The sequence below is a fragment of the Hevea brasiliensis genome, chromosome 13 (genome assembly GCF_030052815.1).
Source record: "Hevea brasiliensis isolate MT/VB/25A 57/8 chromosome 13, ASM3005281v1, whole genome shotgun sequence".
NCBI classification, from domain to species: Eukaryota; Viridiplantae; Streptophyta; class Magnoliopsida; order Malpighiales; family Euphorbiaceae; genus Hevea; species Hevea brasiliensis.
In genome coordinates this window covers 86,430,080-86,501,603 of record NC_079505.1, presented here as the reverse complement: position 1 = coordinate 86,501,603, position 71,524 = coordinate 86,430,080, and the positions used below count along the sequence as shown (strand labels likewise).

Below are 71,524 nucleotides of genomic sequence, written 5' to 3'. Positions count from 1 at the left end.
TTTATTTCCAAAAGATCGGATTACATCATTTGGGCGATCTCTAGGGATCGGAATTATAGAGATCGGAAGATGGGGGATCAGCATGAGAGATCGGAATAGGAGCATGGGAGGGATCGGAAGGCAAAAAGAATAAGACAAATCCCAAATAACCGAAGACAGAATCAGAACCGAGGTAGTTCAAACGTGGCAGACGAGATCTCCACCGCACGCCTAAGAATCGCCCGCAATGCTGACAGGTGCCAGGGTATGTCATGACAGTCCTGTACATCCCAATCTCCACCGTTGATTTCACTTGTAAGGACGAACCCGGAGCCCTTGGATCAAGAGAGGAGACGACAAGACCAGCGCCTTTCGCTCTTAGCCCTCAGATCGCTCCGGACAAGAGGATTTGAGACCGTCAGATTGAAAGAAGAAAAGGACAAATATTCTGAAGAATAATCTCAGCCGTTCATTTTGGTTCTCTTTAATTCTCAAGCATCCGATCATGTCCTTCAAAATCTTGACCCTCCATCTCCCTCAAAATAAATCCTGACCCTTCATGGGGAGCACCCGATTCCTATAAATACCTGCATGAAAAACTGTTCAAAGGACGGGCAAAAAAGAGAGGTAGTTATTATAGCGGAAGAACTCTGAAACTTCATTCAGTTTGTTACTCTGCTACTTAGAAGTGTTGATTAGAAAGACTTTTGAAACTAGTTTTCTGAAGTGTTTTCTTGAAAAGGATTCTGAATACTGGAACTCTACATTTTCAGTTTGTTCATTATCTGGTCACACTCTCACTTTCAGCCCTTTATCATCTCTGTTTCCATTCCCATTGTCCAAGTTCAACTTCATTCCACTTGGTTTTTATCTTAATCTGATTGCATTTTAGCTAAGTACCTTTTAGTTCACGACGAACATCAGCCCTTAGGCTAATCAGTCCGCTGTCTTATCACTATTTGTCACCCCGTAGTTATTTCAATAGATTTGGCTCCTTACAGGTAAGAGCTCATATTGCTGTTTTATTAAGTGTTTACGTTTACTTTTCACTCTTTCTTTGTTATTCTTACGTGTGCGATTTTCTCCAAGTTCATTTTGTGCAAAAGAACCCCAAAGAACGTTACTCTCGAGTTATCTCTTTAGTGATCAGTCCATCATTTTATTAATCTTCGTCATTTCTGAATGCAAGTTTTCTAGCTCCTAGTAGCGTGTAAGTGGTTGGGTAAAACGTAGGTAACTGCAATTTAAGGGTCTCTTTTAAAAGAAAGAGCCTGAATAACACGTCAGGAAAATAGCCAAACTATTAGGCTGACGTAAACGGCAATTCGGCAAGATGCCATAAAGTGGAATAAAACCAAAGTAAACGAAACAGAATAGATCGGACATTAATAGGTATTGGTAAGATGACTACATGGAAGGTCGGTAAATCAAGTCTAGTATCCCCCGTTTAGTCATAAGGTATCAAGAAGCCTTATCCCCAGCATCTTTGAATGCCAGAATCCTTAGCTTTAGGCTCTTATGACATGTAGCTGAAATTAAAATTCGGGAGATCGGAAAAGTCCCTTTCAGGTTCCTGTTAATCTAAAAGAGATCGGAGGAGAGTTCCTATCCGGTCTCAACTCAAATTTTAATAAATATTAAATAGAGATCGGAGGAGAGTTCTTATCCGGTCTTAACTCAAAATTTAATAAATATTAAATAGAGATCGGAGGAGAGTTCTTATCCGGTCTCAACTCAAAATTTTAATAAATATTAAATAGAGATCGGAGGAGATTTCTTATCCGGTCTCAACTCAAAATTTTAATAAACATTAAATAGAGATCGGAGGAGAGTTCTTATCCGGTCTCAACTCAAAATTTTTAAATATTAAATAGAGATCGGAGGAGAGTTCTTATCCGGTCTCAACTCAGAATTTTAATAAATATTAAAGAGTTCGGAGAAGAGTTCTTATCCGATTCTTAAATTAAAATTTTAATAAAATATTCCTTTCAAATAAAATTAACATACAACAGCAACTCACTAAGGTTGTCTCATTTACTTATGTATCTGGGTGATCCAAATTTAGTGAAAAATCAAATGTTCCTTTAGTCAAAAGGATTAACATGTCCATTCAAGCCCTCCTAACTAATGCAAAATTAAATCTACTTACCCTTATTAAGGGACGAGGTGGGGTGCCTAACACCTTCCCCACCCGTTTACGGACCCCGAACCTAGAATCTCTGCCTAGAAGTGGTTTCATTTCAATCTATTTTCACAAATGGTTTTCTTTAGTTTTCCTCAAAACTAAGGTGGCGACTCCTCACTCTTTCCCACTTCGGTGAGGGTTCGTTCAGGCGACCGCAAAACCCCTTGCGACAGTCTCTAATTCTTTCGACAAGTTTTGTTCCAAAATCTCTATCTACACGATCTAGTGTTGAATATACATGTCTCATGTGGATTCCTGTTGGCTGACTCTTATCTTCACATGACCTTCAATAGGGGGCATATTGAAGCCCTTGAAAATCTCGATTAGTCTTCTTCTTTGGGCAAATTTTCTTTATTTTTCACACTACTTTAAGCTTTCAAATTACTTTGAATTTCTTCTATATGGAACTTTTTGCCTTTAAACCTTATTAAAACCTATCAAAAATATTAAAATTCCAAAATCAAATATAATAAATCTAAAATTAATAAATTAACTAAAATAAGCACTAAAAGCATAAAATTACTAAACTAAAAAAGGCAAAATGAATGCAAAATTATCCTAAAATACCTATATAAAATGGGTTTATCAAATTCCCTCAAACTCAAACATTTGCTTGTCCTCAAGCAAATTAAAAATAATTATATGCAATTGGGGTACCTTTTTCTTAGATTCATGAAAGTTACTCATCCAAGCTTTCAAACTTATCTCTATCCACCAACAAATCATATACCCACCTTCAAGGTATGAGGAATTCAATTCTTACCAAGGTTATCACCACTTAGCCTTAGGTCAATTATTTATTCAATCAAACCCAAATTAATCAATTACATAGATAAATCATGCTAAAATAGGCTCTAAAATAATCCATAAACTAAAATGTCTCAAATGATGATGAAAATAGTTTAAATGAATAAATAATGTGCCAATGTAATAGGTAAATCAACTATTTCAATCTCCACTAATGTAGCAAAACACAATCAAGAGATCAAAAGGACTTTTAATAGTTGTTATGGGGCTAAGGGGTAATAATGTGGCTAATAAAGAAAAGGTAAAAAGGAAACAAAACATGAGAATAATTAAATTATTAAAAAGATCAAGATACACTTTTCTTTTTTCTTTTTTTATTTTTTTATTTTTGAATCAAATGAGAGAAAAAACTTTACAATAAATCACCAATGCTAGCATGTAATTTTTGAAACTCTTTAGGGACTACATAAATAATATTGAATTTTTTTTATTGCAATTGTCTCTTTTTAATCCACCCCCAAACTAATTTCTTTGTATATTTGGGTGGTAAATAATTTTGTCGCAATATGAAATGATTGCTCGCTAATTTTACTTTAGTACTTCTCCCACTTGATTATTATATACCCTTTTTTTAGGCACATCTATCACTTAAATAAATTATTCTCATGAAGGGTAGGTAAGTGTTTAGGTTATGGCTAGGTAAGTTATAGGTACCAAGGAAATAAGGGGTATAAATGAAGGCTCAAATTGGTTTCAAAGGGAAATTTTAAAGTGAGGTTGGTTAAGGTTAAAAATGTGAGTTTAAAATCCAAAGAATGCCTTAATCATTTCTTTTTCAAGTGAATGCTAAGATTTCATCTCGAAAGGTCTAGAAGGCTTGTTCTAGGATTGGTGAGACACAATTAGTTATTTCTTACTTTAGAGTTTTCTCTAAACACTCAAAACTCAATATAATTAATTGGATGGCCCTTGGCTAAGAAGATATAAAGCTAGATAAGAATCTTATAGCCTTATACTAATCCGAAGTTTTCAATCTATCAAACCCATCTAGAGGCAAGCTCAATTGCTTTTCAAAATAATTCTTAATCTTCTAAGAATTAGGTAAAAAATTATTTTTTAATGTATGCATGATTCCTAAAATGAATGCAACAATTAAAAAAATATGAAATAAAAACTATACATAATCTATATAATATCTATATGCAAGTGTATATATTTACATGGTGTAAGTGTATGGTGTATGTGAACTAAGTAATTAAGTATAAATGAAATGCAATTTAAGTAATGGAAATAAAAATGATTAAAAATTTTCCAAAAATTTTGCCCCTCTCCTAAACTCAAATGAGACATTGTCCTCAATATCTAAAATAAATGCATAGATGGACAAACAGTGAATAAACGAATCAGCTCATACAGTATGTACAATTGGGAATTAAAGCTAAATAAGAACAATTAATTCAAAATTAATCTCAAAATAATATAAAAAATATAGCTCAAAGAAAATATGTGCAAAAGTATCTTAATTATATCAAATTAAATAGAAGTGAGTGAGGTGAAAAAAGGAAAAGTGAATTGGAATTTTAGATTTTAGGTTTTTAGGTGACATGTGTGCTGATTGAGTAGCATAAGGCATGTTGAAGTAAAGGTAAATTGCCATGCCCTGTGCTGAATGCTGATCAACTGACACTGGGTACCAGCATGGGGCATGTCATGCCCCATGAAAATTTCGGTGGGTTTAAAAAAATTTTGTAATTTTAAGTAATTCAAATAGTTCATATGATAGCATAACCCTTAGTATGAGGCATATCATACTTAATGCTATCAGACCTGATATAAAACTCAAGATTTCACTCTAAAAACCCAAAATTCTAAAAATATTCTACCAAAAAACTACCAAATCAATATGAATTATTTCCAAAACACTTCAAAATAGATCTCAACCATAGTTCACACACAAAAGTTTAACTCAATATCATGTATTGTCAACCCATATACTCATACCATCAAAACATATTCAATATATCCAATAAAAGTTAAGAAAGTACTGTTCACATGAAAAAAATATGCAGCAAACTCAATCTTTAATGCAGGCTTGATACTCAAAATAATAAAAATCAATACCTTGACATTTTATATTAAATTTCCATCAAATTAACACTTCAAAACACATATATCAACCAAACTTCCTCATTTCATCAAAGTATGTTCAACCTAATAGCAATTTGGCATTAAAAAAAATACTATTCACAATGAGAAAAAAGTGCAGAATACTTCCTCAAACAACAATTACCCTTCCTTTTTGCAGCATATTACTAACTCTAAGTTATAGCAATCATCCCAACAAATTAAAAGAAACATAGAAAACTTCCCCTAAATCAGTAACATGGTTTTCTTTGCAGCAATTTCCAAAACATCCAATATTTGCATTTCACCTACAAACCAAAAATTGAACAAATATCAAAATTTGAGTTATAAGGGATGAAATAAGAAAAAGAAAATTAACAAACTACTAAAAATAAACTTGGATTGCCTCCCAAGAAGCGCTAATTTAAGGTCATTAGGTTGACCATTTTCAGCTCATGGTGATTGGAATTGGAAAGTCTTGCCTCCCTTCTCAATCGGTGATGCAATAAATTTGTACTTTAACTTTTTCCCTTTGACTATGAAAGCACCTGTTGCTTTATTTAGAATCCCAACCACACCTTGCAAATTACTCTTACAAACTTGAGATGAACCTTCTGCTTTGAGTTGTTTAGATGGAGCCTTAAGTTTTACTCTTGGAGTTTCATTCTTATCAAAAGGAGATGGCAAATGAGACTTCTTTTTTTCGCACTGTATGCTGATTACACTGAGAATGAAGAGTAATTTGACTTTTCTCCAACTTAATATCTTCCATTTCAGTATCATTTTCTATAACATCCACCCTATAGCAAGAATTTACCACAGTTGATTCCTTTGAATTTTGGAATAAATTGAATTCTATTTCCTTTTCTCTTACCTTCAACTTCAATTTTCCATTCTTCACATCTATATTAGCTCCTGCAGTAGCTAAAAATGGTCTTCCAAGTATGATGGTTGTCCTTACATCCTCCTCCATCTCTAGAACCATAAAATCCATAGGAATAAAAAATTTTCCAACCTTCAATGGCATATTCTCCAAAATTTCCACTGGATATTTGATAGATCTATCAGCCAATTGCAAAGAAATAGTGGTGGGCTTTAAATCTCCTACCTTCAACTTTTCACATATAGATAGTGGCATTAAACTTACACTAGCTCCAAGATCACACAATGCCTTTTCAATACTTGTCTCTCCAATGTGACATGGAATAGAGAAACTTCCAGAATCTTTAAGCTTAGGGGGAAGCTTATTATGCAATGTAGCACTGCATTCTTTAATAAGTGCAACAGTTTCATAATCCTCCAATTTTTTCTTGTTTGACAAGATTTCCTTTAGGAACTTAGCATATGAGGGCATTTGAGAAATTACATCTGTAAATGAAATGTTGATATATAACTTCTTCAAAACTTTCAAAAATTTCCCAAACTGCTTATCTAGCTTTGCTTTCTGAAACCTCTGAGGATATGGCAATGGTGGCTTGTATGGTGGTGGAGGCACATACTTTTCCTCTTCTTCTTTTTTAACTTTCTTCTTCTTGTTTGCTTCCTCATTAACTTCATCATGACTTGAAGTAGATTCATTATTTTCTTTATCTTTTTTCTTCTTTTCCTCTTCTACCTTATCTTTCTTTTCGTCTCTCACAATATCCCCACTCCTTAAGATCACTACCTTGTAATGTTCTCTAGAATTCTCTGGTTGACTTGGAAGTTTCCCTTGTGCTTTGCTAAAAGAACTTGCTTGCTGAGCTATTTGGTTTTCCAACATCCTGTTATGAGAGGTAAGCTGATCTATCCTTGAAGTTAATTGTTGAATCATTTCTCCTTATTTTTGTTGAGTAGCTAAGAAATTCTCCATCATAGACTTCAAAATTGAATCTTGATCTGAAGACTGAACTGGTGGTTGTAGAATCGGTGCATTTTGATTCCTTTATAGTTGAAATTCAGGTGGTACTCTGTTTTGCTAAAAATTTTGCTGTTGTTGCTGAAAATTAGGAGATTGTTAATAATTCTATTACTGCTGTCCTTGTAGACCTCCCCAAGAAAAATTAGGGTAGTTCCTCCATGCTGGATTATATGTAGCCAAAAAAGGATTACCAACTAGTTTTTAATTGTAATTCCCAATGAAATCAACTTGCTCATTTCCAAACTCCTACCCATAGGAAGGAAAATCATTGATAAAATGCATATTTCCTACACTAAAATCTTCTATATGACTAGATCCTCTAATTGAAGCATCAACCTTCATGTTTAGCTTATCCATTTTTTTGGTCAAAGCATCAAATTTGGCATTGAACATACTCATGGAATCTAACTCATATACACCAACTGATGGCTTCTTCATTTCATTATTTTCACAGCTCCATTGATAATTGTTGTAAGTAATTTTATCCAATGCTGAATAAGCATCATCTTTTGACTTCTCCATAAGATCACCTCCTGAAGATGCATTAATTATACTTCTAATTGCTGGAGAAACACCATTGTAAAACTACTGAACTAGCATCCATTTAGGGATTCTATGATGTGGACATTTCCTTTGAAGATCCTTGTGTCTCTCCCATGCTTCATAGAGACTCTCATCATCCCTTGGTTTGAAATAAGTTAATTCATTCCTTAATTTTGCAGTCTTGTTAGGAGGAAAATATTAAGCCAACAAAACTTGTGACAACTCATCCCAAGTAGTTATTGAACTTAGAGGTAATGAATGCAACCACTCCCTAGCATGATCCTTAAAAAAAAAGGAAATAATCTCAACCGGATGGCATCATCTAACACTCCATTTATCTTCAGCATGTCAATAATCTCAAGAAAATGTGCAAGGTGCAAATGTGGATTCTCAGTAGGACCTCCCCTAAACTATGATTGTTGAACCATTTGACAAAGTGAGGGCTTCAACTCAAAGTTATTTGCTTACACTCTAGGCCTTGTAATACTCGGTCTAAAATCTTCAAAACTAGAAAAAGCATGATCCTTAATTGATCTGTTATTATTGTTGTTTGCCATAGCTTCTATCAGTTGTTGCTCTTGATGTTGTTCTTGCTGTCTTTGAATTTTGAGTTCAATTTTTCTTCTTTTAGACTATGCTCACAAAGCTTTAGCTGTCTTTTCAATCTCAGGATCAAAAATTAAATTAAATTAATTTCTGCATTTTTTGTTCTTCTCATATAAAAGATGTGTACCTAAAAACCAAAACAAGAAAATCTCAAAGTAAAATGATAAAGGAAAGAAATTAAAATAAAAAATAAAATGTTCAAATTAACCAAATAATCAATCGTCGAATATCAAACAAAAATAAATCCCTGACAACAGCACCAAAAACTTGATGCGTACTCCGCAAGTATACGGGTCGTTCAAGTAGTAAAGAAAATATATCGTCCCATAGAGATTTGCTATTTGAATACCAAACTATAAAAGTCACAATTATTTGGGCTATCGATAATGTATGCCAAAAAGTAAAGTAAGAGATGTAGCAAATTAAATTGGGAAAGTAAGGAAATTATAATAAAATAAGCAATTAAATTTCTAAGCATTATACTAATTTACTAAAATTTCAGCAAGTAACTAAAGATTTAATTAATTAATGGCAAAATTGATTCTAGAGTTGAGGTTCATGAAATAAATTTTATTGGAATTTGGATAGGCAAAACCAAGATTAAGGGAAATATAAGTTTGAAGGAAGTTGATTATGATTTCCTTTAATTTCTTTTTCAAGCAAACTAAAGAGTATTTCAAAGAAAATTAAACTCCATTCTCATGCGATGTTTAATTATCCAAAATCCTTTAAGCACTTTAATTAACTTGAAACTCCTCTTAACCCACTAATTTATTTCTAACGCTAGGTGATTAAGTTCATTATCCTGATTATCTATCATAGATTTTCACTTCTCGGTCCTTCAATCTAAGATTAAGAATAAAACCCAAAGGGTACCAACAATTGGTATGTAAATAAGCACATAAGATAAGAATAAAAAATATATATATTAAAATCTGATTAAAACCAGTCCAAATCCACAAATAAAACTTAAATCATTACACCCAACTCTGAAATCTTAAGTATCTACTCACTCATGCTTGTATCTACAAATAGAAAATATGAAATAAAGCTAGAAAACATGAAAATGAGATTAAAAATAAAAGAACCCAGAAAAAAAGAATCTAAATCTCTAAATATGGAAGTTGGAAACGTCACTCTAGAAGTGTCCTTCCTCTAAAAATGGCGTGGTTCCTTCTTTCCTTCTTCTTTTGACTTTTCTCTCTCTTTCTCCTTATAGTAAAAATGAAAATATAATGCTTATATATCCTCTCAAGCTTTGCCCTAAAAATGGTCTCTAAAGGGATAAAGACAAAAAGTATAAAAGGTGTGAAAAGAGAAAATTTTTCCATGTCATCAAATCTGCCAGCGTCATCCCACATTCCTCATGTTGATTTAAGTTATTTTCAACATGCCTCATGTTGATTCGGATGGGAAGCCATTAGATTCTGCATGACCAACTACACGGGGCATGTTGAAGTCCCTAAAACTTTGGACAAGTTTTATTCTAAAATCTCTGTCTACACAACCTAGTGTTGAATCTACATGCCTCATGTAGATTCTTGCTGGCTGACTCTTATCTTCACACGCCCTTTAACACGGGGCATATTGAAACCTTTGAAAATCTCAGCTGGTCTTCTTTAGGCAAATTTTCTTCATTTTTCACACTACTTTAAGCTTCCAAATCACTTTGAATTTCATCTATATAGACTTTTTTGCCTTTAAACCTTATTAAAATCTATCAAAAACATTAAAATTCCAAAAATCAAATATAACGAAACAAAAATTAACAAATTAACTAAAATAAGCACTAAAAGCATAAAGTTACTAAACTAAAAATGGCAAAATGGATACAAAATTACCCTAAAATACTTATATAAAATGGGTTTATCAATTATAAATCCCACATGAAAAATATAAACTCAAATGGGTAAATATAAATAGTTACATTATAATATTAACTTGGTTAGTTATTTTAATATGTAAAATAATATAATTACTTATATAAATTTAAATTAAAATAAATTAAATTATAATTTGATCAGCACTCTTTTCAAATTTAACAGAGATTAATTAGGCTATATTGTGTTATGGGCTTCCACCGTGTAAAGTTGTTATTATCAATGAATATTTATACTGTTAAGAAAAAAAAATTATAGACAGGACTCTATGTAAGAAAGAAAAAGGACAATACACTTGGAATTTTTTTTCCTTTCAAAGATAATTGATAGATGAGGGCAAAGAAGTGTATGCAAATTGAGATTATTCCATCGGGTTGCAATAAAGGGTTATAAGCTTTTGTTGATAAAAACTAATTAAAACTTTTTTTCTAGACAGATATTTTAGTTTTATTATGATGTTAAGATGTAATAAATTAAATTTTATATGAGAATTAACGAAATTATTACTCCCCAAATTAGAAATGATTTCAACTTAGAAATCATACTAAATTGAATTAATTAATTTCAATTTAGTTTAAAATCAATCATAATTAATTCAATTTCGATTGATTTTAACTTCATTTTAATTTTGAATTAAATTGGTACAATTTCTATTCGAAATATTGGCAATGTCTACGAACATGACATAAATTGGGGTGACGTGTCGAGAAAATAAGATGTTAATGGTAGGAGAAAATTGCCGTATCCAAATTAAGTCACCTACCCAATTAATATTAAATATATGTGATCTCTAATGGCCTGACTTAAAATATTAATTGGTTTCGTTGAGATGTTGACTGTCCTCCCCTGCTTTTCTTGAGCAAGAGGGCACAGCTCATCTCCATACCAGAGATAGGTTCATCCTTCCCCATCTTCAGTTTTGGGTTGTGAATAATTGGTTTGATTTTTATTTTATGGTGCAAATCCAATGCTGATGAGGGAGGGGTTGCAATAGGATCTACTTTTTGTGAAGTTCCAGTGTTGGCTTCCTAGAATCTCATATAGATCGTTTGGTTGCTAGGTTCCGATCCCTTTAGCTATATTTCATGGTCCTATATCTCTAACTCGACTGGTACCCCTGATTTGATTTAGTGTTTGGGATCTCTGTTTTTGGGATGACTTTTAGCCTTCATGTGCTTCAGTTTAATTAGGCCTTATTGCGTCGTGGGCTTCCACCATGTACAGTTGTTATCATCAATGAATATTCATACTTTTGGTTAAAGAAAAAGATTTTTTTTGCCCTTTCACAGATATTTCATAGATGAGGGCAAAGAACAGAACACAAATTGAAACTATTCCATCGGGTTGCAATAAAGAGTTTTAAGATTTTGTTGGTAAAAACTAATTAAAACTTTTTTCTAGACAGATATTAGATTTTATTATGATGATAAGATGTAATAAATTAAATTTTATATGAGAATTAACGAAATTATTACTCTCAATTATTTATATATATATATATATATATAGCATAAATCAAATCTAAAATTTTAAATTATGCTTTTAGGATCAAATTAATATTTTGTCGCTAATTGTGTTAGGCACGAGCAAATTATCCTATAGTGGTGACAAATGCTTTAATTTAGGATTAGTCGTCAAGAAACCCTTAAACTTTAGAAACTTTTGCAATCAAACATTAAAATTTGCATAATTATTAATTAAACTCTCAAGTTTGATTAATGTCTCAAATTGACCCGTTTGTCAAAAAATTATTAATATACTTACAGTAATTTTACGTAAGCTGCCATATCATTAATGTAGAAGTCATATTAGAAACCCCAAATTAAGGTTAGTTGTCAAAAAAAACTATGAATTTTATCAATTTTTACAATTAGATCTTAAAGTTTGTATAATTACTAATTAAACCTTACATTTGATTGATATCTCAAATTGATCGACCGTCAATAAATCATTAGTATGCGGTGCTTATAAATAATTGTAATGACTATTGCTTTAATTATTTTGGTTGGAATATGCACTTTTTAAATTTATTGATAGTTGATATTAATGTACAATTGATTAAGGAAATAATTGTTCTTTATTCTAATGGTTTAATCCACCTTACAATCGCTTGGAGAGGCTAACACATTTGCTTCAGGAAGTTACACTTTATAAGTTTGTTGATAGCTGATATTAGTAGACAATTGATTAAAAGAAATGATTGTTCTTTCTTCCAGTTGTTTAATATACCTTACAACGGCCCGGATAACGAGTTATTGACACATTTGTTTCAGTAAATAAATGATTAAGGAAAAAGTTATAGAGTTTAAAAAAATTAACAATAAAATTACTGAGAAATAAATATAGTTTAATAAATAATGTAATTAAAATGATACACTAGTTAATGATTTACAGAAATAAAATGTTGATAAAGATAAAAAATATAATAAAATTTGACTTGTAATTTCTTATTTATTAAAATAAACTAACAAGTTATTGACGATTGAGTCAATTTAAGATATTAATTAAACGTGAGGATTTAATCAATAGTTATGTAAAATTTAAGATTAATTATAAAAATTAATAAATTTCATATTTTTTTGATAATTAACCCTAATTTTAGATTTTTGATATGACTTTTATATTGATAATATGGCATGTGGCATAGAATTACAGTTAAATATACTAATAGTTTATTGACCATTAGATTAATTTGTGATATCAATTAAATGTGAAGATTTAATTAATAATTATACAAACTTTAAAATTTAATTACAATAATTAACAAATTTTAGGATTTTTTTAGCAAATGAACCCATTTATTAATTTGTTGTATTTGCTGTCTGTATGGTGAATTTTCGGGTTTGTCTATCACACGGGCAAAGCCCTAGTGGAGCGGGAAAAGCCCATTTTGTTTTTGATTGGGAACATAAGCATTTGAGTTGTGGGCTTTACTATGTAATTGGATTCTTCTCCCTCTAAGCGAAGAAAAAAAAAAAGAAAGGAAAATAAATAAATAATGGGGAGCGAAAAGGGCAGTTCACATGATAGAATGAGAAGGATGATCCTATCAAGTACATACACGAGGCAGTCTTAGAGTTCGCAACGAAAAATAATAAAAAATAGGACTGAGCTCACCTCTGTTACGGATCCTCTCTCTCATTCCCACTCTGTCTAATGCATATATAGAGAGAGGGAGCTAAGCTATAGGAAATTGCAGTAATTGTAACAATGGCGTCCTCTTCTTGTTTGAGAGCAGAAAACGTCTTTTCTCACACCATCTCCAAGTTTAAGCATTCAAATGGAAATGGAAATGGGAGCATCCGTTCTCCTCCAATCTCATCGTTTTCTCTGCTTTCCTCTTCTCCTATCTTCTCTCCAAAATCTCCTCTTTTGAAAACCTCACTTTCTCACTCTCTCTCCATCAAAGCCTCCTCTTCTTCGTCTTCCACTGCCATCGCCGAACCTGAAGGCATCAAGGTTCTTTCTCCCTCTCACTCCTTACATGTTTCTATCTGCTGTTGCTTTTTGTATTTATATAGCAGTTGGGAATTTGATGCTTCTGTTCTGCAGATTAATTCAGTGCCGACGAAGCCGATCGAGGGGCAGAAGACAGGGACTAGTGGGCTTCGAAAGAAGGTACCTACCACTCAACCCTTTTTCTTTGCTCTATTTGTTTTCTATGCTGTACGGCACGATTTTGAATCGATTTGTCTGTTTTTCGCTCGTAGAGACATATAAATTAGAGTGCTGCGTCTTATGCCATTTGATGTTTTCTTTAATATTTGGTTTGGTAGCACTTATTCATGCTGGATAAATTACTTGGTTTTGCAGGTTAAAGTTTTCATGCAAGAAAATTACCTCGCGAATTGGATCCAGGTCTGATTATTTTACATGTTTTTGCGGCATTGAATTTACGTTTTAGCGTTTACTATAGGGTGGCTTTGTTGAATTTTTGGATTTTGCATGTATAGGCATTGTTTAATTCATTGCCACCAGAGGATTACAAGAATGGGTTGTTGGTCTTAGGTGGGGATGGTCGTTACTTCAACAAAGAAGCTTCACAGGTCTTAATTTTTTACATATCAACGTGGCATGATTTCTTTTACCTTGTGTGTGCTTGGTTATATGATTCCTCTGTCCCTCACTATTGAAATCGGATTTGGATTGCAGATAATCATGAAAATTGCAGCAGGGAATGGTGTTGGTAAAATCCTGGTTGGCAAGTGAGTATTTTGATTGCCTTTTGTTTTCTTATGTGAAATTCTTATGAACAATTTTAAACTCTGCCCTTTTCCTGTTAGTCTGCTTGATAACACATTGGAAGTCTCAGCAAGAGTTCTGTTCTCTTTATCTGCTAGTTGACTTTACAATTTACATGATACTGCTAGTTTCTTTTTTTTTTCCCCCCTAAAGACAATACAGCTATATATTATTTTGCTCTGGATACTTTTGTTATGGAGATTAATATTCTACCATTACAGGGAAGGTGTTATGTCTACCCCAGCCGTTTCTGCTGTGATCCGAAAGAGGAAGGTGAGCACATGCTTCTCATGTAATTGTTACTAAATTTTCACATGTTTTGTTTGTTAATTAAGCAAATGTTTTGACAGGCCAATGGTGGATTTATAATGAGCGCAAGCCATAATCCTGGGGGCCGTGAATATGATTGGGGTATCAAGGTGAATTACAAGTACCAGAAATACTTAGCGTTAGCATAACTCATGTCTCTATGAGATTCGCCTTCATGAGATGTTGCTGCAGTTTCACATTGACTTTAAACCAACTTCAATGCAGCTCCATGTCTCCACATTGTTTTTTAATCAATGCATGAGAATATGGCATTTAAGTGTAATAGGCAGATATGCATGATGCAGAAAATTGGCCCACTAGTCTTTGTTATCATACTCTTAGTCCTAGCAATTGCCCATCTGCATTCCCGTTGTTCATCACTTGACAAATTTGAGTATCCCTAACTTTTTTTATTTGCTGTTTACTGAAACATTCTTAAACCTTTTTTTTTCAGAAAAAAGGGTTATGTATATATATGTATCAAGATCAGTTTATTTATATATAAATTACATAGTTTCTTTCATGATCCAACAACTCTGTGTTTCGCGATCTCACAGATTAATTGTTGGATTTATTTATTTATTTATTTTATGTAGCTCATACATACTAAACTTCAATTGCAAACTTTTTTATTATAATAATGGGCAAAATTATTACATTATAAATGGAATACGTAGCCGAATTTGACCAACTTAATAGTTGGCATGCATGTTCTAGAAAAACAAAGTAGTACATCTTGGTTTCTGAAAATGTAAATTAATATATATATATATATATAATGTTATGGGACTCTGTAAAAAATTGTTTAATTGACAATTTGACATGTGTGTAGGAATCTCTAAACTTTCATATCATTGATGTAAGTATCATGTTTCTGTTGATTTTCCAGTTTAATTACAACAGCGGGCAACCTGCACCTGAATCTATCACTGACAAGATTTATGGAAATACACTTTCTGTAAGTAACATGTTGTTTATCATTCTTTGGTATGGCCGCATGCTTCTTTTTTTTGTGTCCTTTTTGAAGAGAAAAATGAAGATATTAGGGTTTTAAACTGCCTTTTCAAGTAATCAAGTTTACTGTTCTCTTGCAAGGATAAATTTTGAATGAAATTTATTTTACTTCCTTGTCAATCTTAAAATGGAATTTCTCTTTTGTCTGTGGGTGTGAAAAAGAAGCTGAAAATTATGGCACTGTACTATTCATGGGAAATTGATTTCAGCCTCTTCATGAGAAATATAAAATTAGAAATTCATACCAAGATCCTTAATACAAGATCTTGGACTACAACACCCACGCTGTTAGAGCAGCCTTGGCAAAACCAATATGTGGTAAGGAGTAATGCAAGGGCTTGGGTTTGGCTTAGTTTTCATAATCAAACCTCTCAAGTTCTTCTGCATATTTTCTAGGTGTGTCAAGAGTGCTCCTTAATACATAAAACCTGAACAAACTGGCTATTAATGGGTTGGCTGTTGCGGCCAATTAAACTATAAATAAATTGCTTGTTGATTTAATATAGACAATGTTGGCTGATTTTAGATATTGCTATGTTGAAGAATCATATGAATTAGAATTATGCGGTTTGCTTATTTTTCATCAAATCCTTCTTTTGCTTATATTTATATTTCATTTTTTAATATTTTGTTTTAATGACTCTTAAGGTTCGTGTTTATCTTTTCTTTCCTTCTAAAAAATGATATGCCATTCCACTTTTGCAAAATAAGCCCCATATTTTGGACTGCACCTAAATGCCATAAGGCATCCGGCTTCCATGCATTGAGCATTTTAAGCTTGGTGTTATTATTGCAGATCTCTGAGATTAAAATAGCAGACATTCCTGATGTTGACCTTTCTCGTCTTGGAGTCACAAAATATGGAAACTTCATTGTTGAAGTAGTGGACCCAGTTTCTGACTACCTGGAGCTAATGGAGGTTAGAAACCAAAAGTTTTCATCTTTGGATGACAATTCATGTGGTTGATCATCAATAATTGTATGAGATTCTTTGCAGCATGTATTTGATTTTGAGCTCATCAGAAGTCTTCTTGTACGACCAGATTTCAGGTATATGAGTCCTCTGTTGAATTGAATTGTAGTTACTGTCCTTATATCTTATCTCAAATCAAGTCAATAAGACTACCCTGAACTATTCACACTTAACTTTGTAAGGGTTTCACTAGGCCACTCTTATCTGTGGCCGTATTTGCAGCTGTATTTTTTCTTCAATTTCTAATTAACCACTCTTGCAATAAAGTGAGATGTTTTGGTTTTAAAATGTGTTGCAATGGATGTTATCTTTTAGGTTTATTTTTGATGCCATGCATGCTGTTACTGGTGCTTATGCAAAGCCCATATTTGTGGACAAGCTGGGAGCCACTCCAGTATGTTCTTCAAATGAAATATTTGGAAAATAGTGTTCGACTATGCCTAGGTTTTTAATAGTAACATTAGATTTTTCATATAGGATTCAATTTCAAATGGAGTGCCCCTGGAGGATTTTGGGCATGGTCATCCAGATCCTAATCTAACGTAAGTAAATGATGCTTACTAAAGTGGAAGTGATCTGAAATTATTTGAAAGAATACTGACTTGGACTTGTATTATAAAACAGATATGCCAAGGATTTGGTGAAAATTATGTATAGCGAGAATGGGCCTGATTTTGGAGCTGCAAGTGATGGTATGTTAGATGATCTGAAGAGACAGAATTTCTGCTTATTTTCCATGAATGTGATGTATTTCCATTCCCTCATTGGCATGTTTGCTTGGATTCACGTGCATCTATGGTGTATTCAGTTATTTCCTTGATGTTCCAGACTGAATTTTTTGTGTTGAAATAACTAAAGGATGTAAAAAGAGTAGAAAAATTCTGCTTTAGTTATAATTATTAACGGTTCTATAAACACATTTATGAGATCAACAAAATAAATCTTAGTTGCAAATAAGCTTTGAAAATTACTGTACTTTTTTTTTTGTTGCCAGCATATTAGAAATTTAGAATGCAAGAGGTGGTGGTGGTTATACCCAGCCTGTACCCGTCGACTGCATAAATGGAGGGAGGGGAATATTTTACTCATTGGAAGCTATTAATCCAGTGGAGAAAGTCTAAAAAACTAGAGGAGAAAAAAATTATTGAAATGCATTTATAATTCAGAGCTGAGGAGCTAATTTCTAAAGTTGTTATGTGATTAGATCTATAATTTTCATGAGAGACTTAATAACTGAGCATTATATATTTCAATGCGGTCTGACTATACATATCCTAAGCTTGGTTATTTAATACTGATATCAAGAGAAACATCTAATATCATGCATGCATTATAAAATTGCAATTTCCATCTTATCTAATTTTTTCTATGATGTGTATTCAGATCAGGTTTATAAATGAATTTATTATTTCCATGCTTATTCACTAACAAAACAAATCAATCTGAGAATCAGTTCTCTAGGTTATGTTGCTTCACAAGTTATGCAAAGAGAATATCAGGTTGAGGTTCAAATTAGGTGAAGTTGGCGTTATGCTGTGGTCTCAACATCTTATCCAGATAGATGATGCTACCAAAAAAAAAAAAAAAAAAAAAAAGAAGCCAAAAGAACAAAACCAGTCTTGCATGATGAAATAATGGAGGAATTTTGGAGCAGCTAAACTGCATTACATGAGGACCTTGAAAGACGTACGTGGATTGATTTGGGTGGCAAGCAATTTAATGTGGCCTTTCAACCAAGCTTGGTTTCCATCAAACCTGTAGAGGTCTAGCTTGATAAGGATTGTCAATATGATGTCAACCTTGATCCTCTCTTTAGTTTCCTGTAAGGTGGATTTTGATTCTGAGAGTGCAACCATTGGTTGACTTGCTTAGATGATCTTGTTTGCTGCCATTTGCTGAAAGGAAAGATGAGTCTTAATTTACTTGCAATTCATATCATGAGGAGAAATTGGCGGACTTGTAAATTTTGAAATTAGTATTAACTGTGCATGAGTTTATCATGTTGTTGGATCCTTTGTTAAGAGTGTTCATTTGACGAGATTGATAGGTGGGAGTGGATGAAAACTAAAAATTTAGGTTGTCTTATGGTATGGATTAATGTTTATTGTCTGTTTTTATCTCATATCAAGATGAAATATTGGCTTTCCCTATTAGTATATCTTTTGAATTCCTGCAAAACATCAGAAGTTCATAATAAGAATGTAATTTCTATCATCAGATTTTTACATAGAAGTCTGACTAACATAAATATATTTATGTTGGCTTGCAATTTAATTTTTTCTTTTTTTGTTATTATTATCATGTAGGAGATGGTGACAGAAACATGATCCTAGGTAGAGGGTTTTTTGTTACTCCTTCAGATTCTGTGGCAATCATTGCTGCCAATTCACAAGGAGCCATCCCATATTTCAAGACTGGCCGTAAGGTAGCAATCAGTCCAACCTTTCCCTCCATTATTTATTTTCAGAGAAAGAATAGGAAATGACTTCTATTCCAATTTTCAGGGTTTAGCGCGGTCCATGCCAACAAGTGGTGCACTGGATCGTGTGGCTGAAAAATTGAATCTTCCTTTTTTTGAGGTTGAGGGCTTCAAACAAAACAGTGATTTTGTGAAAAATGGAAAAAAAGTTATGGGGCAGTTTACATCTATAGAGATGCTTGAATCCTGTTGAATGTTTTTCTTTCTTGGTTTTAGGTTCCCACTGGCTGGAAATTTTTTGGGAATCTTATGGATGCTGGAAAGTTGTCAATTTGTGGGGAAGAGAGTTTTGGAACTGGTTCTGATCACATTCGTGAGAAGGATGGCATATGGTAACTGACTATGGCATTTATATTGGTAGAAAAAATCATCCACGTATATTGACACTGACGCTTATTAGTTCTTATCTACATATTATTGCTCGTTAACTCAGCAGAATTCCCTACTTGAGGCTGGCTATGCAACTTTGGGCCTGGCATCTATCCAAGCATCTTAAATTTGTTATGCATGCACAAAAATGTTTAAATAGCAATGGTATACCTCATAAATTATGACGAGAACTTGTATATAAACATGAGAATGAGAATCACACCATGCAAGTCTTATCACACATCCCAGAAACTTGGGATTGGCTATTTATGATATATGATTTTGTAAAGGTCTGTGGTTATATTTATTTATTTATTTATTTTTTAGAGGGGGGTCGGGGTTTATTACCAATGATCAATTGTCACAAATTTCCTATTTCACGGCAATAGAGGCTGCCAATCTGCCATTATGCGTTGAACTTTGTCTTGGGAGTTGGGACCAATTAGTAGGGTGGGAGGCCCACAATATTACGTTGGTTTTTCTCTTCCATCAAAGAGAAGGTTGTGGATGAAGTAGATGTTCTATGCTTATGCAACTGACTATAATTTATTCCTATCAGTTGCTTGACCTTATAATGAAAGTTCAAGTCACAAAACACAGTGTTTGTTTTGATTGCATGTTTGAAATTTTTATAAGAATTCATCTGGATTGATGTGCATTTAAAATGAAGGTGGATTTGGATTGTGTTTCAAGTGAACAATCATAAAACACCAATATAATGTCAAATTCAAATACAGGCCCTTCTTTTTAGATAATCATCTACACAAATAGACCTTAACAACACAAATAGCATGGATATAATTTCCATGTTGGATTATCAAAAACCTCATCATAGTCAAGTTGTGTTTTAGCACATCAATACGTGGTTAGCTTTAATGTTGGTTATGTTCCCTCTGAGTTCTTTCATACTTTTACTAGGTGCATGGTAGAAGCAACTGGTCATTTTCATTTGTAAAGGATGGATATCATTTACGTGGCTCCTCCTTTTCCTCCTTTATTTTCAGTTTAGCATATCCTTATTTCTTCTGTTGCCAAACACCATCAAATCCCAATTGGAATAACTTCAATTTTCAAATTTCAGGGCTGTGTTAGCTTGGCTTTCAATTATTGCACACAGAAACAAGGACAAGAAACCAGGGGAGAAGTTAGTATCTGTTGCTGATGTTGTGAAAGAGCACTGGGCAACATTTGGAAGAAATTTCTTTTCTAGATATGATTATGAAGTAAGCATCATACCTGTCGTTTAAATATTTGCATTGTATTGTATTCACTTGTGTAGTTATATTTTTGACTTATTGATCTTGAACCTCAAAAGAGTAAGTTGGATTGTCTCGGAGAAATGCAACTCTTTAATACATCTATGTTCTTTTTCAGGAGTGTGAGTCTGAAGGAGCAAATAAAATGATAGAATACCTAAGAGATTTGGTCTCTAAAAGCAAACCAGGAGATAAATATGGTAAGTTTGTGTGTAAATTCTTCAAATTTAATCATATTTCTACCATGAAAATGTTTGACCATCATAAAATTGGTGGGTACAGGTAGTTATGCCCTTCAGTATGCTGATGACTTCAAGTACACTGATCCTGTAAGTTAAAATGCAGTGCGTATTTATTCTCTTTTCGATATTTCCTGGAGGCCATTGTAATTTGAAACTACGCATGTTGTGTTTGACTTTTTTTATGCAAATTCTTCAGGTGGATGGAAGTGTGGTAACAAAGCAAGGGGTTCGATTTGTTTTTACTGATGGATCAAGGATAATATTTCGGTTATCTGTATGCGCCACTTGTGATTTTCCTTTCAGCATTTGAAACTTTATATGGCACAGTTTTTTATGTAACTTTGATTTCCACATGTTACAGGGAACTGGATCTGCGGGTGCAACTGTTAGAATGTACATTGAACAGTTTGAACCTGATGCCTCTAAACACGAGATGGATGCCCAAACAGCCTTGAAACCACTGATAGGTCAGTTTGGATTTCATTTATGCAAGCAAAATGTTATTTCTTTGAGCTTTACATGCATAACATTGAATCTTTCTTTTTTAATGGAAATGTAGTTCTGATGTTTTTGGTTTGTTTCAGATGTGGCATTGTCTGTATCAAAGTTGAAGGACTTCACAGGTAGGGAGAAGCCTACAGTCATCACATAAAGCATCCTTAAATTTTTAGTATAATGAATCAAGTGGCATCTTGGAACTTCATCTTTTTCCTGGCTTAGTTTTCCATAAATATTCTTTCCTTTCAATTTTGGTCATTCTGTAGCTATCTGGTATTATGGTATAGTAAGTTGCTCCATGTAATGTAAAAACAGGCAAGTGGAAATAAATCTGTCATTTGGTTCCCGCATTTGGTTCCCGCCTTTGTAATCTTCTTGTTGATTTGGTATTATCATGGATGGGTAGCAATTTAAATGATACACACATTAATTATGATCAAGGTGAGTAACTTTCCAGCTATCTGATCTGTTCATAAGCTGCCTACTTAAGGCCTATAAGATTTTCCTGATGAACATTTATCTTTTCTTCTGTTAGTTTAGTTTTTGATGGATATAAAAGTCATTTAAATCAACGAAGATTTATGTTTTCTTCTGTCAGTTTAGTTTTTGATGGATATGAAAGTCATTTAAATCAACGTCCTCTCTCTCTCTCTCTCTCTCTCTCTCTCTCAGAGGTTTGATAATTCATTATTCAGTTTCCAGTACCGATTGGGCTTCGGGTTTAAGAACTCGAAATGAGCAAATTACCAATGGGAAAAATTACTGATAAGAGTGTTGACTGGAGCAGTATGGCATTAAATGATTAAAGGCCTTGGATAGTACCAAGTTGCAACTAGTTTGATGAAAAAGCGTGCCCATTTAATGTGTTGTGCGTACAGGAAGTAAGAAGACGAATATATTGGTGTTGGGTACCCACCTGGTGAGCATTCCTGAAAAATCTTGGACATGGCCAACCTTTCAAAAGGCATATTGGTCTGGCCTAAGCAGATAAGATATCCATGATATAAGAAAACATCCAATGACCTATCCCGACCTCAATTTGTGGGAGCTGAGTGTACAACTAGGACGAAGCATGACCAACTTATAAGCTATAGTGGGAGAGAGATTGTCCTAAATTCATCCTATTCTTGTTTCAAATGCAAGCCAACGCTTGCTCAGCAAACCCAATTGACATAATGAAACGGCAAGCACTTGAACATAAGAGAACATGTTGGGACACTTATTTTTGTCCTCTCAAGCTTTGAATGTACTAGTTGAAGTCACCTCTCAGGAACTTTTATGCCTTTCTCTCGGGATGTGACATTCTCTCTTCTTCACCCACGAAAACACTTGGAAAAAAACAAGGGAGGGGACTCTGGAAGTGTGCTTTTTCAGTGTGAATTGAAGGTTTCCTTTCTCTTTGTATTGCAGGGTTAAACCTATTATATCACCGACCTAACTTCTAAGGTGTGTACAGTCGGTTGGCGAATGATAATAATATCATAAAACCATCTGGCCCACAATTCACAAGTGATGTATAAAGATTGGATTGCATAGTGGCCTAAGCACAAAGCTTGAGTTATATTTATGTTGCCTTTTAGCTGCCCCTGAAATGGGCACACAAGTTGAGTGAGAAACTGTGACCAAAGTTTCAATAGCGTTTCCTTTGGCAAAGAGAGCATACTTTAAATATCATTGAAATGGAGGGCTGCCTTTTTCTTCAAAAGTCCAAAACCAAAATCAATCCGGATTGTCTATGCCCCCCATTTGTAATATGATTTAAATCCTCCACCAGACCCACCAACAAATAATTGCACAGACAAGGGAAAAGTAAGCAAACTTTTAGTGGATAATAAGAGGATGGAACTGTGTTTGTCCTAATTGACACAAACACTTAATCTATAGTTGTGTATAGATCCAACCTTGTTGGGTGTATCAGTTTCATGGGGTTTGCTCTTGAATAGAAAACTCAGTTTGCCCCACCTTTTCTCTGCATGACATTGTGACAACTCCACCATCATGTTAGTTGCCTTGCCTTTACTGATGGACCTTGATGTTCCCTCCTCCTTTTCCACCTACTATCCTCTGTCCAGTTGCCAACCATTTCTTTTCTGCTTTGCCAATTTTTAGCAGTCTATACACTTCTTTAGATCTTGTCAAATCAAATGGAAATTATGCCTAACTATAATGCTGTAGATATTTTCAATTATTCAATGACTCTTTCTTTTGATATTTGGTATTGATGCGATTTTTTCCTTGAAAAAAAAAAGAAGAAAAGATTGAACTAAAGTTTACCATTGCCGCCACTCTTAGAAATGAATTCCTGATTATTCTATGTTTTATGAGACAAATACTTAACTATTAAGCTCTAATCAATGCCAATAACGAATCGATACTGTCATGTTGTAAACAGTAATATTTAGGGCAACAAAAACTTTATTTTAAAAGCATGAATGCTCATTTGAAGATGGTAAATATCAATTTTATCATCAAGATCTTGTCGGATACGTAAATTTCAATTGATTAATCGCAATTACTTGTCAATGATTCTAAGCCTGAAAAATGAAAGAAAGTTGTAAAAGAAAGAAATCGCATTACTCATAATTTGTTTTTGGTGAATTGTGTTCGTCAAACTATCTTTTGCTAACATTTTATATGGCCAAATATATAAATTCATGTATAAACTTTTACTTGAAAAGTTTGGTGTCACATAAAGTCACCTATTTCACCCTTATTCTTTTTATTTTTATAACTAATAGATTATTAGTTAAATAAATTATTAACGCATTTGTCACTTAAATATTGACAAATTAAAGTTACTAATATTATTATTTTATTCTTTTTTTAAAGTTTTTCATTCATTATATATTCAGCATATATCTTTTTTTTTTTTCTCAAATGATAAATATTTTTACCTATAATTACATCTGACCATTAAATTTAGTCTGGCCAGAACCAACAATTTGGGGTTGAGAAAGGAAATGAACAGAAATCAAATCAATCCTCAATAATTTTAGCTTATTCCAAATCTTAATAATTATTCTCACTTCGATGGAGATTTGATTTAACACCTTTTGCACTAGAAAGTGTAGAAAAAAAATTATTTTATCAAATAAAATTAATAATCAGTGTATAACTTTTTTAAAAAATTGTATAGCATTAATGAAGTTTAAATTAATGAGATGAAAAGTTATTTTTATTAAAACCGTAATGTCTCAAATTTAAACTCAATTAATTATTTGAATATAATTTAATGATTCAGTGACTACAGATATATCAAACTCAATTAGTTATTTGGATATAATCTAATAATTTAGTAACTACAGATATATCAATTATTTGATAAATTTAAATTCGAATCATCACATGTTCAATCACTCTATTTGAAATAATGATAATTTGAAATCGAAATCCATGCAGCTCAGCTCATGATATGGGTCTTTTATTCCTCCTTCACTCGTTCTTGGTCAATTGTTACTTCTTCTTTGTTTGAAAGTTGGTGGGGTTTAACAGTGCGAAAGGAAAAGTTGTATGCTGGTTTAATTATTTCTATTTCTGAAAAAATTAGAGCTTTAATTTCTATTTTTAATTTTTTTTTCTCCAAGTTTCTTGAGATTGGACTAAAACTCGAAAGGCATGATATTTATATATATATAAACACACAAGTACAACATATAATCCTTAATAAAATTATGAATTGGCATAATAATAATAATAATTTTAAAAATTCTTAATTAATAAATTTCAAAATATAATCATTAAAAAATGGAACAATTAATCAACCCATCTTTTCTTTAGCTGAAACTACTGTTACTTACTCATAATTAAGATCGTTGAAGAGAGTGTGAGTCTTAATTATTTTGGAGTCTACCCACTAATCCAAAATATGCCCATTGGAGTATGGCTTAGTGACGCGTAACATGCAACTCTAAAGTCAACTGCAAAATAAAATTAAATAAATACCATTTTATGTAGTTAAAACAGTAAATGTGATCGCACCTTAGTGCTCTTCTATCCTCACTTCCCACTACTGAAGAGACTATCTCAATGAACAAGTGTTGCTGTTTGATAGTTAGCACGATCTTCTGTCTCCTTCACAGTTTGATCCTTTTTTTTTTCTTAGAACAAATTATTATTTTCTTTAATGAAATGTAAATCGAATTAAAAACAGACAAATAGGAAATATTCGGAAAGATTTCCATATCAATTTCAATGATTTAGTGATCAATGGTAGATATATAATATTCAAGAAAGTAAAATTACATTTTTTTTTCAATTAAAAAGAGGTAGAGCAAACATATATATATATATATATATATATATATATATATATATATATATATATATATATATATATTTCTGATTTCCCCAAGTACATATAGAAGATATTTATACAAAAGAGTGATGGAAATGTGGCAATACAATGCCCATGTCAAATTGGGTCCTAGAAACAGATTTTGCAAATTAGTTAAATATATATTTTTTTATTAAATTCTATTCATTTTAAATTCAAAATAAAAAATATATATATATATATATATATATATATATATATATATATATAGTAGGATTCACTTATTAAATACATATATCTCACATATTTATATTTTAAATTCATGGTGAATTAGATCTAGATATGAAAATTAAAAAATTTTTATGAAGATCTGACTTATCATAAACTCAAAATACAATAATGTGCAACTCATATATTTAATCAATGAGTTTCACGAATAAATTAAATCAATACAAAAATATCCAAGAAAATTTTGTCCTTTGATTGGCAATGGAAGATTATTTTGATTGGCATGAATATATATATATATTTTGGGGGAATCTATATATATGTTAGTGGTTAGTCAGTCAAGTCCAGCTCCCTCCACCCTCCAGTTAATGTTATGTACTTTCCATTTTGTTGTCCTGTTTTAAGTTGAATTCCAATTTATGGTAGTGCTTCTGCTTTCCTGCTCAATGTCGCCCATGAAGTACTCTTATCTAACATTTAATCTGTGTTTAATAGAATATATAGTTGAATAACATGAAAAATTAACAATTCATTGTAATTACATAATATATGTAATTATTGGTTTTTTTTTTTTTTTTATAGTTCCATTTTGCTTTCCAACCACATAATATATGCAATAGAAAGCAACAATACAGTATCATGCAACATTACTCTTTGTCCCTTCTCTTGTATGACATGGTAGAGCTTCTTATGGCAACTAGTTGAATTGATGTGTTCAGAAATCTGAAAATTTAATTTTAAGCAGAATTATTTGGGATTAAAAAAATACTTAACCACAAAATATATACTTACACATATTTTGTTTAAGAGCAGCCCAGGTTTTAAATGCGAGGACACTTGGTAAAGCATAAAGAAATGAATTGGGTCTGTCATATTCATCTCATGAAGTGAAAATGCCCATGAATTATTTGGACCCACTACAGCAGATGATATTACAAATGGGGCAAAGGCAAGCAAATTTTGGTGGAGATATAAATACGTTGACGCTTACTTTCCATATATGGGTATAGTAAACCAGTAGGATGTTCAATCCAATTTGGAGGACCTGTGTTGGAGTAAAATCATAGGGTTTCCTATTCCTTCTATGTATGACATTTTGTCGAACCCACCACCAATGCTAGTCGCCTCATCAATCACTCCCACCTTAATCGCCACCTATAATCCACCAAATCCCATTTCTTCTATTCACTCACATTAACTATGTTTTCATTTGCATTTTTTACATAATTAGGGGAATTTCCTCTCCTTTAGCTCATTGTTTGAATCATTAATTTAGGAAATAGGTGCCTAAATTTCTGTCTTTACCCCTATTTTCGTTTTCCTAAACATAGAAAACTTCCCTAGTGGTTTCTTTCCTTTTCTTTGATTATGAGATAGTGATTTACCCTAATTGATGCTTCATTATTAGTTGGCCAAATTCTTGCATTCCTATTTGAAATTTTCATGTCTACCTTGGAGTTTAATTTTTTTTTATTAAAATTTAACTTTAAAATTTTATAATTTTAAATATAATTTCAAAATTATTAAATTTTTATGAAAAATAAATAGAAATTCATTTGAAATTCTAATAAATATTTACTTTTTATTTCATAAGAAATAAAAAAGCTCAAATTTTAATTAATTCTATTTTTTGTAAAAAAAATATTATAACTAATAATTTTAATTAAGTAATACCAAAATCATATTAAGATTGTAAATATATCATATTAATATGAGGGAGTGAATTTAATCTTATTAAGTATAAGTTAGTTCTAAAATAGTAAAATACTAATACTAAAAGTATTAAAAAATAAATTTTACTTAAAAATAAATTAATAAAAAATATTATTATATTAAAATGTCTTAGAAAAATAAAAATTCATAATAGTCTCATACAGTTTGATTCTCAATTCTCATTTCCCACCTAAAAATTGTACCAACTCAATAGAGAAATGGAATGTTTATCAATTATCATCCTTTCTGGCGCAATGAGTAATTAAATAATTTTCTTTTCAAAAAAGGTAATTAAATAATTTTAAATTAAGATTTCCATAATTAAAAAAGAAATTTGATTTTTTTTCTGAAAGCAATTTTAATTCATTACCCCCTTCGAGAATGAGAAAAACTATTTTGCAGTAAAAAAGTTGGATTGGACCTAATATTACTCAAAAAATTAATTTAAAAGAATGAGATTTATCTAAATTTTATATATAACTTGAACACTTCATCCTAAATTAATGTGGGACAATATATCCCTTTCCATCTAGGTATGAAAATCTGTAGCATGAAATTTATAGGTAAATACGTTTACAGTTGGTTAAATATTAAGATAAGATAGACTTTTATACTATGCAGGAAAAATGGACAGGATTTAATTTTACCCAAAAGCAAACTCAAGGAGGAAAGAGAGGATTTTTATCTAAATTTTACATATAATTCAAATACCTCGTCTTAAACTAATATAAGACAATAATAACCCAATATATATATATATATACTTTAAGATTCCATTTATGTGAATTTGTAGTTATTTCGTGAATGTATGAAAAACAAAATAAAGGAAAAACCATCATTATGAAGTGAAACGTGATAAATTAGTAATTGACTGATTAAATATTTATTTTATAATATAAAATATTAGGACTTCACATTTTTTTTAAATTTATATATATATATATAGTTCTAATAATTTTGTGGGTCAAAAGTTTTACTTTTCTCAAAAGGTCTATTTGGATAAGAGTATTTGAAATCAAGAATTTATCAAAATTATTAAATTAAACCAACCCCTATTTCCATAACTATACTTGTTAAAGTCATAATTAATTTAATTAATAAAATTTATATAAACTAATTTATACTCTCATGATCACTATTTGTATCTTAATTTAGTTAGCATCTCATATTTATGACCTATAACTTCTCTTATACCTTTATTTAATAAGAATTAAAAATAAAAAAAAATAAATAAAACTATAGAGAAAAAAAGTCTAATAATATATGACCATGAACAACACTTTTTTTTATGACCTCAAACTTTAAATGAGTAGTTGCTCAACTGAGAATCTATTTTTCTTTTTCGCTCTTTCATTGAAATATTATGTCGGATGTAATAATAATTTTTTCTGTTACAATCGAAAAAAATAAAGAGAGAGAAAAAAAGAATTAATAATTTATATGATAAAAAGGACTCATTAGCCTAGCTTAATATTTTAATGTGTCACAATTAATTTGGAATATCCCTAGCAAATTAAATTTTAACTTTCTGTTTCATCACACAAGGGATAAGCCAATCTTTTCAAATTCTGAATTACGAATGAATATTATGGGAAGGTATACCAAAGTTATTAACAATGACCATCCAATATGCTAAAGGAGCTTTAGTTGTTGAATAATACAAAGCAGTTAGCTTAATCAATCTTTTCAAATTCTGCCAAATTCTTCCTCAGAAATAACAAAAAGTTTGGCAAGACTATAAGCAAGCCTATTAGCTTCCCTAGAAACATAACAAAATTCAACATAACAAAAGAGGATTATAGCCGTGTTACATCCTCCAGCCGCCAGTCACGAAAAAAAAAATCAACTATAGAACCTCCTCGCAATGCACGAATAGTTAATAAACTATAACTTTCCATCAAATCAACTCTGCATTGCACATAAGAAAACACATTATTTCCTTTGACTTTGAACATGACAAAAAAGGATGATAGCTATGTTACATCGTCCGCCACATGTCATGAAAAAAGAAAAATCAACTATAGGGCCTTCTTGCAACACGATTAGTTCATAAACTATAGCCTTCTATATTTGATAGGTCTTATGATTCAAAATCAATTCAGCACTGCGGATAAGAAACACATTTTCCAAGACTTCAACTCTCTTCAAGCTTTTCCTGTTAGTGTTTTTGTGTTGTTGTAAGAATGGTAGAAAGCTTACGTATTTATAGAAACATAAGAGATTTTTAAGTTAAAATTAATAAATAACTTAAGTTTCTTCATAAATGGTTAGATTTAGTAAATTTAAGTTATTTTATAAATATACTCAATTAATTATAGTGTTCAATATTCAAATGGAGTAAAACGTCGTCTCTTGAGCGCTAGAAAGAAAGAAATAAGTTTAATTAAGCCAAAATTTAACTTGTTAATTAAAATCCAGACGCACATTGGGCTCTTACCAGGAAGATAGACAGTGCGGAAAGCTATTCTTCATAATCATGCCTGACGATAATTACATAAAATGAAGGAAAAATATTTTTGTTTCCCAATACATTAGTGGATGCTGAATGACAGGCTACCCAAGCAGAAGTCCTTTCGATCAGCAATAGTTTTCCGTTTCCAATCCATGGCATAAAAGCCCCATAGCCCTGCCCTGCCCTGCCAAGCCAAAATTATGGAGCATTTTTATAAGTCTTTCTGGTTAGCTATACAGTGCCATAAAAAACTACTCATTACCAAGTACTTGTGTTGAGTCACAATATGCCGTGGTTAAGCTCATTGCAAGTACGTTACTTATGCCGTTGCATTTCAATGTCGCAACTTTTCCTCTCTTCCCATTGTAATATTAGCTTGGGAACTTTCTTTGTACTGCCAACGGATCTTGAAAAGTAGACTAGAACAGAGATGGAAAAGCTGTTGGGAAATGACTAGAGATATTATTTAGTGGAAATTTTTTTTTTTGTATTTTTCATTAGTTGAATTTCACGTTTAGGTTGGAAAATGACGAAATATTCATGTTGACAGAATTTAAATATATCGATAAGTTTATTAATAATATAAATATTTGAATATTAATTTTAATTTTTATTGAGAAGTTAAGTCATTAAACTAAAATTAAAAAAAAAATGTAATCTAAAAACTATTGATGCTAATAGTTCAAATGAATGAATCAATCATAAGGAGTAGGCTTGGTTTTGTTTCCACAATTCTGCATCCTAAACTCCAGTACTCCTATCAACTGGTAGCTACAGGGCATAGGCCTAGTTATAGGTACAGATGAACAAGAAGTTAGGATTCTGGGTGTAACTGAGGCACATCGAGTCCTTTGATAGAATTCAGAAAACAGTTCACAGGTAAGACTAGCATCTCTCTCTCCTCCAAGAAACGCCAAAAAAAAAGCCACTGGGGAGGCTTCCCTGGCAACTATAAAAAGGACACAACTCCAGTAACGTGGACCATCATCTAATTTTCCCAGTGAGAAGCACCTCAAACTGCAAAGCTTTCTCTTGAGAAGCCCTCCTTTGCAAAAACAAAACAAGAGAAACTCGAACCCCAGGGTGAGAGCTATAAGATTCCAATTTTTGTTCACCGATCTTCCCAATGAGAGCGGTCTTGGCTTTTCTTTCAGCCCAAGACGCCTAGCTCTCCAGTCCTCTCAAATAAACTTATTTCTCTTCTTGTTATTCTTCTTCTATCCCATCAAGTCCTCAATTTCCCTATCATTACTACAAATTAATAATTTTAATGCAATGGCAATAGACTGCATCAAAACCATGCCATTAATACCTCAGAACCATCCTAAAGAAGAAAGCAAAGATGATCAGAAACCTTTAGTTTTCGATGCCAGGGTGCTTAGTTACCAATCCAACATACCCCAACAGTTCGTTTGGCCAGATGATGAAAAGCCTAGCGTTAATGCACCAGAACTCCCTGTTCCACTTATTGACTTGAGCGGGTTCCTCTCTGGTGACCCTGTTGCCACAATGGAGGCATCAAAGCTAGTTGGCGAGGCATGCCAGAAGCATGGTTTCTTTCTCGTTGTTAATCACGGAGTCGATCGACAGCTTATATCCGATGCCCATCGCTACATGGACAACTTCTTTGAATTGCCACTTTCTGATAAGCAAAGGGCTCAGAGAAAAATTGGCGAGCACTGCGGATATGCCAGTAGCTTCACTGGCAGATTTTGCTCTAAGCTTCCCTGGAAAGAAACTCTTTCTTTTCGCTATTCGGCTGATAAAAACTCACCAAACCTCGTCCAAGACTATTTTCATAACACAATGGGTGACAGTTTCGCAGAATTCGGGTAAGACAGGGACCAGAGCAACAATAGTGTATTATGATAAATTATTCCTGTCTTTTTTTGTACCTTAATTATATACAAAATAAAATTAAGGACTTGAAATCAAAACTTTTCTTCTATCTTATTGTTCCAGGAAGGTGTACCAGGACTATTGCGAGTCAATGAGCACTCTATCACTGGGAATCATGGAACTCCTGGGGATGAGCCTTGGAGTGAGCACAGCCCATTTCAGGGAATTTTTCGAAGAAAATGATTCCATAATGAGGCTTAACTACTATCCTCCATGCCAAAAACCTGACCTCACTTTAGGAACTGGGCCTCATTGCGATCCAACATCGTTAACAATCCTTCATCAAGACCGAGTGGGCGGTCTTCAAGTTTTCGTAGACAATGAATGGCGTTCAATTAGCCCAAATTTCGAAGCCTTTGTCGTTAACATTGGCGACACCTTCATGGTTAGTTGTTTTGCATTATATGCAAGGCAATATATGATATGATATGATATGATATGATACAAGGCAATATATGATATGATATGATATGTTGGTTAATAATAACTCGATGATCATTAATTTCAGGAACAAAGGGTAAAATTTGATTTATTAGTGTTTCTAATAGTAGGCTTTCTTTATTTCCTTGTCTCTTTCAGGCTCTTTCAAATGGGAGATACAAGAGTTGCTTGCATAGAGCCGTAGTGAACAGCGAGACACCAAGAAAATCTCTGGCTTTTTTTCTGTGTCCAAAGAGTGATAAGATGGTAACTCCACCAACCGATCTGGTGGACAGTTGCAACCCAAGAATATATCCAGATTTTACATGGGCCATGCTTCTTGAATTTACACAGAAGCATTACAGAGCCGACATGAAGACCCTTGAAATGTTCACAAATTGGCTTCAACAGAGAAAGTAGCTGAAGAAAGTGGGGTAGCTAGTAATGCGTCACTATTAATCAGACCTCGGCACGCTATTGGTCTTTTTTGCCAAAGGAAAGTGACGTTGGTGGGAAGCTAAGATAGAGATGGGGATTTTGTTGAGATTTAGAGGAAGACAAATAGCAGTAACTTAAACAAGGAAATGCCAGTTTTTATGTTCGTAGGTCTCTGTAACTAGCTTTTTCCTCATCAACAAAAAGGCAAGACAAGGGACATATAATAAACCAATAAAAACTTGGATGTGCTAAATTTTTGTATTTTTCTTTCATAATATAGAAACGATATTCCTACCAAAAAAAAAAAAAAAAACCTATCACACTGCTTTTAATCTAAATGCTCTCAAGATTTTTATCAAAAACAATTGCTGATGATAAAGTCGTACTCTATTACTTGAGAGAAAAATTGCTGTTGGGTGTGACTTCATATCTCCTTCCATATTCTTTTCTACGAGTCTTATGACCACCAGAGGACCTTTTCTGTGGCATGTGCGTGCAACATTGCACAAGCAGGTTATAAGTTCCAAGAAAACGAAGAAAACAAAAAACTTTTGAAAATTTTCAGATAAATTCTGGAATTGACATAAATTAATTTTACTAATTACAGCTTAATTGAAGAAAAAGTTCAGTAAATCTTATAAGTAGAAGAGAAAAACTGAAATAGAAATTCCTTTAGATGATCCAAATGATTCCATGCTTCAAAATCATCCGTCAGGGCTAGCATCAGCCAATAGTGTTGTGTATATTTGCTGTTCTTGGAGTTACATGGTAGGGTAAAGAGAGGTTCAAATAAGTCCAAGCAAAGGGTATGGCCTACCAATTGAATGATTCAGAGGAACTGGTTGCTAGAATCCATAGAGGATTGACAGAGCTTTTCTTGTGTAATGTATTCGTGGTGCAAATATTTTTACATTTGGTTTCATTATTGTGTTAAATAAATACATCTGGCGATTTGGAAGGTTTTGCAATATAAGGAATACTTGCAACATTTGTCGTGGTGTTTGTCCTTAAATGCAGCAACATTCTTTCTGGTGATAATATATATAGACTAAGACACCCTACTTAAAATTTTGAAAATTTTCAACTCCCCATGTGTGATTGTAACCTCATCATTTTCACGCATCTCTTCTAATCATCATGCTTCTACCTAATCCCCCCATATTTTTAATCTTTTATCTAAATCCCTCCATCAAAAACTCTTTTAACTATGCTTGGAGCAGCGGTGAGCATCCATTAGTTTAGTTTAAAAAACTAAAAAAAATAAATTAATTAAAATTTATAATAAATCGAATTAAATTAGAAAAAATTAAATTTAATATATCAATTTAGATTTCATTTTAGACTTTTTTTTTTACTTAATTTAAATTATAATTTCTATTTTAACTATAATTATAGATGTAATAAAATTAAGCAAAAAATAAATAAATACATTCAGTTTGATTCAAATAGGTTTTTTGCTTAAAAAATTAAATTAATTAAATATCTTAAAATTAAAAACCTTGATGTAACCTAGCGGTCCTTTTATGCTATCTCCATAAATTCACAGAAACACTTAATTATGTTGCCAAATTACCTAATAGAAAAAAAAAAAGGGAAGATATGAAATTATTTAAAAATGGACGTTTTATTTTAAAATCATAGCTCAATTTAACATCTAATTTCTTACCAATTTAAAATATTTCTAATGAAAAATCTATATAATAAAGATCTGAGATATTCTTAAGATTTTTTTTTTTTAAAAAATTCTTATAAACACAAATATTTATAGATGAAACTTACATATTTATATTTCAGATCAATGATAAATTGAATATAGATAAATATTTTTCTCATTTCTTAATTAATAATCAACTAATTTAGTCTCTACCACTACACTAATTTAATTGGCAAGAATGAAATTTGAATTTTATTAAAGTTTTAGTCATTGGATTAGTAGCAGAAATTAAAGATTTAAACTTTTATAAGAATTTCAAAATATAATAAAAAAGAAAATAATCAAGTATTAAGAGTGAAAATAAAGTAGAGAAATAAATTGTCTGTAAGGACAATGACAGTGTCATTCCCGTGCTCTCTTCCAAAAGGCCCGCATCACGTGGAAACATTTGTTGTTTGTCCTGGCACCACTCTCTAATCCAACTCCAATAAGGAACATTTTTTTCCCAGCAAACTATTCCCTCGCAGCTATACGACACTTCTTAGGATTTCTTTCATGGATACCCACCTCATCACCTGCTCTCCCTCCCCCTTATCGATCTGTTTTCCCTCCATATATTTTTGACGCCTTTCTTGTTTTAATCTTTTTCTTAATTCTTCACACTTACCTAATCTCTTCACTCTTTCAATTGCTTTGCATGATTGTCAAATTATTTACTTCTCCCACCAATCACATGAATCCTCAATCATTAATTTCTTCAATTTTTAATTGCTTTCTAATAGCTAGCTAGTTGGTCTCAATAACCATTATTATATTATTCAAAACTTTTATCTTCTACAATTAATGGATGAAGAAATTAAAACAAAAACTCAAAGGAGTTGTTGGTTTTGTCGAATTTAATGGGCAACATAGGACGTTAACCAAAAAAATAAACATGTACAGAGGATGATGGACTTAAACAAAGGAGGAAAATTTTTGATGTTTCCAACAGTAGAGCTCACCCTGTATGAATCAAAAGCCCTGAAATCTACCATGATTGTATAGCGGCTCTTCAATCATGGCGTGGTAGATTCACATCATATGTTGGGACCAATGCACATGAGGGGTCTCTATCCAGTGCTTCCCATGCAACACTATTTTTTTTTTTTGTTTTGGATTTTGGTATGGACAAACTGGGTTTGTTTTTATGGGTAAATGTGTCGTTATCATGTTGAATAAGAAGTAAGTGAAAGAGATAATAAAGCCAACATGAATACTAACAAAACTCTCCTCATAAACAAATACCAAAAACAACAAAGCAACAGTTCAAACGATTTCCCATATAATTATTTTTGACAAGCCCACTCCCTTTTTAATTAGCCCAATCAATGCTTTAATGATTTATCTTTTTCATGTAGGTCTTTATCAACTAGGCCTAGCCCTAGGACTACTCCAAATTTTTGTGTTTGCTGCCCTGTTTTAAATCTTCTAGTTTTCATTGCGTATAAGACAAACGTATGCAACAGTGAAAACCCTAGTTCCCCTTGTTGTTTATTGCACGATATAATAAATAATAACCCACCGTTACTTGCAAGATTAGGTCACTTTTGGTTTGCTCGAGTTGGCTAATTTAGACGCATTATATTAGGACCACTTGGTGACAAAGAGCATAATCAGATTGAGTTGGGATACCTAGTCTCTTTCTAAACAATTAAGTGATATTTTACTATATATTTTATATAAGATATCCCTTCTTCCATAATTACGTGCCAGGATGTCGAACACACAACAATGGCTATTTAATTAGACACAAAATCTTATTTCTTCTATTTCCTTGTCTTCTCTCTTGGCTGCATATTGAAATGTACATAGAGAGATAGAGATATTACATCTCTTATCTTCTTTCCCTCAAAACCACTACAGCAATGGTAATTCCAATGTAAATATAGAAATTCACAGAGATTCTTAAAAATAAATAAAGACTGGATAAGCATTCGCCATATAATATAAAAGAATATTAAAGATGACAAATGATTTAATTAACTAATTAATTAATTTGAAAACGACATTAGTATTTAACATAAAACTTCTGTATCACGAATGCTTGCTTATTAAACATGATAGATGAAAATGAAGGTTAATAATAATGCTAGAGGATGATATTTTCAGAGAATTTTTGCCATATGTGGTTATTCATGTAGTTGAGTTATTGTCGTATTGACTCATATAAGTTAGAATGATAGTGCACAGTAAGTGTGAGAGCACTGAAGGTTTTCTAGAAACGACAATCCAAATTTATTTCGGTGGCTGAAACGCAATTTCACGTGAGCAAGAGCAAAACACCTTTTCCTGAACCAATAGGTATAACCCGTCGGAAGATTCATTCCTGTACTGTGAGCTGAAATTCAATTCCACTAAACAATATCCATCCATGGATGCGTTACACAGGAAAGTTATTTTCTTCCTTTCATAACTTGTCTCTCCCTCTTAATTCGATGTGGATCTAGTCTTCAATCGATCATGCTCTGCTGATACTTGCTATTGTCTTGCTACGTTGCCCCACCTTTCATGTTTTCTATTTTGGGGGGATTATTGGGTATTTTTGAAACAACGTTGTGCCTGTTTTTTCATCTAGGGCCGGAAAGCCCTTATTAACTGAATTATAAAGAAAAAGAAAAGCCAATCCTAATAAAGCCATCTTTTTTTTTATTTTAAAGAAATATAATAAATTAAATAATAATTAGTAAATTATATAACGAGAGATAACCACTTTTTTGCAATGGCTTTTACTATAAAATTTTAAAATATATAAATAAAAAAGAATTAAATTTGAAAATTTTCTCATCCATCACTACACCTTTTAAAGGTGAAAGAATACCAACAAATGGGTTTTGCTTAAAAAATGAAAAAACCAAACAAAATATTTGCATTGTGTTAATGCCAATAATCGCGACAAAGCAACAACACAACATCATATTATTTTACTCGTGCGATTCCTTATTTTAATTACAAAAAAAGGAAAATCCAATCACCAACTCGGCAATGTCTCAGCCCATCATTTCAGGCAACTATATACGTTGGACTTGGAGGCTCCACAATTTTTTCTATAGCATCAAGCAGTGTCCTCCCTCTGCTGGGCTCCATAATTTCAAGCCCATGACATCCTCCCTCGCCATAATGAGACTCGATTTTCACGCTCTTTCCTTCTACCAGCTCCTTCTATAAATAAAACGAGCATTAATTTTTAATGCTTTAAGAATATTTTATAATTAGTATAATGTTCATATTATATAGAGATAATTTATAATTTTATTTTTTAATTTAATTTTTAATTATATTTTAAATAAGATAAATTATTATTATTAAATTAATTTTTAATTAAAATTTTTCTCTTATTTAATTTAATTTATTTAAATTTTTATTTATTATAATAATAAAATTTTAATTAATTTATAATGTAATTAATTAAAATACGTATTTTATTCTTTTTATATATATTAATAATAATTTCTATCATTACTTCATTTAAAATATAATAAAATTACTTTATTCAATGAATAATTTAAATTTCATGAAATTTTTATATTTTATTTTAATTTATGTAAATTGATATCTTTTTTAAATTACAGAAAATATATTAGATTAATTAGAAAATAATGTTATTTAAAAAATATATAAATGTAATTTTTTTTGTTATTAATATAATAAAAATAATATATTAAATTACTAATAATGAATTGAATTATTTAATTTTAATAATATTGAAAATATATAATATTATTATTAATTAAAAATAATATTTTATTATATTATTTTTTAAAAATACTGTATCTTTAATTTTTTATAAAGTATATATATTTTTTTTATTAATCTAATATATTTTTTATAAAATAATTCTTTCACAAAAATAATTATAGTTTTACATAAACTTATGATATAAGATAAATACATTTCATAAAAATTAAAAATTTAAAATATCATAATTTTTAATTAATATAATAAATGTTAAAAGTATATTCCTTTTTTCAAAAGACAAATCCTATAATTTTAATATTGTAACTTTATTTTTTTAATTATCCTTACTTATAGTTAAATTTTCGATATAATCATATTTGTAATATATTTTTGAAATTTTATATCTATATAAATATATAGTTAAGGGATAATTTATTCATAAAAATTCATATATTTAATTAAAATTTAAAAATAATTCTGTTGAAAATTGATAATAATAAAATATGGATAATTAAAATATTAATTATAATTGCATTTGATATATAATTATAATAAAATAAAATATTAAAAAGTTTAATAAATATTAAATAAGAAATTTATAAAAAAAATTAGTAATTCAATAAATATTAATAAAGTATATTTAAATAAATAATTTTTTAGAATAATAACTAATAATTTTTCAAAGAAATAATAAAAAAATAAAATAAATAAAGAAAAAGATTTGATAGAAAGGAAATCATTTAAATAAAAATTTAATTTTATAATTAAATATTATTTAATTAAAAGGTGATAATAAAAGTATTTAAATTTAATTTTTATAATAATAAAATATTTTCCATTTATTTAGTCATTTGAATTCAATTGCTATAAATTGGCCATAATGATAATAATAATAAGCATTAATTAATCATAGAAAAATAAAATAAAAAGCATATTAAATTATTAACATAACATGCTAATTATAAATAAGTCAAATCTCTACATTTTATTTTTATAATTTTTATATAAATTATACTTTTTATTTTTCAAAATTTTTAATAAAAATTTCATAATAAAAAAATATAAAATATAATAAAAATATTTATTAAATATATAAAAATAATTTAAAATTAATTAAATTATATGATAGTTGATTATGAGATCATAAATTAATGATCAATTTTTTTTTAAATTAATAATCATCACTTACATTTTATTATTATTATTATTATTATTATTATTATTATTATTATTATTATTATTACAAAGGGTGATATGTGGTAAATAATATTTTTACATAAATAAATTTATAAAAAAATAATATAAATAAATTTTAAATATTACATTTAATCACAAGAGATCTTAATTTTTAAAAATTATATTTAAAAAAATAATAATTTAAATCATAAATATTAAAATAAAATTATAAATAATATTAATAATTAAAAAAATAAAAAAAAATTAAATAATAATTATTATAAAAATATATAAAAAAATTATTATAAAATATGATATATGATAAATTTAAAAAAAATTTCACATAATATTTTCTTAAAAATATCACATTTTATATATATATATATATATATATATATATATATATATATATATATATATATATATGTGTGTGTGTGTGTGTGTGTGTGTGTGTGTTCTCTCACGTTAGCAACAACCAAGGCCACAATCAACGGGCACAACTTTGAAAGGGAGTTCAGCGGCAATGAACGAATAAAAATTCATTAAAAATTGTAGTGGCTGCACTCAAGAAAACAAACCACCCTCCACCGTTGAAGTTAGTATGAGGGGGATAGTTTAACGGTAAAGCTTGAGTCAAGGGCTTGGCGGTGTGGGAATATGCGGGCCCAAGTGTTGTTTTTTACGATTGATAGGGACCTTGGACAGAATTAGGGGGTGAGCACTGTGTAATTTAAATTATATAACTCAAACTAAATCGTTTTAATTTGATAATTTAATTTAATTTTTAAAATAATTTAATTTAATTTAATTTAATTTATTTTTAATTTTAAAAATTTTAATTATTTTCGTTCAATTTAATTTTAAAGAGAAAAAAATTAATTGAACCAAATCAAATTGAATTATTTTATTAATTTTTAAATTATTTTATTTTTATAAGAAATTTATATATTATATGTATTATTATATATATAAATTATTTAATTTTATATTCAAATTAATGTCAAAATTAAACTAAATAACTTGAAAATTAAATCTAAATAAAAAAATTAATTAAAATTCAAAAACCAATCAATTTGACCCAAATCGAACTGAATTAGAACGCTTTGGTTCAGTTTGATTTTTTATACAGCTTGATTCAATTTAATTTTTAAAATATAATAATTTGATTTTATCAATTTGATTCGATTCGATTTGAATCGAATGCTAGGCAGAACCGAAGTGGGTTAGATGTAGCTGCGGTCGTTGGCAAAAGGTTTAGGTTTCAACTTTGGGCCGACGGTGCCATCAGGGTTGGTGGAGAGTAGGACATCGTTGCCGATATCAGTGGACTGGCTCGGCGGGGTAGAGTAATCCTACATTTCTGAATTCATTGCATAACCCTGTAGGCTTTGACTGCGAACATGACAAAATGGAGAAATTTTTGCCATAGACTCGTTTTATAAATTAGGTAATACTCCATATCTAAGTGTTGGATTCATACAAAACTCAGTTAAAAAAAAAAAAATAAACATAGTATATACAGTTAAGATTTTTTTTAAAAGAGAAAAAAAATTAAAATTGAAAATTCAAGGTATAATATTTACGATGGAATCTATATATAAAATATGAAAAATTTAAATATTTATAATTTGAGTCATAATAAACAAATTAATTTTGATAAGTTTTTTTTTTATATTTTTTTAAATATAAGCAAAGGATTTGAGATATTTAATTTAGTTATTTTCAACTTTTTTATTTAAATTAATTTAAAATTTTTAATTTAATATCAATTTAATCTAAAAATCAATGAAATCAAGAAACTTTGTGCTAAATCAAAAAATTTAACTCCAAAATTAAGAAATTGAATTTTTTATTTTTTTTAATTTCATAAAGAAATTAAGAAATTAAATTCAACATCCATGTGTTAATAAATACAGTTACAGTAATAAATACAATCCATTAATAAATTACTGAATAATGCATTAATAAATACGCTTAATATTATTTTTTTTTCTGATGCTATTACTGTAATACCTTGGATTACTCTTAGTTCCATGACACGTATAGCTGGAAGCAAATAACAAGGGAAAATGCTGATTAATGATTATGTCCTTTTTTTTTTTTTTTTTAAATAACTGTTACACGAACTTATTAGAGATAGAGAAGGAGTATATCACAGCCTAGGCAAGCACTGAAGATGATATAAAACTTTTGTAAGCCACATACAGGCCCGTGCATTTGGAGGGCTCAACTAACTCTACCCCATGAAAATGTCCCTCCGAAGAATGATTCACAACTACTAAACCTTTCTCTCTTAGCATTTTTACCAACAAAACTTGACGATCCATCAGAGGATCTCTATCACCCCAATGAACGAAGATCCTCCACCCTAACTGCCTCATTTTAGTCAGCGCCTTTGAATCTCCCTTCACCGTTGGATTGCAAAACTCATGATCACGGTCAGCACCAATTGGCAAAGCTAATTCCCACATCAGATCATTGGAACAAAGTGGTAAAATGGGATCGTTCATCATCCTCAATTCCGATTCAGTCCTCTTTGACCCACCGAAGAAGGGTTGGTGCAATATTAGCCCTTCAATCTTTAAGGGCTCTAGATGTTCGACTGTCTCAGCTACTCGTAGTCCAGCATGGTAAGCTATATTAGCGCCGGCGCTAGCCCCCATAAGGAAACATTTTCTGAGATCAGCAAAGTCTCTCAACCACTCATCAGGGCTTGATTTAATCCAGTGTAATGCCTCCACAGCGTCCTCATAGGCAGCTGGAAGACGGTGCTCGGGGGCGAGGCGATACTCTATGGAAACGACAACAGCAGTGAGCTCAATAGCAAGGCTTGCACAATAATCGTGAAAAAAGGTTGAAGCTGCGCTGAAAAGTATGAACCCTCCTCCGTGGAACCAAACAATAAGAGGAAGCTTGGTGTGGGAGGAAGTGTAATCTAGTGTTTGTTGGGGTAGGAATATCCGGGCCCATGTGTTATTTGATTGATTAATGGTGATGTCTTTGGTGAGGATAGGAATAGGGTGTTGAGGTCTGGGCAATAAGTTTGTAATTTCTGGTAAGCGAGTAATGGTGCCATCAGAGAGAGGGATGATGCGGAGGTGCTTGTAGGGATCGATGGTGAGATTTTCCGGTGAAGTTTGAGTTGACATAATGATTGCTTGTAATGGTTTTGGATCGGAAGAATGTGGTTAGAGGATATTGTGAGTGTGAACTCTTGTGTTGTGCATCAACTCAGTTATAAATGCCTAACTGATGGAGAAGGCCTTAATGGTTGGTGAAGGGTCGCCATTGAATTAGCTGGTAGGCGTAGTACCTTTTTATTTTGATAAATATGTTTCACGGGTTACATGGAAACTTCATGTAATTTCAATGGAGCATGGCAATAGAAACAACAGACCCATATTTGACAATTGAATCCAAATTAATATATATATATATATATATATATATCTTTTATTTGTATTAAAAATTGCATATTAATAAATTTGAATAATTTGATTAGAATTAGTTTCTTATCTTGATGGTGTTAATAAGATTATTTATAAGTAAATATTAGTATTTTTATTTAATTGATACGAATTTAATTTGCAGACTAAATCTAAGTTTTAATTAATAGTTATTAATTATTTATATTAATATAATATAATATAAGTTATTATAATAAGTAATTTTATATAATTTATACTAATTTAATAATGTACGTATTATGAAAGAAAAATATATATAAAAGGTTTCATATATTTCAAATGACAATTAATTTTAAAATTTAAATAATAATTTAGGTGTGACTATTCTTGATAGAATTTATATAAAAGTATTTCAGAAAATAATCAAATTGAAACTAAAAAATAAAGAATTAAAATGGAATTAAATAAAAATATTGAAAAAATTAAACAATATTTAATTTAATTCTAATTCTTTTCAATAAGAATTCAAATTAAATAGGACCCAAATAGCCCTAATAGAAAGCACGTGAACCATTTAGATGGATTCATGATTGCAAACAAAAATGTGAAGTTTGAGCCAAGTTAGGTTGAACGTGCACTAGTCATAAGATCTATCAAAGAAACGAGGCCTATTTACTGTACACACAGGCCATCCCTTTCTGAGCTCTTATGAAGACAAAAAACGAAATTGATTATTAATAGTGTTTAATTGCTTCACTAGCTACTCTAGACCATCAACTTGATTGTTGATTATCGATTGTTGAAAGATGAGGTCTTTAAGAATAAATGGGCAAAATGATTACAACCAAATAAGACCGGAAATAGCTCTAGGCCAGACGCAGAGAAGAAATGAGAGCCTTCTTCTAGAACACTGGACCTATTAATCCATAAAGCGGCAACAGTGGGTTATTGAATGGACCCACGAAAGAATGGACGGTGAAATATGACACCAACGATCTTCAAATCCAGAAGTTTATCAACGTCAACCTTCTGCAAGCAGGCCATTGCCGCTATCATGGACTGTGGGCAAACGGTGCTCAGTCCAGAGGGAGATGGTAGTTAAATGAGACAATAACGGTCAAATTGAAGCGAAATTCATGAAAAATTGCTGGGGCCTTCACAGTACGGAATTGATAAAATCCTTCGTCATGAAATTACACTAAGAGAAAGTTTACAAATACAAGAAAAATTAGCTAATAAAGACACAGGCTTATGTGTTGTTGGATTTATGAGTTTATCAAGTGAGGGCGAAGAATTTAACTTAACTAACGATTAGAATATCGCATGATTGTTTGCACTGTTTGAACCGACAACAATCTTATTATAAAGATATTAGTACAAATAATGACTTGCATTGGTGGATGATTCCATTTATTTTTTGGGATTTTTCTGGTGTATTAATTTGTACAAATTTATGATATTCTCTTTAACATAAATTTCTTAGAGTAAATAGACTATTAAAAATTAAAAAATTATAAAATATTACCGATACATATAAAAGTAATTCTCTTTTCCTCGTAAAAAAATAAATTGAGTGTCATGTAAAATATGAGAGACCTAATATTCTTTCCTAAAAATTAAAACATGAAATCTTTAATGGCCAGAACCAGAGACTCAGCCTTAGACCGGTCAATTAACTCCACGCTATGGCAACCTTCACCAAAGTGGGCCACAGTCCCTACACCCTTCTCCTCCAACATTTTGGCAAACTCCACCTGGCGGTCAATCAACGGATCCCCATGACAAGCCGTCACTAGAACCCGTAATCCGATTGCCCGAACAAGTTCAAACATGTTTGACCCACGCCCAGCCATTGGATTAGAATATTTATGATCCCGGTCTGCTCCGACTGGCAATGACAATTCCCACATGAGGTCATTTCCAGGCAGTGGCAAAATTGGGTCCTTCACCATTTTCAGCTCCGACGCGGTTCTCTCTAACCCCCCAAAATATGGATGGTGCAGTATCAAGCCCTTGATCTTCAAGGGTTCCAACTTGTGAACTTGCTCGCATGCTCGTAGCCCTGCCTGGTATGCAATATTACCACCTGCACTAGTGCCCATCAAAAAACAGCTCGATAAATCAGTAAATTTCCTCAACCAATCTTCTTCGCTATTACTGATAAAGTGCAGCGCTTCAATGGCGTCCTCATAAGCTGCCGGAAGACGGTTTTCTGGAGCTAGGCGGTAATCAACGGAGATTACAATGGCATCGAGTTGTTCAGACATTGTTAAGCAAAAATCATGTACCATATTAGAAGCTGCACTCAAGAAAATAAAGCCACCACCATGATAGTAAACTATGAGAGGGAGCTTGTTGGTGGTGGAGGAAGAATCAAGCGCACGGCGGGGAAGATAAATCCGGAACCAAGTTCGGTTAGTGGGATTAACAGGTATGTCCTTGGTGACGACCGGGTAGGTGGATTTGTTGGGATCAGGTGAGGCAGGGACCGTTGGCAGTTGCACGAGACGCGTATAGGTTCCATCAGGATTAGAAACAATGAGAGGTTGATAATCGGAAGAAGGAATGTCCATAGTATTGCTTTCTGGCATGTTTAATGCCTATCGTTGAGACTCGGGAGTGCAGAGTAGGTAATGATCAATGTTTAATTTCAAAGTGAATTGTGTTAATGTTGATCAATGTGTATATATAGTATATTTTTTTTGCTGATGCAAATGATATAAATTGATGCTGAATATTTTGGATCAAAGAGGAGACAAATAAAACAAATAAGGGTTGTTGGAGGTTCTTTGTCATAATTATGGGATTGGATCTCATGGTTTAAAGGACCCAACCACTGCCTGGCCGCGTAGAGCCTAAGCCATTTAAATATCAGATGAAGAAAGTTGAAACTTGAAGCTTGAAATTTAATATTGAGTTTATAAAATATTGAGGTCGCTTAAAGATTACGCATGATTAAAAATTGGATTTCCACAAAATCTTGATTCCATTCCCTTGAATATGCATACCGCTTGCTACATATATATTTGAAATATTTTAATGAGAATAAACATCTCAGTTCTTTTTTGTAGTTTCAAATGGAATGTAGAAACTGAAGTTAGTTTGTCCACAAAAATTGTTCCCAACAGTGTACTGCATCTTAAAGACGAGAACCATTCAAAATTTTGATTAATTCTCTTTTTATTTCATAAAAAATATATATATTTTTATATTTTTTTAGTATTTAAAACATTAAAAAATATACTAACAAAAAATATTTTTTTAATAAAAAAAATAACTTCATTCATTCAAAAGATAGTTATTTTCATTTTAAATTTTAATAAATTTATTAAAATATAAAAATATTTATATATATATAATATAAATATATTATTAATTTAATATTATAATTAAATAAAAAATTATTTTTTAAAATATATTTTTATAAAAAAATAATTTTCATGTGTAAATCATTTTTCACGAAATAAACATAGTTTAAATACAAGAATGCGTCATTGAGAGCCGGCCAATGCTGCTTCGTCTTGGCCCAAGGCTCGGTGTAAATCTGGACATCAGGATGGACTCTTCCGCACCCTATACTCCAGATTCAAACAATCTAAATTTGGGCTTTCTAGTGGGCTCCTTTCCTTGATACTTATGATCTTCAGATTCTTCTCAATACCAGGGAAAATAAAAGTTTGGATCGCCTCTATGAGAGAATATATATATATATATATATATATATATATATATATATATATATATATATATATATATATATATATAAAGCATTGTTGAAAGTTTGGCTTTCGTGAAACTTTTTTTTTTTTTTTTTAAAAAAAGGAAAACTATTATGCCCCATTCATATAAAAAGCAGAACAATTTCTTAAGAGACACCCCATTTTTTTTATAGTCAAAAGAGACCCCATTTCATAATATAAACATTGATAAAGGTTTTTTATATGAATGGGGTGTCTTTTGACTATAAAAAAAAGAGGAGCTTTATTGAGTGGTAAGTTTGAGAGGTGAAGTTGTAGGGGAGTGTCGTAAAAAAGAAATGCAACCCAAACAATGTCTACGACTGCTGTTCCCCATCTCAAAAACCTTCGTATTGTACGGTCTCTGGCCTGCTGATATGGCAAGGCAGGCAGGAGCAATCTTGAAGGCATCTGCGTGAACTACAGGGCAGAACACTGGTGGCTGACACACAAGTTGCAAAGAAATTGCACACCTCATATGCAATCCAAGGTATGTCAAAATATGATGCCACTTACTTTTTCGGATTGACAATTGAAGGGCTTATTTTATGCTATAGGATGCCACATTGGAAACATAGTGTCCCCACCTGCACGGCAACTAGAAAGCTGATTCCCATCCACCAGTACCTCAAATTTATATGAATGGAGCATCAACCCGCACTAGTGAAAAACATTAATATTTACTATGTATGTACTATATTCCAAATTATTCATATTGCATAAGTTGTACACTACTATAAAGATAATAATATTTTTTAAAGAAAATGTTGGGGTGGCATGAGTGAAGTCGATAAAATATATCAATTAAATTCAATTTATTATTATTATTATTTATTTTCATCAGATGGCTTTTAAAAAGTCATAAATCTTACAATAAGGTCCAACCCAGATCAACAGAATCCTTAATTGGGAGAGGATTCGAGTTAGAGGACCCCCAAAAACTTTTGCACCATATTTTTAGTACCTCTCAGCCAAGAGCGCTGACAATAGACAGAGGCACGACCAACCCAGCAGTACTGATGAAGCAACCAACTAGAACCCATTGTCACTGTGTATAAAACAAAGGTCATGGGGCTAGAGGAACCAAGAGAGCTAAGATCTACACCACACAGTGGAAGAAGCGGAGCAAGAGTTGGACCCACACCAATGTCTCAATCTCTTTAAGTCAGGGCGGCGGCACTCTCTCAGCCAATTCTTCAAATCCTATAGATGCTATGTCTTCCTATCTAGCAGCAGAACTTCCGCTAGCCAAGTCTACTCAATGCTCAAATGGACAAGCATACCTCCAGTCGAAGCAGATCGACAAAGACTCCTCCTTTAAGCCCCACTAGACCTATAATAACAATACAACAAGCCAATAAAAGAATAACATACAAGAAATGACCACAACACCCAGCATCATCGTTAGCCTTCCAGATGAAAAACTATCTGCAACTTAATCCACCAGTGGAGAAGAAAGACCCACTGAACCAACAAGGGGAGGGTGGCCTTCCCTCGTTCCCAGGGACAAAGGAAGGTAGTCGAACGCGACAAAGCAAAAGAGATCTTAGTCTCAGGGAGTAAGAAAAAGTCGAGAGCATTATCTCTCTCTCTCTCTCTCTCTCTCTCTCTCTCTCTCTCTCTCTCTCTCATCAAATTTAATTAGTAAACACAAGACTATTAATTCAAATTGAACTTCTATTCTTTTTCTTTTAAACTCTAATTGAAACTAAAATTTTGAAATATGACTGTTTTGAAAATGATTTTGTTATTTTTTGTGGCTTAAAATTTTGAATAAAATTTTATGGATTTGAATTGTGACACAGTCTAAAAGTTTCGCGTTGCAACTCAATTGGGATAAAAAGTGAGATCTTTGGTGGTAGAGGAGGGTATGGGCCGATAGGCCCAGACTCGAAGCCTACTACTAATCTCCTTGGAGGTGCGAGAGAAACACCCCCGCGGTATGAACTAGTATAAATATTGTAATATTCTACATTTTGCGGTAGAGTTGTGAGATATTCGGGAAACACACTGGGATTAGGGTTTGAGAATTTTGATTGATTGTATCTTGCTCTTTTCATCATAGTGGAACTTCTGTGGACGTAGACCTTATGGTTGAACAACGTTAAATCTTGTGTTATTTTTCTTCTATTTTCAATATTGTGCGATTGTGTGATTTGTGTGTGCGCCTTAGATTTGCGTGCTTATTATAACAAACTGATATCAGAACTATGGGCACAAAACCTAGGATTTACAGATGGCGTCGTCTTCAACGAAGTATGAGATGGAGAAGTATGATGGTGGATCGAGTTTCAGTCTATGGAAGATTTTAAATCTTCCTTGATCCTACAAGGTCTATGAAAAGAAATCGAGGATAACTTTCCAGAAGGTATGAAAGAGGCGGAGAAGGTTTATCTAAAGGAAAGAGCCTTGAGTGCGATTTTTATGAGCCTAACTAATAATGTCCTACACGAGATTGCTGGTGAAAGCTTAGCATCTGTGGCATGGAAGAAATTAGAAGAGTTGTACTCTGCCAAATCGCTGACCAACCGCCTGTATTTGAAGAAAAGGCTTTACAATATGAGAATAAGTGAAGGTACGCCCATTAAAGAATATCTGGATTAATTCAATTCAATCACTATGGACCTGAAGAATATTGATATTGAGATTGATAGTGAGGATCAGGCCCTTATTGTGTTATGTTCTTTGCCACCCTCCTATGAAACTTTTGTTGATAACCTGTTGTATGGGAAAGACAATATTTCACTAGACGATGTTAGTAATTCTCTAAAATCGAAAGAGTTGAAAAAGAAATTTCCAGATAATAGAGAAAGATTTGAGGGGGAAGGTCTGGTGAGCAGGGGAAGAATACATTCAAGGGAGGGTTCTTCCAGCAGGAAGAAATCTAAGGCTGGATCTAAGTCAAGAATGAAAAAAGTCAACTGTTTTGAGTGCGGGGAGCAAGGCCACTACAGGAGAGACTGTCCCAAGTTGAAAAATAAAAAAGGGAAAGCAACCAAAAAGTTCTGCGAATATGGTTGATAGTTTTATTGATTTTGATGGTGATAACAGTGCTAGAGAAATTTTATCCGTGAGTTCAGATCATGGACAAAAACTAGTGCTACTTATAACATGTGTCCACACAGAAACTAGTTTATCACTTACAAACAAATGAGTGGCAAGGTGTTTATGAGCAATGATTGTGCATTATCTGTTGAAAGAATTGGTAACATTAAATTGAGAATGTTTGAATGGCATTGTTAGAACTATAGAGTGTTGGCATGTTCCATGACTAAAGAGAAACTTGATTTCTCTTGGGACACTTGACTCTCATGGATTCAGATACCATGTAGAGAATGGAGTTCTCAAAGTGTGTAGGGGCTATATGGTACTCGTGAAGAGCAGTTTGGTTTCAGGATTGTATTTTCTTCAGGGCAGTACAGTTTCAGGGGAAGCTGCAGTAGCATCCGCTAGTAATAATCAGAATCAGACTTAATTGTAGCATATGCGTCTTGGTCATAAGAGTGAAAGAGGATTATCTGTGTTAAGCAATTGGACGAGCAGAAAATAGAATCTATAGACTTTTGTGAATACTATGTGTTTGGTAAATAGACCAGGGTGAAGTTCGATAAAAAGGCAGTACGCAAGACCAGAGGAATGGTGGATTATATCCACTCAGATCTATGGGGTCCTAACAGAATTCCTTTTAAGAGTGGTACCGGGTACTTCATGACCTTGATTGATGATTACTCTCGGATGGTGTGGGTATATTTTCTGAAAACAAAAGATGAGGCATTTTTAACCATTGTACAGTGGAAGACGATGATTGAGAAGTAGATAAAAAAGAAGGTCAAGCGTCTTAGAAATGATAACAGGTTGGCATTTTGCAATCGTGAGTTCGATGCATTCTACAGCAATGAAGGTATAGTGAAACATCGCGCTTGTATAGGGACACCACAATAGAATGGTATTGCAAAACGCATGAACAGAACCCTTTATGATAAAGCGCGAAGCATGCTCTCAAATTCAGGATTGGGAAAGGATTTCTGGGATGAAGCAATTAATACAGCCTATTTTTTTGTTAATAGATTTCCATCTACAGCTATTGAGTGCAAAACTCCTTTTGAGATCTGGTCCAGTTCACCTGCTGATTGCTCGCAGCTAAGAGCATTTGGTTGCCCTGGTTATGCTTATGTGAGAGATGGTAAGCTTGAGCCGAGGGCAAGAAAATGCATATTTCTAGGATATGCATCTGGAGTGAAAGGCTATAGGTTGTAGTGCAATGATCCAAAGTCTCCAAGATTAATTATCAGTAGGGATATGACATTTAATAAGTCTGCTTCATTGGATAGTCAGAGGGAGAAGTCAATAGTAGAATCAGATCACGGTGTCAGAGAACAGGTTGAGATTGATATTGATACTTCAGCAGTTCAGTCCAGTAATTTAGAGGATGGGGTGCAAGATCGTGATCAACAAGAGGATGCACCTGAGCAACAGCAACAGGAATCATATAGCATTGCAACTGGTAGAGAGAGAAGACAGATTGGACCACCGCAAAGATATGCATATGCAAATCTAGTTGTGTTTGCCTTGTTAGTTGCTGAAACAGTTGATGTGTATGAACCCAGCAATTATAGAGAAGCTATTTCTTGTTCAGATGCAGATCAGTGAGTCGGTGCTATGAGTGAAGAAATTGAATCTCTTCACAAGAATTAGACTTGGGAGCTTGTAATATTGCCTAAGGGACAAAAAGTGGTAGGTTGCAAATGGGTGTTCAAGAAAAAGGAAGGCACTCCAGGGGTTGAAGCACCTTGATATAAGGTATGGTTAGTAGCAAAAGGCTTTACTCAGAGGGAGGATATTGACTTTAATGAAGTATTTTCTCCAGTTGTGACGCACAGTTCTATCAGAGTCTTACTTGCTATAGTTGCTCTTCATGATCTAGAGCTTGAGCAACTAGATGTGAAGACAATATTTTTGCATGGTGAGTTGGAGGAGAAAATTTATATGAGCCAGCCTGAGGGATTTGTCATTCTAGGTATAGAAAATCATGTTTGCTTAAAAACTTTTTATATGGTCTGAAACATTCTCCTAGGCAGTCGTACAAAAGATTTGATACATTCATAGTACGTAATGGCTTTAATCGTAGTTCATGTATCATAAGAAGCTTTCAGATGATTCCTTTATTTATTTGCTATTGTATGTGGATGACATGCTTATTACTGCTAAAAGCATATCACAAATTAACATTATGAAAAAGCAGTTGAGTGATGAGTTTGAGATAAAGGATTTGGGTGCTGTAAAGAAGATATTGGGAATGGAAATTACCAAGGATTGGAATCTTTTCTTGTCTCAATAGGCCTGTATTGAGAAAGTACTTAACATGAATAATGCTAAGCCTACGACTGTTCCGTTTGCTGTCTATTTCAAGTTATTTGCAAACATGTCACCAAAAACAGATAAGGAGATGGAGCACATGTCCAGTGTTCCCTATTCGAGTGCTGTTGGTAGCATCATGTATGCTATGATATGCACCCGACTTGATATTTTACATGCAGCTAGTGTTGTGAGTAGATACATGGCGTGTCCTGGGAAAGAGCATTGGCAAGCAATGAAATGGATTTTGAGGTATTTGAAGGGTACTACAAATGTTGGTCTGACATTTGACAGGGCCAAGATGAGTGATTCAGTTGTTAGCTATGTGGATTCAAATTTTGTAAGGGTAAAGACAAGAGGAGATCTTTGACAAGTTATTTATTTACTCTTTTCTAGAAGTGCTATCAGTTGTAAGGCAATATTACAAGCTATAGTTACTTTGTCTACCACAAAGGCTGAATATATGGCCTTAGCAGAGGACGTAAAGGAAGCTTTATGGTTACAAGGTTTGGTGGGTAATCTTGGGTTGATATAGAACAAGGCAATAGTATTTTGTGACAACTAGAGTATAATACATCTCACAAAGAATCAGATGTACCATGAGCGAACTAAGCACATTGATATCAGATATCACTTCATTCGGGACATTGTATCTCAGGGGACTGTAGTTGTGCAGAAAGTCTTTATACATAATAATCCAGCAGATATGATGACCAAGGGAGTCCCAGTTAGCAAGTTTAGTTATTGTCTAGACTTGGTTGGTATTTGTAGTGCCCTTGCGAGAGCATATGACAAGACAGAGTGTTTGTGGTTATTTTGTTGATGATTGAGAGAATTTAAGTCAAGGGGAAGAATTGTTTTTGTGGCTTGAAATTTTGGATACATTTTTCATGGGCCCGAATTGTGACCCTACCCGAAAGTTTCGCGTTACGACCCGATTGGGATAAAAAGTGAAATTTGTAGTGGTATCGATCTAGGCCCGAAGCCTACCACTGATCTCCTTAGGGGTGAAGGGGGAATGCCCCCGTTGTATGGACCAGTATAAATATTGTAATATTCTACCATTTGCGATAGAATTATGAGATATTCGGGAAACACACTGGGGTTAGAGTTTGAGAGTTCTAATTGATTATATTTTGCTATTTTCATTATAGTAAAACTTTTTCTCTTGTCTTGCCCATTGACATAGACCTTACGATTGAACTACGTTAAATCTTGTGTTATTTTTCTTCTCTTTTTAATACTGTGTGACTGTACAATTTGTGTGTACCTTATGTTTGCATACTTGTTATAACAAATTTCAATTCCATTAAATTAGCGCTCAACTTCTATCTTCTTAAACACCAGCAATAGTTTTATAAGTATTTCAAAAGATATATATAATGCTAAACCCTAAAGTTCTCTCTCCTTGGGGAAGTAGCAGCAGTTCAATAAATGAGAAGGAGCCCAAATCAATAATGTGCAGGAGCGGGCGCATCCTCCACTGGAAATGGTTTGCTGACCAACAACTTTTTCATATCTTGCCGGACAGAATGATAGAAGCAGAAGCACTGCATTAGCCATAGCTGCTCTCATCGCATATTGACTCCTACGCTACTCCCACTAAAATTCTCCATCAGCACATTCTTCAATCTTCTCCTATACAACAGAAATAGGATCACTTTTTTTCCCCTGCTCCACCAAGTCAATATATATATATATATCGCTCCATTTTCACTGAATTAAATACATTTTTTAATCAAAATTTCATACCTAGCATTAATCCGATAGCAACTGAGCTAGTTCCAAGTAATTTAGTTGGAGGAACTGGAAATTAATGGCAACTGCACTGCGTTTAGTTTTTTTTTTCTTTTTCCTTTTTAGGCTCCGTGGCTTTTAGTTCAAAATATCTGTTTTTTTTAATAATTTAATAACATACTGTATTAATGATTGTTAATTAATTCAAGAAAGTTATAATTCATATCAGAGGCAATGAGAACATGGGAAAAAGAAATTTAAAAGATAGGAAAATAATCCAACCTCTGAATTTTATGATCCTCGTGTAAACACACAGGACTTTACATGAAACAAGTTCAAAGATTAGAAGCCAGTTTCAGAAGGAAAAATGAAATGCACAATGGCTGATATCAGTATGGTTTGCAGCTCGTAAACAAAGTGCTATAAAAATTTCATCACCAAATTACAGAGACCACATCTCGAGAAAAAAAAAAATAATACTATTTAAACACCGAAAATACTCACACAAGAATTTCCAATTAAATTAAACGGAAATGACATAAATCAGATATGATTCGATAGAAAGGGACTGTCGCAACCCAGAAGCTGCGCTGCAGCAGAAACAGCCGCCATTTTTCTGTTGAAGTCAATCTTTAACCTTCTCAATTGAATTTTTAAGGTATCAAAATCTGCCAATAACAATCACAATAGCAATCCTCGCCAGCCTCCCGCCCTCTAAATTAAACCTCCGAAACTACCCACAATATATATTTTTTTTCTGATTAAAAGAAAAACTACCCACAATATTAAAAATCAGAAAACAAACGCAAGCTACCCCATAGCATACACATCAGTCAATTCAATAGGGCCCTCCAGAGGAGGATGATTGCAGAGACGACTGCACTTGCAACAAGTGGTGATAGCAATCGGCGGCGGTGGGTCTCTGCTCTGGGTTCTGGTCTAAGCACCTATTTTGCAACTCTCTAAGCATCTTCGGCACACCATCCGGACCCAATCCACACGTCTTCACCAAGTAACCTACGCCCCACACGTCTACTTTCACCCCATGCAATCCCCTTCCCATCTCCGGCGCGTGTCTCCCATGTGCCTCCACTACCCCATGTGGGTATAGCTGAGGGGCACCCACCGCCTCATCGAATCCACATACGAACCACTCGTTTTCTCTGTCGCTCCTTCTCATTACCTTGTCCCAACTCAGGTCCCTATGCATGAAAGATAAGTCATGCAGTGCTACCAAGGCTTTGGTCACGTATTTTAGAGCCTCTACCAGTTGCTCACAGTTCGTGGGCTTAAATTTCACACCTCGAGGTTTAAACACCAATGCCAAATCCTTCTCCAGTGTTCGGAAAATGAATTCTGCGTGTGGGATTCTCTGGTCAAGATAATCATATATTTCTTTGACTGCTGCCCATTTTCTTTTGCTGGGGAAGAATCTTGTTACTGTGTTCGGTGTCATTTCAATGATGTTTCCATCACCCACATCCACTCTTTCAAAATCACTGAAGGTTAACTGCTTAAAAGTTCCTCCGTTATTGATGTTGTTGAAGCAACGTTCAGCTAGCAATGGCAACAACCCAGCTATTCTGTAACATGGCACCAGGGCTCTTAGTCTCTCCACCGGCGACGATAAGTCAACAGCACAGAGATCAGTGCGGATTATGCGATCTTGCGATCGATACAACGCACAAAATGTTACCGAGTAACCTACCGCATAGTAGCCTAGAATATAGGGGATATCCATGTAAGTCCATAAAAGCTTCTCTACTATAGAAGAAGAGGGATCGGCCTGACCTTCCCTCAACTGGTCACTCTCCTCTCCTCTCCACAAACAAAAGTTTCTAACAAATCCGGTCACGTTTGGCCACTGATCCTGCAACGTGTTCACCGATGATGATGATGGCGCTTTTCTGACAATAACCACTTCAACAGAACAGAATTTGGACACAACCCTATTAATGCAATCATCCCAAATGCCAATAAAAGAGTCTCTACTCGCGGCATTGGCACCACTGATACTAGGGTTAGTTCGGATAACTGAGGTTAAGATATCAAACGCAATACCTCTACAATCTAACAGTTCAGTAGCAGTAGTAAAGAAGTGCTCTTTGCCTGGAGGTAAGTCCCTGTAAACATCTCTCCTTAGAGGGAAGCGTAATTCTTCAGGTGGTGGCTCTTGCAAATACCACGAGAGTTCAAACAAGTTTGGAAGTGCTGTTGGTGGCACTCGAAGACAACCCACGTAATACTCAGTTGGGTCTTGAAATTCCCACGCTGGGATCGCTGTTCATACAATTAGCAGCTTAACATAAACGCATATACATGGATCTCATAGATGGAAAATGTCTTATATGTAGCTAATTTCCAAATTACAAACAATACTTGAAAATCAAGACGTACAAATGGAAAAATGAGAGGGATTCAAAAACCTTAAGCAAACATAGCTGCGATTGATAATATTAAAGCACAAGACTCACATCTTATTGCGGGTTCAACTGATGGAAGCTGAAATCTTTCAACGAAACCTGATATAAATAGAAAAAATGTGAAATGTGGATTCTCAGACTGCTGTTTTAAAATGCACATGCTAAGACTAAGGTATTTGTACCAGAAGAAGAAGCAGAAGCCGATGAAGACTTTCTTCTGCCAAAAACTTTCACTTGTTGTCCAGAAACGAATCGATCAACTGAGAAACCTTTTAGGGGTCCACGTTCAAAGGCTTCCATGGTGCAAGCTACCATCGAATCGTCAAAGAAAGTAAGCTCATCCGCATTCAAAAAACTTGATCCTTGAACCCTCACTCTCCCTCTATGTGCCCCTTCTTCAGCCCATAAACTCACTGATTCTTCCCATGTCATTCTTATTTTACCAATTCTACGAAGTTCCTTCGATGATGATGAAGCACCAGTAGCAGCCACGTCCATCGAAGATTCAAACCCTAACAGACTCCCTCTACTACCGTGAAAGTAAGCTTCACCTCCACTGGTCATCACTTGCTTTGTCCTTCCTGCAACAGAAGATAAAGTTGCATTCTTTGGAGAAAACAAGGGGAAGAAGCGGAAAAGGATGAAACTTTGTTATTGATTTCATGTAGAGTTCCTACCTGGGACGGAGTAGTCATCGTCTTTAAAAGGAGGGGGTGGAGGGAGAGCTCTTACACCAGCAAGAGCAGTCCTACCATCATCACCAGAACCGATCGCAGCTCTGCTCGAAGTTCTCATGCGAGAACCCATAAATTGAGACAACTCTTCAAACACTTCCTCGTCAAAAGAAGCAGGCAATTTATGTTGCTTCCTCTCATGAGAAGAGAGCCTAAAATAACTCTTCCCTACTTGATCTCTTTCCCATTCAAACACCTTCCTAAACTCGCCCAACATATTATCCCATTTGGTACCCGCTGTTTTTGCATCTCTATTTACCCCATGCCTTTGCAAGAACTCTGCCACTTCTCTATCTTTATCAGCTCTCGTTTTCCCTCTTGTTGATTGGACTGTGACTTCGCCAGTGGTTTGACCAATATCTGGGTATTCAGTTCTTGAAAATGAACCAGAGGCATCATAACCACCTTGGTATTGGACCCGCCAAGCCCTGGCTAACCATAACATCTCATTTGGTTTCCAAATTGGGCTCACGTACTTGCCCTTTCTAAACTGGTGGTGAAGTTGCTGTCCTTCTGTTTTGCTTGTCTCTTGACCAGAAGCTGCGGGGAGATAAGGGAGAGGGGAGTGTGGAGGAGACGAAGCCGTGTCCGAGGAGGAAGCTGCTGTAGAGTGAAGTTGTTGGGTTTGTGGGTTGGTGGTGGGAGGAGGATTTGTTGATGGTGATGGGCTTGATTCGCGGGTGACAATAGTAGCCATCTGCTTCTGTGTTTGTTGTTGTTGGGGTGGTGAAGGTAATATTTTCCATTGCGCAGTAGCATACCTGGGTCTTTTGGGGGTCACAGTCTCAAATTGTTGGTCATAAGCAGAAGAAGTTGCACCAATTGGGACATAAAGAGGTGTAGAGATGAAAGGAGCTCCGGTAGCGACAACAGACGGCGGCTGTTGGTGATGCTGTGGTCTCGTTTCTGGTGTTTCCTCAAGGGGGTCTTTTGGGGAAGATGGAAGGTGCTGCTGTTGTGATTGTTGAGTTTGCTGCTTGGCCGTTTCTCCTGTGTTTTCACCCATCTGAAAATGGGCCCAAAGAAAAGGATTTCGCTAGAGAGAAGCAAAGGGCTTGGCCGAAACCAGAACGAGAAGAACAAGCGCCGTTCTTATAGAACTAACTTAGTTAAAAATTGTAGAGCTAATTAGTCCAAAGTTTGTTTTATTAGGGAAACTCTCTGGGGTGGTATTGTTACTTGAAGCAACCTTTTTAAAAGTTTAAGAGTCAGAAAATGAGAGTTGGAAATGGTAGCAAGCCAAAAGCAACATCAAAGGTAAAGAAAGAAGGAACAGAAAAAGACGAGGTTGTGGAACTGCCACGAATAAGACCCTTCAGTTGAGTATTAATCAGTTAATGCAACAGAGATTTGTAATTTGATGTGTGATTTTGACAGGTAATGGAGACTGAGAAAATAGAGGAAAAGAGTTACAACTGGTATATATACATGATTAGAGAAGGGTCATGATTGTACTTGGACTGAGAGACGCGGCTCTAAAAGAAATTACTAGTAAGATTTTTCTATTTTTTTAGGGCATTTAATGGTTTTGTTGTTTGGGAACAGAGAAAAAGAAAGAAAGAGTTCCCGCGACGAGTGAGGGAGTGAGTGGAAACTGTGAGTGTGCGTGTGAGAGAGCGCACCAGCGTACTTTGGTCGCAGAGTGTAGGATGTGGACGCATCGAATCAATGGCTCTCTGCCTTAGTGCCTTGTCTTTCCCCTATTTTGTTTCTTTCATTTGCTTCTCTCTCTCTCTCTCCTTATTTTTTATATTATATATTTAGTTTAAATATTTTAAATTATTTTTATAAAATATTGATAATTGATTTTCTGCTTAATCTTGTGTATTACATATTTTAATATAAATATATTAATTTTGGTTTGATGGTTTCTTTTTTTAGTAGTTTTGAAGGTTAAAACTAAAGAAATAAATGAAGACTTTTTTTTTGCAAAGATCAAGTCAATGTATAATTGTTATTGATAGTTTTTATCAACTTAATAAAAAATGGTAATTCTCATAAATGTAACATAATGAATTTGAAATTTAAAATTTTATAAAAATTTAATGCAATTAATTTTTATATTTAAAATGAAAATTTTTAATTTTTTAATTTAAATTTTTTTTAAGAAATAAAAATTCCGTAATTATGTGAAAATTCAATTGAATTTCACTTTATACAAAATAAGGTAAAAATTTATGTAAACTATTAAGGATTAAAATGTAAATATGTGAGTTTTATCTACCAAGATAACACTATGCTCTTTTATACTTCACCTATTAGCAACCTGATCGAAGGCATTGCATCCTTTGCCCCGTTATAACGGATTGATGTCTTGATTTCTCTAGCTATTATCAAAACTTGGACCAATCCAATCAAGATTCGGCCTAATGTTTCTTGGTCTACTCCTCCTATTGTTGCTATGAAGTGAAATGTAAATGGGTCATCTTTAAGAAAGCCTAGCAAGAGTGCAACTGGGGACATTCTTCGTGATTCATTAGGTATTTTTCCCATGTATCTTTTCTTGTCCAGCAAGTGAGAAAGGTTGGAATGCTGTAGAGCTCATGGCTATTCAAAAGGCCTTTGAGTTGTCTTGTACATACCATTTTATACTATATTCTATAAATTTAATTCTTCTTGAACTGAATCGGACTTGCGTAATGTTATATATTGAAACATTCCTTCTTATTTTTACCTTTAGATGATGAACCATTGGATTGGACCAATAAAATTTCAAGCTGCACTGTTGAAAATAATTCTAAGAAATCAGTAGGCAATAAATTTAATCAAAAACGGAATAAAATGAGTGCAATTGAGATCACTTGCAATCAAATAAATAATAAACCAATTAACAATTGAAAAAAGAAAAGAAGTTAAGTAAATACGGAATAGATCACCGTGAGTACACGATGCCAATGCCGTCGGTGTAATTAATGAGACATGAAATTTGTAAGTAGAAGGTTTTCATTTATGAGCCCACTACTCCGTGATAAGCTCTGGATGAAGGAGAGAGAGAGAGAGAGAGAGAGAGAGAGATGTTCATTTAGTGTGGATGGAGTTTTTATGTCTGTAAAAGCTAGGAAAGAGAGGAGGCAAGGAAAGACATGCAAGGCGGCTCAGAGAGATGGCAGGAGCAGCGAGTAGAATTTCATTTACTGAGTACTGACTACCAAACCCAATAACACCATCCCATCGTTTGCTAAAAAGACAACTCCCTCTGCATCCCCAGTAAACTTTTCGCCCGTAGCTCCACCCCTATTCTCCTCCACCCTCGTCCTTTTTGTCTCTCCATATCTACTCTTTCTTGCTTTCTTCAATTTCTTGCTCTAACATTGCTTCTTTCTATTCTTTATTTGTTGTGCGATATCTGGTAATTTTCTTTTTTAATAATTTAAGCTAAAGGTGTCAGTTGTCTCTGCCAAATTTATATTTCTGATTTCAACTTCTGTAATTGATGAGTAATTCTATATTTGAAAAATACCAATTATTTGAAAATATATTTAAGATAAAGGTGAAAGAATTAGCTAACTTTGAGTTATTATTTAAATTTAAAATTAAACCAAAATCATATATATTAAAAATTGAATCAAATTAACTGAAATATTTCATTAATTCATTTCAATAGTCCAATTTAAGTTGAATAATGTTTATTTTTACCAATTACTCTCTTATTACATTTTTATTTTCAACTTTGTATCGAAAAATTTCAACATTACATTCATATTTCACGTATGAATAAATAGACACTCGACAAGTTAGCCCTATATTTAAAGAAGAAATTGAATTCCATTGAAGCAAAGGCCACTTGATTTATAATTTGGGATTTTGAGTTCGGCCGTTCCAGCTCTCCGGCCCACACATGTCCCTTTCTTATTGTTTTCAAAAACAGGCCAACCGACACTTGCTTTGTCTTGTTTTGTGTTTAGGGGGCACGTAAATAACGAATTGATCTCAGCATGGCTTTCATTTCCCTATACGTTAAATTTCTTTTTTTTTTTTTTTTTTTTTTTACAAAAGAAAAGATTTCATTAAACAGAAAAAGTTATTAGAGCAAGTCGATTCATCAAAAAGTTTTTAATAATATGAAATATCTTAAATACTCTCAAATAATTTTTGAAGTCAAATAAGACGTTTTTCTCTTTTCTCTTCTTATACTTTCCTCCAATTTTTTTTTTATTATTTTTAACTTTTAGTAAATAATATCATTATTATATTTTTATTTTTAATATCTCTTAAATAAATTATTGTAAATAAAAAGTTTAACATTTGGTATTATTATTATTATTATTAAAAATATATATTTCATATTTAATTAATTATTTATATAAAAAAATTCAGGTAACAGATATCTCACATGCAAAACCCGAACTTGTCATATGTATTATTTTAAAAATCTAAACTCATTTTAAAACTCGATTATATACTACTTAAAATCATTATATTAGAATTTGATTATATCAAATATTCATAAAAATTTGACTCACTGTCATATTTAGCTACATTTTGATTTTAGTTAGATTTAATGATGGAAATATTTTTAATTTCTTAAAAGATGATTTTGACTCAAAATTAAACAAATTGGTTGGAATTACTTACTGTTCAATTGAAAATTAATTTTCATCGAATTGATTTTGCGTGGTCTATATTTGTGTGTTTGTTTTTCAATATACTAAATTTGTGGTTTGAATACATCAGCAAAAATGTTAATTCAGGACAATATGAAGAGCCGTCCTTATGAAATAATAATTGAACAAGTGTCTTAATTGATTTTGTGACTATTTGCATATAGAGTAGGAGAATAATAGATTTGGCATAGGTATGTTAGGAAAAAGGAGAAAACTATCCAAATAATAAATGTGCAAGAACGAGTAATTAATGTCGATAAAAATAAAATTTATCTAAATTAATAAATAAATATTATTTCCTATATTTCACTTTTTATTTAAAAATAATAATTTATTTTTAATTTATTAATATCCCCATAATTTTAATACGTATTGAGAAAATAAAATTTATTAGTTTAATTATATTAATTACATATTCTTAGATTGCGTGAAAATACAAATAAATTATTTATCTTTATAGAACTGACATATAAAATTACTATATAATTATAAGTCCATTTACCTGCACTTCATCACATGTTTAATTAAATTAATTTGATTCATTACGTGTTTACATTCAAATTTTTTAATTAACTTTAATTATAATTTGAATTTGAGACTTTACATTCAATTTTGACAGTGAAAGCCTCGACTGTAAGCTGAGTTAAAAATTCCCTTTTATTTCTGCATCCAGAAAGTTGAAGACAGTTTCCGTTGTGCGCAAAGCCACTTGCTAAAATCAATCGAGGTTTTTTTTCATTTTCTACACTTTCCCCCTTCAGCACTCTCGTTGGCCAATCCCAGTGCCTTAAATTTTTTCCTTGTATATTTGTTTTTCAATTTTAAAAAAATAAAAAAGAAAATAGAATTGGTCTCCCATGGGCGTTTGTACATATAATAATCCCTGACAAGTAACATCATTTTCAGTAGCAGAGATTAGAGTAAGATAGTTACTGGATGAACAAAAATTTTGGGTTTTGATCCTTTATGTATGTATTGCTTCTCGTGATTGCTATTCATGGCATCCACTCTTCTCTTTCCTTTCCTTTGTGAACCTGCTATAAGGCTGCAGCTATCAATCTGGACCATCATGCCTATAAACTTCATCCAATTAAGCAGCACTTAATAATTCTTTTTAAAGAAAAAAGAAACCCAATTCACTGTTGACTTTAAATTTCATTTTTCACAAACCGTTAGCCATTGAAACACAAAATGACAACATAATGGAATGGACTCTATGGGGGGGCTCAACTTGAAAACCCTAGACATAATAATAGGCCGGCTGATTTCCTTTTCAGCTAGGTAGCATATATGTCCAGGTCCAGCTAAGTCTCCTTTCTCTCTTTCTTTCCCAATCAAAACGCAAAGGCCTTCCACTGCCATTATCATTTTACCTTTCAACAGATAATTGCACTGCTGTTTTTGACCGTGAATGAAGTTATCAGAGTATATATATATAAACATACATACACGTATGTCCTATAAAGCGCTGCGCTTCCACCTACCAACCAAAAGAAGCCTCCCCAATTCGTAGGGAGTCCTCATATGACTAAAGCTAATTACACACCTAGGATAACTAGGTTTGCCCTCTTTTTTACGATAAAAACATGAACTTTGGCAGTTGTGAAGCCATATGCTGTTGTTGCCGGTGTAATATTATGTCTCTACAACATTTCTTCTGAATTTTGCACTCTAATGTACAGCAGCTTGAACAAAATTGCCGTTATTTTGTCCCAGTTTACGTTGAGCAGAAAATATTGATAATTAAAATCTCAGAAACTTGAATCCATTTGAAGACTAGCCCCACAAATAGGCTAATGTACATTGGTTCCAGCCTTTTATCACCTGTATCATGGGCATGCATGCTGTATATTGCTTCTTCTCTGCCTTAATTAACAAAAATTTGCCCTACATATATATATGATTTTTCCTTCCTACATTAATACATTACAAAACTCTCAGTTTTCCATTTTTTTTATTTTCTTTATTGTGGAGATGTATCCCCATTCACCTAATCAATCACTCCTTGGCCTCTTAGAATAGCATAAAAATTTCAAGAAACAAGTAGCGAGACATGACGTCCCAAGTTCAAATCTGGGATACTACCATCCCGGGATCCTAACATCCCGGGATCCTAGGGCCTCACTGTTAAACCATCAAGCCAACACCTATTGACAGAAAACTCTCCGTTTATATACAATAATTAATTGGATTTGAATAGAGTTTCAAGTTGATTGTTCTTAGAATAGATTTTGTATTGATATTATTAATAAAAGTTCTTTCTCTATTATAATAAAGTTCAATTCATATTAATAAACATAAATTCAATAATATTAAAATCATCTAAAAAATGAGATATTAGTAAAAATCCTAGTTAAACCCTAACAAATTAAAAAAAAAAAAAACATTTATAGTCTCCAGTTAAAAAAAAGCTTTGAATTATTTACGAAAATATAGTAAAGATACTAATCTCAATTATTATTATTCTTCAGAATCGCGTATTCCATAAAATTTGAGAAAGAAATTAAATATATTGACTTTTCAAATGGGTAGTGTTGTGTTTGGAAAATGGGAAATGGGTTTTCACGGTCCGAAAATAGATCTTTCATATGACTCTTATAACGCAGGCCCCAAAACCATTTCCACCCTAAAAATTTAGAGAAGGCCCATTTTGGCTTTCTACTACGCCTCGTTCTCAGGCCATTGTGGAACTTATTCCCATACAATGTGCGTCCCCATAGAATAAAATAAATTGATAAATTGGCTGATATCATCAAAATATAATTAAACCAGAAGGCAACATGAACAAATTTGATAAAGAAGCTGATATCACTATGATTGCGATGTCTTCATTTTCCGATGTTTGATAACGACATGTGACATCAGCCCTATGTTAATTTGTTAAATATTTCTTGCAACATAAGTTTTTCCTGTGAAAGCTTTTGACAATGTCTTTTATATATATATATATATATATATATATATATATATATATATGTGTGTGTGTTGCTTGAAGAGATAAAGTTCCTAATAAATTCTAAATAAAACAAGTGGAGAATTTAAAAAACAGAGAATCAGAGATACCCAAATCACTTTTATCTTTCAATTTTTTTTTTCATTTACATTACTCGAATAATAGCAGACAAGAATAAATTGAAGATTCTATTAAATAAATGAAGTTAAAAATTTTGATATATTGCATTTAATTTGAATGCTGTCTAGCTATTCCATTGACATTTTCCACTTCAAAACCTTCTTCATCGTTAGTCGGTATCATTTTGGTCCTCTTCATCGACCTTGTCTCGTATGTAGGATACCTCTTTTGTCCTTCTCCTTAGCCCACCTTTAAGCCAATCTACCACCTCCATCATGTTAGGTCTATTCTCTGGATTACTTTCGGTGCATCTCATTGCGACCATGATAGCCGATTTGAGCTGAGTTCGATCAAATTTGCCATTCAACCTAGGGTCAGCAATGTGATCAAATGCACCTTTTTGAATATATGGAGTGGCCCATTGAACAATGTCACGCTTCACACCTCCAGGGAGTTTCTCTAATGGTTTTTTGGCACTAATTATTTCCAAGAGCAAAATTCCAAAGCTATACACATCGCAGTTCTCGGAAACTTTACCCCACATGGCATATTCCGGAGCCAAATACCCTAGAGTTCCTTTTACTCTAGTGGTCAAATGAGTAACTCCATCTGGTATCAGCTTTGCAAATCCAAAATCTGCAACTTTTGCTTGGAATTCTTTATCTAGGAGAACATTGCTGGCTTTTATGTCTCTGTGTATTATATGAGGATTGGCCTTGTGGTGCAAATACCTAATTTTTCAAAAAATTGACATAGAAGTAGCCAGGATGAGAAACAATCTGTTTAATGTAAATTATTTTGCAAGTATGATGAATTTTACTTACAGCAATCCTTCAGCGGATCCAATAGCTATGTTCATTCTCCGAGTCCAATCCAGCAAACAATCTGAAGCGAGTTGGCCATGTAAATGAGTGATCAAGCTATGATTAGGCATATAATCATAGACTATAAGCCTTTCATCCCCGCCAGCATAAAATCCCCTTAAACCTAACAAATTCTTATGTCTCACCCTCCCAAGTATCTCCACTTCGACTGCAAATTCCATCTCTGCCTTTGCAGTCATCGCCTTCAGTCTTTTCACTGCTATCTGCAAGAACAACTTCAGATTAAAATAAGCTTATATAGCTAGATAAGGTTTTGTTTGCTTCATAATTATTAAAACTGCAGAAAATCAATGAAAGAAGAAAAGATGATCATGATTGCCTCTACTCCTTTACTTGTTCGACCCCAATACACGCTTCCAAATCCCCCTTCTCCAATCTTGTTATTGTTATGAAAGTTATTTGTTGCTTGCAGAAGCTCCTTGAGAGTGTATCTTTCCCAGGGATAATCGCTCTCGTTACTTGCACTGAAAGGAAAGATTAAAGGGTAAAAACTCAAAGCATGAAGTATTAATTAATTAATTGATGAATTTGTTAATGATAGTATGGCATACCTGATCATCACGGTTTGAGTTTCCCTGGGAAAGCCGCAGCAGAGACATTTCCAAGTCATTTCTTGTGCAAGAAAATTTCAAAATGAACCCAAATTAAATTGCAAGTGAGAATCGAAAGAGCGATCGAGGTTGAGAAAACAAGAGGCAAGCAAATGTTTTGGAGAATTCTAAGCAGAAGGAAGAAGTCTTATGGTGAAGACAAAATGCAGCCTAGGAAGTCAAGAATAGCTTGGTGCTATAAAAATTTTAAAAAAAAATGAAAATACAAGATGGAGCCACTTCATCACAAGGTCACAACTGGATGTATTTTAGTGGCTGTTAGTATGTGCTAACTGCTAACCTGCTTTCCCATTGGAAATGTAACTTTATTAAATTCTTAATTATTTGTTTTAAACATTCTTTGGAATTAGTTTATCTATAGTATGTATTAATGCAGCTTTGATTAATTAACAAAAAGAGATGTGCGTTTTAATAAAATTTTGATTAGTAATGGAAAGTGACTAAAGGATTAATTGACCTGCGCATCAATCTAAACCATTCAATTAATTGACCTTCATTTTGATTAAGTTCAATGCAACAACAGAGGATCTTAACCCTAATGTATATGTATATGGACAGAGAGAGGATCTTAACCCTGGGGCTTTAAAAATTTAGGTTTGGATTGGCTAAATAAAGGTCATATATCAAAGACAATTAGTTAGCTGTCTTCATCTTATTTTTTTCATTATTTGTTTTTCTCTCATAAGAAAATAGGATTTTAAATTCTAATTTACTCATAGTATCAAATAAATTCAATGGGAAGTTGACAATTTAAAGTTAGATAATAAAACTTGATGCTCAGAATATTTCAAGTCTTTTTAAGGCCAATTAATCGCATAAAAAGTCTTTTTTTTTTTTTTACGAATTTACATTTTAATTTTAATAATTTAAATTCAATTAGTAAACTTGTTATAATTCCGTTCAATTAGTTTTTTTTAAACAATTTCATTCAATTAATTAAATCAATCAAAATTAAAAATAATAAAATAATATATCTATTCTCTTCTCATTCAATCTTTTTTCTATCATGACAGGTGAATGAGAGAGAGAAATTAAGTTGCCAGACACTATGCTTCAATAATCTCGGCCAGCCTACAATTGATTCCGTTTCTCCCAAGCCTTGCATGCCGTAGTCCTGTTCGAATCGAATCGTTGCAATCGCAGCCACCCAACCTACTCCAGTTCTTCATCTTCAGAATCAATGTAACCTCAAGTTCATCTTCTCTCTTGAACAATCAGTCGGCCTTCCCTTTTGCCAAATCACATACATCTCTCCCTCACAGCACACTACTATCTTTGCATTATATTTGTTCTCAATTTTTAGTTGTTTTGTAAGTAATTTGGAAATTCTTGTGAATAAATATAACTTTAAGAGTTATCTTTTCTGTTAATAAAAATTTGTTAATGTCTGATTGTCTGTTTTACTTGCAAATGATTTCGTCTTTTTCTGCCTTTTGAATTTTGACGTATTTGTTAAATTTCCCTACAACACAAAAGAAACTACATCAAGATGTTACCACACTTGCTCAAACCTATCCTTTTGTGGACAAACATCAATTACACCCAATAGAGCAATTCAAAAACTTAAAGCCCACAAAATTTTGAATCCCATTCTTTGGTTTTATGGGTTTTGGTTTTGTATTGACAACTTTTCTCATAATATGCATAATCACAAGCCACGCCATTCAACAAGAAGTCGACAGCCTTTCCCAATTATCAACACCAATCCATAAGCATACTTCAAAAACAACAATCAAACCCTCAAATATGGATCGTATTTTCCTGTTAAAAAAAAAAAAAAAAAAAAACAAGTTAGGTATTTTTAATACCCGATATAATTGAGTTCTGTTGAAATATATTAGGATAATATATAATTAAATTTAAAATGAATTTTAATTAATTTTAAATAATATTTAAATATTAAAAATATTAATCAAATTTAAATATAATAATTTTATGAATACTCTATCATTTTCATCCCTACTCTCCCCACTCTCAAATAGTAAAAGAGAGATAAATAAAACCTACTTAATTTGCTTTTTTCCCTCAATGTCTCTCTTATTTGTTATCGATATTCATCTCTCTAATGTCTCATCCTTTCTTTATCTTTAACTATTGTAATTACCAACTTCAATAATTGGGTGGTGGCAAAGGCAAAATTGATGGCTGCCGGCTGCCGCCTTCAACAACCTCGCTTTCTTTCTTTTTGCACGGGTGACTTTAGTTTTAGGACTAGGGGTTAAACTTAGAACACATCATGCTGACTTTAGTTTTTGTCAACTCATAATTGTCACGACTTGATTTCTGGGCTGGACCGGTTCTAGAACTTTGGTCAGCATAAGGTCCCTGAAACCCGTAGTAAGCCTAACTATCTCTAATCTAAAGACAAAACTTAATAAGGTAGCCTAATTTTAAAGAAAATAAACGGAGAATGTCTGGTTATAAATTAGACTATCCAACCAGGAGCATTAACTCACCCGACTTGTAAACAAATAAAATCAGTAATATGGGGAGTTCAGCTCACACCTACAATACTCAAATCACATATCCAGATTTTGGGAGCTCAGCTCTTTCCATCATCAATTATAATAACATTTCAAACATCCAAGCAATTTCACATAATTAATTTTACAATTCTAGAATTATGTTATTACAATCCAAATAAAATAAAATACAACTATTAGTCCATGTGGAGGTCTAAATTTAAATAGAAGATAATAAAGAAAAAGAGTTTCTAAATTAAACAAAATATTTTTTACTTAAACCTACAGGGAAATAAAGCAGGTTAATTTCAATAAAGCCACCTGAGTAAAAATAGTTGAACAAGAGTGAGTTTTTGACTCAGAGAGTAAGATATTGATTTTAAATATAATTTATATAACTATCTAAAACTAATATATTCCTATGTATGAAATGCAATACATTCACATAGTTTAAACAATTCAATCAATATTCGCACAAAAGATAATTTGGAGCACACACGTACCCATGTATCACATCAATACATATATGGGAGCTGATCCCCTATACAGCTCTCTTAATTCAATACCTGCAAGCTAGGTCAACTCAAGCTGGACTTTCACTTAATAATCCATATGTGGAGGCCAGTGAGATCAACTCAAAGCTGTGCTCACCCTGACTTATTCTTATATAAAGATTGGGTTCCAACGAGTCAAGCTCCAGCCACAACTACTCGTCCTACTCATATCCATATCCACACCATACTCACATTAACAGAAACACAGTTTCAAGTTATCTTAAGGCGACATCCACACACAAATTCAATAATATATACAGAAAAAGAGTGTACTTATCATTTAACTAATTATATACATACATAGAAGTGAATGCATGAGCATGCCTTGAATATAAAATTAATAATATTGAAATTATAAATAAAATCAATATCAACTTACAGATTATCCAAATGTCACTGGGGCGGCTGATAATATGAAAAAGGTTGACTTGGATCATCTAAATAATCATATTCAAGAAATTTATCAATATTAAATCCTATCAAAGAACTAAAGAGCCTAAGACACTCTAGATTTATGTTAAAAATCTGGCAGAATTTTAACTGTACTTAGAACCTACCGAACCTGCAGAACAACTCAACTAGTACTTCTAAATCAAAGGCCTTAGGTGTACAACACAATAACAATATAATGCCCCTCTTGGACCTGCCAAGCCAGCTAATTCTCACGTAATTACACAATTCAACTATTAAACTTAAAACTAACATTTTGCAAAAACTATCCAAATTAATATAATTATTCCCTGCAATCCTTAACAATGGCATTCTACTATTGTAATTATAATTATAATTTTGTGGCTACCCATGAATATTTTATAGATTTTTATTCTAAACTCCACATTAGGTAAAAAAGGGAATTTGGAGTTTAGGTTTACCTACACCAATTCTAACACCTAGAACATATCTGGGGTGTCTAAAAATGGTAGGAAGCACTATAATATTGACCCGCTTCCGAAGTAAGTCCAGCAGCCCACTTGTCTGGCCTGAAATTGCAATCCAGGTTGTTGGTGGAATTTCTTCGAAACAAAAATATATATGCGAAGCTCACAATACCAGGAGTTAGAGTAAAATTTCCATTTAATTAAAAAGACTCATTAAATATCCAAAAAATCATTGGTAAATTCGTGGGATCCACTAAATTTTTAATGTCAGAAAAAGCTCAAATTAATGTCGTTGCAAAGCTCTCAAAATGTAGGACACACTGGAGGTCTCAAATTTTTGATAAGATTTAAAGTTTAGAAGAAATCTAGCCAAGAAATTGAAAAAGGCTAAAATTTTTCTGGCTAGATTCGCACAAACCGCCCCATGAAAATTTATAAAATTAATGTCTATGAAAAGCTTACGAGGTATAAAACAAAAAGAGAATAAAACCAAGTTCGATTGGTGGATGGAATCGCCAGAAACGACGAGGGAAAGTGAAGGATAGCAGTACGCGCAAGGGGAGTTTTTAGGCCACATTTCTAGCTGGAAAGTGAAGGATAGCAGCACGCCAACGCACGCACACTGCTCCAAATTATCACAACAACATCCATGGCACATCAACAATTATGAATGCAACATAAATCGTGCCTAGAGTTTAACTACATAAATATATGCATATAAGTGATGCATGGGCATGCTTGAACATATAATAATATCGAAATTACAATTAAAATTAATATTTTACTCACAGTACACCGTCGACTATTGTGGCTGCTGGATGCAGGAAAATAGTTGATCTCGATCACCTAATAATTAAATTATAAATTTATTAGTATTAACTCAAAATAAAACTCTAAAGAGGCAATAGACAAATTTAATTCATGCCTAAATCCGTGAGTTTCCCTATACAGGACCTAACCAACCTGCAAAGAGGCTCAAATAACACTTCTAAATTCTCAATTTCCACAATCACATCTCATTAATATCACATGGCCCCTCCTGGGCCCTCCAAATCAGACTATACTCAAAATCTTAAAAATTACGTTTTAGTCCCTATAATTGATATTTTTCAAAAACCCACTCAAACAAGCTCTAAAAATTTTAAAATTTTGCCCCGCGGTCTTTAATAATATTATAAGGCTATTGCAAAAGGAATTATAATTTTCTAATCACCCATGATTATTTTATTCAAGAATTTTACTCGATTCCATAAGTTTCCAACATCTAACGTATTCTTAATCCAACCCAATTAAATATTTACATATTTAAACTTCCATCCTCAAGCTTCAACCAATTATATAAAATTTAATTATCTTAATTTCAAATAATCTTATATGCCCATATGCTAAAATCTAACTAAAATCTATCTATATTTTTCAAAAATATTCTACAATCACTCAAAAATTCAACAAACACCATAGAATATCTCCAAATAATTTTACTTTCATCATATATTTTTCTTAGAATTTTTCTCCAATTTTTCCTGTTTAAGAAACACTGTATTTATGCTCCACAGACAGAGAAATAATGAAAATTGTCTTACCCGAAGTTTATCTGTGTCTCAAAAATTCCAAAAATTTATGAGGAAGCCTCTGGAAGTTGAACCATCTCCATAGCTCACCGGAGCCACCGCCGGCACCACCGCGCACGGTGGCCGGCCGCCGGTCGCCGGCGACATTTGCCGGGTCTGATCATACCACCATGTTCCTCTC

General features: G+C 32.8%; 7 protein-coding genes and 1 non-coding gene across 9 annotated transcripts; 3 read left to right on the top strand and 5 right to left on the bottom strand.

Moving 5' to 3' along the window:
* Positions 1-5,281: 5,281 nt before the first annotated feature.
* Positions 5,282-6,848, bottom strand: LOC110632970 (uncharacterized). The gene is made up of 3 exons (XM_058133178.1): positions 5,910-6,848; positions 5,584-5,743; positions 5,282-5,343 (listed from the first exon to the last, which is right to left on the bottom strand). The coding sequence occupies exons 1-3, from the start codon at positions 6,846-6,848 to the stop codon at positions 5,282-5,284; spliced, it is 1,161 nt and encodes a 386-aa protein (XP_057989161.1).
* A 697-nt stretch (positions 6,849-7,545) lies between these two features.
* Positions 7,546-7,652, top strand: LOC131172434 (small nucleolar RNA R71). The gene has a single exon (XR_009142911.1). It is a non-coding gene; the product is annotated as a small nucleolar RNA R71 (small nucleolar RNA).
* Positions 7,653-13,019: 5,367 nt separating this feature from the next.
* LOC110632981 (phosphoglucomutase, chloroplastic) lies at positions 13,020-21,696 on the top strand. Of its 2 annotated transcripts, XM_021781397.2 has the most exons (22): positions 13,021-13,423; positions 13,517-13,582; positions 13,778-13,822; positions 13,918-14,010; positions 14,117-14,169; positions 14,428-14,479; positions 14,557-14,625; positions 15,405-15,473; positions 16,326-16,448; positions 16,527-16,579; positions 16,818-16,896; positions 16,980-17,044; positions 17,127-17,194; positions 18,809-18,927; positions 19,007-19,081; positions 19,198-19,313; positions 20,432-20,573; positions 20,725-20,806; positions 20,889-20,935; positions 21,045-21,122; positions 21,210-21,315; positions 21,433-21,696. In XM_021781397.2, the coding sequence occupies exons 1-22, from the start codon at positions 13,175-13,177 to the stop codon at positions 21,498-21,500; spliced, it is 1,917 nt and encodes a 638-aa protein (XP_021637089.2). In that variant the 5' UTR covers positions 13,021-13,174; the 3' UTR covers positions 21,501-21,696. The 2 variants fall into 2 exon arrangements, with proteins under 2 accessions (XP_021637090.2, XP_021637089.2); XM_021781398.2 differs by lacking the exon at positions 19,007-19,081 and having other exon boundaries at positions 13,020-13,423.
* Positions 21,697-31,003: 9,307 nt separating this feature from the next.
* On the top strand, positions 31,004-33,030 carry LOC110664416 (gibberellin 20 oxidase 1). Its single transcript, XM_021824093.2, has 3 exons — positions 31,004-31,844; positions 31,975-32,296; positions 32,491-33,030. The coding sequence occupies exons 1-3, from the start codon at positions 31,288-31,290 to the stop codon at positions 32,749-32,751; spliced, it is 1,140 nt and encodes a 379-aa protein (XP_021679785.2). The 5' UTR covers positions 31,004-31,287; the 3' UTR covers positions 32,752-33,030.
* An 8,340-nt stretch (positions 33,031-41,370) lies between these two features.
* LOC110664415 (carboxylesterase 1) lies at positions 41,371-42,573 on the bottom strand. The gene has a single exon (XM_021824092.2). The coding sequence runs from the start codon at positions 42,460-42,462 to the stop codon at positions 41,473-41,475; it is 990 nt and encodes a 329-aa protein (XP_021679784.2). The 5' UTR covers positions 42,463-42,573; the 3' UTR covers positions 41,371-41,472.
* A 1,679-nt stretch (positions 42,574-44,252) lies between these two features.
* Positions 44,253-45,539, bottom strand: LOC110664414 (carboxylesterase 1). Its single transcript, XM_021824091.2, has one exon. It carries the CDS (start codon positions 45,309-45,311, stop codon positions 44,337-44,339), a length of 975 nt encoding a protein of 324 aa, XP_021679783.2. The 5' UTR covers positions 45,312-45,539; the 3' UTR covers positions 44,253-44,336.
* Positions 45,540-54,025: 8,486 nt separating this feature from the next.
* LOC110638220 (uncharacterized) lies at positions 54,026-58,296 on the bottom strand. The gene is made up of 4 exons (XM_058132696.1): positions 56,657-58,296; positions 56,148-56,578; positions 56,024-56,079; positions 54,026-55,829 (listed from the first exon to the last, which is right to left on the bottom strand). The coding sequence occupies exons 1-4, from the start codon at positions 57,710-57,712 to the stop codon at positions 54,388-54,390; spliced, it is 2,985 nt and encodes a 994-aa protein (XP_057988679.1). The 5' UTR covers positions 57,713-58,296; the 3' UTR covers positions 54,026-54,387.
* A 6,197-nt stretch (positions 58,297-64,493) lies between these two features.
* On the bottom strand, positions 64,494-65,947 carry LOC131171971 (PTI1-like tyrosine-protein kinase At3g15890). Its single transcript, XM_058132697.1, has 4 exons — positions 65,819-65,947; positions 65,587-65,731; positions 65,208-65,470; positions 64,494-65,114 (listed from the first exon to the last, which is right to left on the bottom strand). The coding sequence occupies exons 1-4, from the start codon at positions 65,875-65,877 to the stop codon at positions 64,553-64,555; spliced, it is 1,029 nt and encodes a 342-aa protein (XP_057988680.1). The 5' UTR covers positions 65,878-65,947; the 3' UTR covers positions 64,494-64,552.
* Between the last annotated feature and the right edge of the window lie 5,577 nt (positions 65,948-71,524).

Excerpts from the sequence above, each read along its gene's own strand:
- LOC110632970 (XM_058133178.1), bottom strand. The coding sequence starts at position 6,848 with ATGATTCAACAATTAACTTCAAGGATAGATCAGCTTACCTCTCATAAC. Across the intron at positions 5,744-5,909 it reads ATGGAAAATTGAAGTTGAAG|TGCGAAAAAAAGAAGTCTCA; the intron begins GTAAGAGAAAAG and ends ATCAGCATACAG. Across the intron at positions 5,344-5,583 it reads GATTCTAAATAAAGCAACAG|GTGAAATGCAAATATTGGAT; the intron begins GTGCTTTCATAG and ends TTTGGTTTGTAG.
- LOC110632981 (XM_021781397.2), top strand. The coding sequence starts at position 13,175 with ATGGCGTCCTCTTCTTGTTTGAGAGCAGAAAACGTCTTTTCTCACACC. Across the intron at positions 13,583-13,777 it reads CTAGTGGGCTTCGAAAGAAG|GTTAAAGTTTTCATGCAAGA; the intron begins GTACCTACCACT and ends TTGGTTTTGCAG. Across the intron at positions 18,928-19,006 it reads ATTTCAAGACTGGCCGTAAG|GGTTTAGCGCGGTCCATGCC; the intron begins GTAGCAATCAGT and ends TCCAATTTTCAG.
- LOC110664416 (XM_021824093.2), top strand. The coding sequence starts at position 31,288 with ATGGCAATAGACTGCATCAAAACCATGCCATTAATACCTCAGAACCAT. Across the intron at positions 31,845-31,974 it reads GACAGTTTCGCAGAATTCGG|GAAGGTGTACCAGGACTATT; the intron begins GTAAGACAGGGA and ends TTATTGTTCCAG. Across the intron at positions 32,297-32,490 it reads ACATTGGCGACACCTTCATG|GCTCTTTCAAATGGGAGATA; the intron begins GTTAGTTGTTTT and ends TGTCTCTTTCAG.
- LOC110664415 (XM_021824092.2), bottom strand. The coding sequence starts at position 42,462 with ATGTCAACTCAAACTTCACCGGAAAATCTCACCATCGATCCCTACAAG.
- LOC110664414 (XM_021824091.2), bottom strand. The coding sequence starts at position 45,311 with ATGCCAGAAAGCAATACTATGGACATTCCTTCTTCCGATTATCAACCT.
- LOC110638220 (XM_058132696.1), bottom strand. The coding sequence starts at position 57,712 with ATGGGTGAAAACACAGGAGAAACGGCCAAGCAGCAAACTCAACAATCA. Across the intron at positions 56,579-56,656 it reads TTAAAGACGATGACTACTCC|AATGCAACTTTATCTTCTGT; the intron begins GTCCCAGGTAGG and ends TTTTCTCCAAAG. Across the intron at positions 55,830-56,023 it reads AGTTGAACCCGCAATAAGAT|CGATCCCAGCGTGGGAATTT; the intron begins GTGAGTCTTGTG and ends TTGTATGAACAG.
- LOC131171971 (XM_058132697.1), bottom strand. The coding sequence starts at position 65,877 with ATGACTTGGAAATGTCTCTGCTGCGGCTTTCCCAGGGAAACTCAAACC. Across the intron at positions 65,732-65,818 it reads ACTCAAACCGTGATGATCAG|TGCAAGTAACGAGAGCGATT; the intron begins GTATGCCATACT and ends CTTTCCTTTCAG. Across the intron at positions 65,471-65,586 it reads GAACAAGTAAAGGAGTAGAG|ATAGCAGTGAAAAGACTGAA; the intron begins GCAATCATGATC and ends TTGTTCTTGCAG.